General features: G+C 48.3%; 1 protein-coding gene across 2 annotated transcripts; it reads left to right on the plus strand.

Moving 5' to 3' along the window:
- Positions 1-22,687: 22,687 nt before the first annotated feature.
- On the plus strand, positions 22,688-47,896 carry CMBL (carboxymethylenebutenolidase homolog). 2 transcript variants are annotated; one of them, XM_019983010.2, is made up of 6 exons: positions 22,688-22,826; positions 34,537-34,770; positions 39,362-39,469; positions 43,075-43,217; positions 46,200-46,291; positions 47,145-47,896. In XM_019983010.2, the coding sequence occupies exons 2-6, from the start codon at positions 34,556-34,558 to the stop codon at positions 47,322-47,324; spliced, it is 738 nt and encodes a 245-aa protein (XP_019838569.2). In that variant the 5' UTR covers positions 22,688-22,826; positions 34,537-34,555; the 3' UTR covers positions 47,325-47,896. The 2 variants fall into 2 exon arrangements, with proteins under 2 accessions (XP_019838569.2, XP_019838568.2); XM_019983009.2 differs by lacking the exon at positions 22,688-22,826 and adding an exon at positions 26,522-26,699.
- Positions 47,897-52,745: the final 4,849 nt, after the last annotated feature.

Consider the following 52,745-nt stretch of genomic DNA (forward strand, 5'->3'; position numbering starts at 1 on the left):
GCTCCTTCTGGACTGGGGGTCCGGTTACGGCTGGTTCCGGGGGTCTCCCGGGACGGCTGGGATTGCGCCTGGGGTCAAACGCCGTCGTTAGTGTCGCTGTCCCCCTTGCCCGCGACCTCAGCACTTGGGGCTCGGCGTGGGGGAGGGCTCCCCTGTACCGGCCATCCTGCCCCCCAGGGGAGGCGGCTAGAGGCTCCTCACCCACCCTCTGCCTCCCCCAACCCCACCCCACCCCAACCCATGTGGGGGAAGAGAGAAAAGGGAAAAGGGAGCCTTGCAGAAAAGGTGACGAACAGCAGGAGGCTGTTTCTGAGACGATTTTCTTGCACTTAGAACTGTTAGACCATGTACATCCCTCCAAGGAAGAGAATACCCATTTTCAGTGCTCAATTATGTTTAACCTCTTTCCTGAGACATAACTCACATAACCATGCCATTCATCCGCCCGTGTCCGCTTCAGTGGTTTATACCTTCACAGAGTTGTGCCCTCACCATCACCATCAATTTTATAGGATTTTCCTTCCCATGAAAAGAAATCTATACCCATTAGCAGTGGCTTCCCATTCCTCCTTTCCCCCCAGCCCCTGGTAACCTCTAGGCTACTTTCTATGTCTATAGATTTGACTTGTTCAATCTCTCAGTCGTGTCTGACTCTCTGCGACCCGGTGGACTGCTGCACACCAGGTTTCCCTGTCCTTCAGCATCTCCCGGAGTTTGCTCGAACTCATGTCCATTGAGTCAGTGATGCCATCCAACCGTCTCACCCTCTGTCACCCCCTTCTCCTCCTGACCTTTTCCTTAAAGGAGATCATAAAACACGTGATCTTTCGTGGCTGCCTTCTGTCCCTGAGCACAATGCTATCAAGGTCCATCAATGGTGTAGCATGGAACAGCACCTCCTTCCTATCAGCAAATAATCTTTCCTGGTGACTCAGAAGGTAAAGAATGTCCCTACAATGCGGGAGACCAGCGTTCGATCCCTGGTTGGGAAGATCCCCTTCAGAAGGGAATGGCAACCCACTCCAGTATTCTTGCCTGGAGAAGCCCATGGACAGAGAAGCCTGGTGGGCTACAGTGCATGGGGCTGCAAAGAGTCGGACATGACTGAACGCCTAACACACACAGAATATTCCACTGTATGGATACAGAACCTTTTATTTTTCTCCATTCATTAGTTGATACACATTTGGATAGTTTCCACTTTTCGGATATTGTGAATGATGCTGTTATAAACATTTACGTATGGACATGTGTTTTCAGTTCTCCTGGCTATATTCCTGGGAGTGGAACTGCTGGGCTCCATGGTAACTCTGACATTTCAAGTAACCATCAAAGACCTAATTCTAGATATCTGGGGAAGACGGAGGTGGGGCAAGGTCAAAAAGCAGATGAATAGACCTGCAACAGCACAGAATAAATGACCGCCCAGGTGTTGACAGAGAGCCTCCTGTACAGAAAGCCTACTCTACAGGGACCTACAGGAGGAATAGCTCACTATACTGAGAGGAATAAGACCCAGGTCAGGGAGGACCCTGTCCAGTGTGGGCATCCTTGTCCCGGTGTTGGAGGGAGGCAGACACTCCAACTTTCAGCTGTCACCCTTTTACACACAGAGGGCAGAAATCCACAGGAATGCTCGGTAGTAGCTGGTTGGAGAGGGGGGTTCTGGTGAGGGCATGGGGAAAGCAAGCTGAAAGCTGAAATAATATTTGCGTCCACCTCCAGGAGACTTTGGAGCAGGATGGGGGCTCAGCATGGGTGAAAGCCCAGCCGTGGGAGAGCGCTTGATGCACTTGGCCGTGAGAAGAGGAGGACTGGAGTGGGGGAGACGGGCCAGGGGTGGGGACAGGGAGACAGTCCCAGAGGGCAGACTGAGACCTGACTTGGATGCCACACTAGGGAGTCTGAACTTGAATCTTCAGGTCCTGGGAGCCACCCCAGGACTTGGAGCTGGACAGGGTGGTCAGCCCATGACCTGGACCCCAGCCTTGGTAGGAGAAGAGGGCAGCGGGGGTTGCCATCAGGAGAGAGGGCAGGAAAACACAGGGGCAAAGACCTGAGAGGGAGGGTGGGGAAAGGGACGAGGAGGCAGATGGGGACCGACACAGCTGGGGGGGACGGAGAGACACCTGAAGTCATAAAGGTTTAGTCGTTTATTTCCCAGGGAGAGAGAATGGCTGAACATTGGCAGTGCCCAGGGCACATACAGTCCAGGCGGTGCTAGTGGCAAAGAACCTGCCTGCCAGTGCAGGAGACACAAGAGATGCGGGTTCAATCCTTGATTTGGGAGGATCCCTGGAGGAGGAGATGGCAACCCACTCCAGTATTCTTGCCTAGAAAATTCCACTTCAAAGGAGCCTGGTGGGCTACAGTCCATGGGGTGCGTGGAGTCGGACACGACTGAGCGCACGTGCACACGTTTATGTCTTCCAATTCAGCTACAATAAGAAAACAGCTTTGGATGAAAACTCAGATTCTTCTGGTTTGGGACAAAGTCTTCACTATCCACCTGTGTTGAGTGCCTATTACATGGGGCACCCCCTTCTGTGGCACATACAATACCCCAACCCATGCCCATCCCCACATTTGCAAAACCCTTCTAGGCTCCTACAGGACAACTATTTAAGGGTCATCTTTGGATCAGCAGAAATGTGAAAAGAAAATACTTGTCTCCAGAAGCACGCATTTTCTTCCTTCTTTCCGCGTTCGTCTGTTTCTGCGCCTCTCCTCTCTGCTCCCCTGTTCATCTGCAAGCACTCAGAAGTCCAGCTGCCCAGTATCTCTGCAGCACCTGTTCCCAGGGTGCTGTATTTCTTCTCCAGCACTAAGGTTCAGGCACAGGTCGGGGGCTGCAGAAAGGACCCCTGACTCAAGGGATCAGAGAAAAAAAACATTCCCTAAGGATGGATGAAGGCAGAAAATCTGGGCTGGAGGCAACAGAGGAGCAAGGCAAAGCACTTCCCAGGATGCCGAAGCTCTTGCTAAGGTTCGAAGTATGCTGCATTACCTACCCTTGGGGGTCAACTTCAAGGTCAGAGAGGACTGCTAGTGCAAAGGCTTTGCAGTGGAGGAGGGGAGCATGATGAACTTGGTGAGGGTGAGTAACGGGGCAGGTGTGGGGACAGTTCCCAACTTCGATGTTTTTGCATGGTACTTTCTTCCCAGGGAATTTTTGGAATTAGCCCAAACTAATTCCAAAGCACTAATTCGTGCTAGGTCGCTTCAGTCATGTCTGATTCTTTGCAACCCCATGGACTGTAGCCTGCCAGTCTCCTCTATCCATGGGATTCTCCAGGCAAGAATACTGGAGTGGGTTGACATTCCCCTCTCCCGGGGATCTTCCCGACCCAGGGATCGAACCTGCATCTCTTACGTCTCCTGCATTCGCCAGCAGATTCTTTACCACTAGCGCCACCTGGGAAGCCCAGACTGTAGAGGTGGTCAGATGTCGGTATAGCCCTGGTCGTCACCCAAGCGTTCCTCCTTAGTGCCAGCGTGTGACAAGATTTGGCAGCCCACAGTGATGAGGTGCCAAATCTGAGTGGTGGACACAAAGATTATCCTAGCCTTCTCTGTACCTTCAGCTCCAGGGACCTAGCAGCATCACAGTCCCAGTTCACTTTTATGTTCAGCTTTGCGCGCATCCTCTTGGGAATGGGATCTCATCATTATTCTACAACATTGTGAAATGTTTAGACATCAGGAAACCTAAGGGAGTTGACATACAATTAGATAATAATAGTACATTTAAAAATAGCTGGTGGATTCGCATTACTTTTCTCTCAGTTGATGGTTAAACGCTCCATAAAAATTGCAGGGTCAGATTTCTCTGGCTGTTCTATGAGAGGTTTCTGATAGTTTTAAATAAGGATTAACTGCATCAAAGCTGGACTGAATGCAAGCTTCTGATCCAAAATAGATCTTTAGTCTGATTTCACCCAGGTTACAGTTTCAGAGCTGAGAGCTAATTTAATTCATGTTTACATGAGCTTTAAACGTTACTCGCAACAGCGTGGTGCACTGTGATGCTTGTGGGCCCACAAACGGGGTCCTGAGGCCTCCCTCCTTTGTGGTATGATGTTGCTGCTCTTCCCTAAATCAAGAGAGGAGACCTCTTTCTCCACCCCTTTGGCTCTGACTCTGACTCTGATCTCCTGGTTTACTCTGGCCAGTAGAATACAGCAGAAGTGACTTTGTGCAATGTTGGAGCTAGGCCTTCAGAGGTGTTGTAAATTTCGTGTTCAGTGTGGTGGTACAGCCAGAGACCATGTGGAGGGAGAAGCCTATCCTGCAGCCCAAACAAGGTCCTGGGATCTGAGGCCACCTTTGACTCCAGCCTCAGCATCTCTACCGGCAGTCTGACCCCAGGGAGGCAGGCAGAAACTTGACAAACAATACCTTGTTGCTTTAAGCCATTAAATTTTAGGGATGTTTGTTACACCCAAGAGATAGCAAATACAACTAGGACCCTAAATGGTGTCAGAATGCAGTGCTTTTCTAGAAAAATAGACCTCAATCCTAAAAACATTTCCCTGCTTTCCTGTAAGGTAAAGGAACGTTTTCACCTTTGAAAGAAAGAAAGAAAGCTAGCAAGCATAGTCATTCAAGAAGGTCTGTGCCTTCTGGTTTGAATGCCAAAATATAATGATATTTATCCATTTTTAAAAATTAAGATTTATTATTCAGACCAATAGCTATCAATTGTGTAGTGAAAGTGAAAGTGTTAGTTGCTCAGTCATGTCCGACTCTTTGAGATCCTACAGACTGTAGCCTGCCAGGCTCCTCCATCCATGGGATTTCCCAGGCAAGACTATTGGAGTAGTTTGCCATTTCCTTCTTCAAGGGCTCTTCCCAACCCAGGGATCAAATCTGGGTCTTCTGCATTGCAGGTAGAGTCTCTTACCATCTTAGCCACCAGGGAATAGTCAGGGAGAAAGAAAAGGAAATTGATAAATGGATTCCATGATGGCCTGGTCAGTGTTTTGCTGGCTTCCAACTCGAAGGATTTGGAACCTGCCCTCCTGGCACCTGACTTTGAATGAGCAGAACTGGGCTGTCCCTTTCTGCCCTCTTTCCACACTGACACCACGCTGGTAGATACCGCACCTTCACCCTGACACTGTGACCTTTCTCACTTGCAGGAATTTAAATTAAAATGCATCTCCCAATACCTGGTTCATTGGCCAGATAGATGCACAACATGGCTGCTGAGATGCAGGGGTTTGCAGCAGAGAAAGGGTTTGTTCACGAGGCAATCAAGCAAGGAGCGGGGAGAACAAGTCTTGAATCTGCTCCCCACAAAGGCGAAGGGCTGGAGATTTTATAGGAAAAAGGAGGCTGGCCTGAGGTGTGGGGAGTGATGACTGGAGGCAAGACAAAGGTGACGTAATTGGTGTTCTACGCAGGTGTAACTGTACATGTGTGTGTGAGTTAGAATGTACTTCTTTATGGGATGCATGTTCAGGAAACGTCAGTGTTAGCCTGACCTAAGGGTGGAGTTCTTGGCTCTCTGACCTTAAAAGTCCATGCTTTTGACTCAAAGGCTCAATTGGAGGGTTAGTGGTCCCAACCAGTCTTAACTGATTCAAGTTTGGAGAGCTGTCCAATTCCTGAAAAACAACTTAAGCACCCATTACCATAGCGACACCATAGGTCGGAGTTCTCATCCAAAGGGAGTGTTAAAGCAATCCTGTGATATAATGTCTAAACGACATGGAGCTTAGGGGAAGCACAGTTTATAAGAACAATAAAAGCGAGCTATGTCAGCAAGGACAGGTACAGCTATGTCAGCAAGGACAGGTACAGGTTACTTATTAAACAAGTTATAGTTTAAGGATTTCAGGAAGGACCTCTTTGGTCTTTCACTGAAAAAGAAACACATGATGATTATATGCCTTTCATGGGATTCTCTTGAAATTAAGGACTTTGTTAACAGGATTTATTCCCTTGTTCACCAGAATACTGGGCAACAAATACTTAGAGAAAAATATCCAGGTAAGGAATTACTGCTATATTTTTTATATTTGCCATATTTTTATATTTGTCTCCTAATACATTTTAAATTATTTTAAATATACATACTGTAAAATGCACATTTGGTACACAGTTGCATGCATTGTATCATATGTATAGACCTGTGTATCCACCACAATCAGGATAGAAAACATTTCCAGCACCCCAGAAAATCCCTTTGGGTGCCGTTCTGTTGTCAAACCCTCTCCCAGGCCCCAGCCTCTGGCAGCTACTGACTTGTTCTCTCTTCCTATGGTCTTGCCTTTCCAGAATGCATAGCATGGGATCATGTCCTGTGTAACTTTTTGAGACCAGCTTCTTTCACCCATTCATATGGAATGAAGCGTCTATATAAATCTGAAAGGACAGGATTCAGAGGGTTGGGGTTGGTGGACATGTGGGGGTTGGAGAGAGTGCCTGGAGCTTGGAAGTTCATTGCCTGTCCCCATGCCTTGCCCTATGTATCTCTTCTTCTGACTGTTGATTCCTAATATGCCAGTAATCTTGTGAGTAACTGGGTTTCGCTGAGTCCTGTGAGCTGCTCTAGAAAATTAATGGAACCCAAGGAAGGGGTGATTTATAGTCAGTTGTTCAGAGGTACAGGATACAACCTGGACTTGGAGTTGGCATCCTGAATTAGAAAGGTCGTTGGAACCTCCAGTTTGTAGCCCGTTGATCAGAAGCACAGGTTTCCACTGAAGTCTGGGGTGGAGAGTGGTCTGGTGGGACAGCCCTTTACCTATGGAATCTGCTTTGATTTCCAGGTAGACTGAGTTGAATTCTTGGACACTCTACGGGCACCCAAGAATTGCTCGTTGAATTGGGGAGGCATCCACACACAGACGTGAACACACACACTGGGCCTGGGAAGGAACCCTTTGCAAGATGTGTAAATAATATGTTCTTTTTTAATGAGTAGTATTCCCAAGCAAAAAAGTACCATTGTTTGTTTACCTGTTCACTCGTTGAAAGGTATTTGTGTTGTTACCAGCTTGGGGCAATTATGAGTTGAGCTGCTGTAAATGTTTCTTAACTTAGATTCATTAACTGTAATGCTATTTATTTCAAAACAACTTTATCTGCAGAAATGTGAAACTGTAGTTTATGATAGTTTTATTTGAAGTGTTTATTCTAGTAATTTGGGGGGTTAATAAACATTTCTTTAGCATTCACTTTTATTAAATAAATATATAATAGTTTACTAAATAACTACTATGACTTACTATGGGCTTCCCTGGTGGCTCAGATGGTAAAGAATCTGCCTGCAGTGCAGGAGACCCAGGTTCGATCCTTGGGTGAGGAAGAGCCCCTGGAGAAGGGAATGGCTACCCACTCCAGTATTCTTGCCTGGAGAATTCCATGGACAGAGGAGCCTGGCTGGTTACAGCCCACGGGGTCACAAAGAGCTGGACGTGACTGAGCGACGTCTTTATGACTTACTATGTCCCCACAGATTATGACAACTCAAGGTAAAGATCAAGCCTATATAATGCTGCTGCTGCTAAGTTGCTTCAGTCATGCCCAACTGTTTGCGACCCTAAGGACCATAGCCTGCCTGGTTCACGCTTAGTTGTACCACATGGTACAAGATACTTAGTAAAGGAAACAAGTGATTAAACTTAAAATGACTCACCATGGGGCATCTACCATTATGTTCCCCCTGCTATCCTAGAACATGAAATTCTTCAAACAACCTATGAAGACTCTTGCCAAAAATGTTTAACCTGAACCTCATCAACCCTCTAAACTTACCCTACAGTTTACAGGAAATAGAGGGGAGGGTAGTTAAATGTACAGTGGCTTGGTTAACTATTGCTGAGTAACTAATTACCCCACCTGAGCTACTTAAACAACAATGAACAGGGATTTCCCTGGTAGTTCAGTGGTTAAGACTCCACACTTCCAAGGCAGGGGACGTGGCTTCGACCCCTAATCAGAGAACTAAGATTCCACATGCTGCACAGCAGGGAAAAAAAAAAAGTAGTCTGCAACAACGAACGGTCCAAGAGAAGACAAGGAGAAAGTCACAATGTCTCACAGGATCTAGTCTCAGACTGCACAAGCCGTCACTTCTGCCATATTCCATTTATTAAAAGTGAATCTTTTATTAAAAGAGGATGGTGACTGCAGCCACAAAGTTAAAAGACACTTGCTCCTAGGAGGAAAAGCTATGACAAGTTTAGACAGTGTATTAAAAAGCAGAGACATCACTTTGCCGACAAAGGTCCATATAGACAAAGCTATGGTTTTTCCGGTAGTCATGTATGGATGTGAGAGTTGGACCATAAAGAAGGCTGAGTGCCAAATATTTGATGCTTTTGAACTGTAGTGTTGGAGAAGACTCTTGAGAGTCCCTTGGACTGCAAGGACATCCAACCAGTCAGTCCTAAAGGAAATCACCCCTGACTATGTATTGGAAGGACTGATGCTGAAGATGAAGCTCCAATACTTTGGCCACCTAATACGAAAAACCAATGAATTGGAAAAGACCCTGATGCTGAGAAAAATTGAAGGCAGGAGGAGGAGACGACAGAGGATGAGGTGGTTGGATGGCATCACCGACTCAATGGACATGAGTTTAGGCAAACTCCAGGAGATAGTGAAGGACAGTGAAGCCTGGCGTGCTGCAGTCCATGGGGTTGCAAACAGCTGGACACGACTGAGCGACTGAAGTGAACTTAACTGAACTGAAGGGTAAGCTTCATTTACATTATTACAAAATACTGACTATATTCCCTGTGTTGTACAAAAGGTCCTTATAGCCTATCTTAAGGGCTTCCCTGGTGGTTCAGATGGTAAAGAATCTGCCTGCAATGCAGGAGACCTGGGTTTGATCCCTGGGTCAAGAAGATCTCCTGGAGAAGGGAATGGCAACCCACTCCAGTATTATTGCCTGGAGAGTCCCATGAACAGAGGAGCCTGGTGGGCTACAGTCCATGGGGTTGCAAAGAGTAGGACACAATTGAGTGACTAACACTTTATGGAGCTTCCTATCTTATACCCAATGGCTGGAATTCCCCATCCTCCATTCCTATATTGCCCCTCCTCCACTCTCTGCTGGTAACCACCAGTCTGTTCTCTCTATCTGTGAGCCTGATTCCCTTTATTAGCTTGTTGTACTTTTTTAGATTCCACATATAAGTAATATCATATAATATTTGTCTTTCTCTGTCCAACTTATTTCACTTCACACAATGCCCTCCAAAGCCATCCATATTGCTGGAAATAGCAAAATTTATGGCTGAGTAGTATTTCATTGTATATGCAGCACATCTTCTTTATCCATTCATCTGTTGATGGTCAGTTAAGGTGCTTCCATGTTTTGGCAATTGTGAATAGCACTGCTATGAACACTGGGGTGCACGTACCTTTTAAAATTAGTGTTTTTGCTTTTTGGGGTATCTGTATTTAGGAGTGGAATGGCTGGGTCATATGGTAACTCTATTTTTGACTTTTTGAGAAACCTCCATACCATATTCCACAGTGGCAGCACCAATTAACATTCCCGTCAACAGCATATGAGGGTTCCCTTTTCTCCACATCTTAGCCGACATCCGTTATTTGTGGTCTTTTTGATGATGGTGGTTCTGAGAGCTGTGAAGTGATATCTCATTGTGGTTTTGATTTGCATTTCCCTGATGATTAATGATATTGAGCATCTTTTCACATGTGCCTGTGAAAGCCGAGTTCTATCCCCGGTAAATGGCTAGCCCTGGGAGGGGCAGTCTTTCCAGGCCCCAGAGATCAGTTTAGTTCTGTTCAGTCACTCAGTTGTGTCCGACTCTTTGGGACCCCATGGACTGCAGCACTCCAGGCTTCCCTGTCCATCACCAAATTCTGGAGTTTGCTCAAACTCATGTCCATTGAGTCAGTGATGCCATCCAACCATCTCATCCTCTGTCGTCCCCTTTGCCTTCTGCCCTCTATCTTTCCCAGCATCAGGGTCTTTTCCAACGAGTCAGCTCTTTGCATCAGGTGGCCAAAGGATTGGAGTTTCAGCTTCAGTATCAGTCCTTCCAATGAACACCCAGGACTGATGTCCTTTAGGATGGACTGGTTGGATCTCCTTGCAGTCCAAGGGACTCTCAAGAGTCTTCTCCAACACCACAGTTCAATACCATCAATTCTTCAGCACTCAGCTTTCTTTATAGCCCAACTCTCACATCCATACACGACTACTGGAAAAACCATAGCTTTGACTAGACAGACCTTTGTTGGCAAAGTAATGTCTCTGCTTTTTAATATGCTGTCTAGGTTGTTCACAGTTATCCTTCCAAGAAGCAAGCGTCTTTTAATTTCATGACCGCAGTCACCATTTGCAGTGATTTTGGAGCCCCCCAAAATCAAAACATCTTAATACAAGTGGTTAATACACATAGTGACTTTAAAAATTTTAGTGTGAGAGTCAGGAATCTGGGAGTGGCTTAGCTGGGTGGCTCTGGCTCAGGGTCTCTAGGTCACCATCCAGATGCTGGCCAGACTGCAGTCATCTGAAACTGGATGGGGCCGGAGGATCTGCATCCAAGACGGCCCAGGCATCTTGTTTTCTCTGTTGGAAGGAAGCCCCCATTCCTTGCTGACTTTGGCCAGCAGCCTCGGTTCTTCACCACATGGGCCTCTTCAGAGGGCTGCTGGCTTCTCCCAGGGCAAGCGATCTGACGGTGAAAGAGATAAGGCGCAAAAATCAGTTAATATCAAAAGTGACGCACCATCACTTCTGCCGTGTGCTGTTGGTCAGACAGACTAACCATTGTGAGGGGAAGGGCTGGACAGGATATGAATCCCAGGCAGGTGGGATCTCCGTGTGCCAACTTGCAGACCACCATGGCCCACCAGAGATTTGTATCCTTCCCATGTGCAGAATACAGTCAGCTCCTCCCAGAGTCCCCTGAAATCTCACCCTGTGATAGCATCTGCTCAATGTCCGAAATCTCACAGTGCACATCAGGTCCAAGTGTTATCATAGTTCCTTAAATCCAATTGCTCCATTCCAGTTCTTCTTGCTAAATTATCTGCTCCACCCCAACCCTCTGTGTATTAGTCAGCTCAGTCTACTGTAGCAAAATCCTGCAGATTGGGGGCCTTAAACAACAGACATTTATGTCTCACGTTTCTGGAAGCTGGAAGTCCAAGATCAGGGTACCAGTGAGGTTAAGATCTGATGAGGATTCTCCTCCTGGCTTGGAGCTGGGTTTTTTTTTTTTTTTTTTGATCGTTTTTTTACTGTATCCTCACATGGAAGACAGAGAAAGAGAGACAGAACTAGTTCTCTGGTCTCTTTACAATCTTATCACTAGAACCCCACCCTTGTGGTCTCATCTAAACCTAATTACCTCCAAAATCTCCACCTCCAAATGCCATCACATTGGGAGTTAGGGCTTCATAATGAACTTTAATGGGCCATGGATATTCAGTTTATACACCCTGCCCTACTGAACACACCGTGGGACAGACACAGAATAACCACTCTAGACAATCCTGCTCCAAAAGGGAGATGAGAGTATGGAGCAGTTGTTGGTCCATACAGGTTCCAAGCCAAGCAACTGTTGTTAAATTCCTTAATTTATGTCTCAGGGTTTGGGAACCACACTACAAGGCTCTGGTATACATATAGCTGAGTCCCTTTGCTGTTCACCTAAAAACATCACAACATTGTTAATTGGCTAATCAGCTATGTATGTGTGTTAATTGCTCAGTTGTGTCTGACTCTTTGCGACCCCCTGGACTGTAGCCCCCAGGCTCCTCTGTCCATGGGGCAAGAATACTGGAGTGGGTAGCCACTCACTTCTCCAGGGAATCTTTGTGATCCAGAGATTGAACCTGGGTCTCCTGCATTCGCAGTCAGATTCTTTACCATCTGAGCCACCAGAGACTATATTCCAATACAAAATAAAAAGTTTTTTTTAAAAAGGGAGAAGACGAGAGTATGAAGCAGTTGCTGGTCCATGAAGATTCCAAGCCAGGCAAATGTCATAAGTTCTTTAATCATGTCTCAGGGCTTGGAAACCATACTCCAAGGCTCCTGACTGCCCTCTGGGCTCTTGGTCCTTCCCTGTGACTCATCCTTCCTTTTTCATGAAGGTATCATGTGTTAGCAGCTGGGGAATATTCTCAGCCTGCTTCTTGTCAGTAGAACTGTGAGGGTCCAAAGACCTCCTTTTTCCTTGTACTACCTCTGTCCCTTTCAGTCCAAATCGGTAATGATTCTGTGCATGTAATTCTCATAAAAACTTTATGGATTCTCTGCTAATCTCCACGGATCTCCTCCATTAGACAAAGACAATACGCCCAAATCTCTTCGAGATGAGATTTTCTCCACAAAGATAGGGCTTCTGAAGACAGCTGAGGGGCAATGAATGGGCTGAAGCTTCTGGGAGCACTAGGTAATTTTTTGGCTGCACCGTCTGACATGCAGGATTTTAGTTCCCCAACCAGTGATTGAACCTGTGCCCCCTGCAGCAGAAGCTCAGAATCTTAACCAGCAGGGAAGTGCCAAGGAGCACCATCCTTTTATTGCGAGGGTCTGTGAGTGTCTCAGATCATTGGGGCTGCAGTAACAAAACACCACGGACTGGGTAATTGATGAACAACAGATATCTATTCGCACAGTTCTGGAGGCCGGAAGGGTTGAGTCCAGGGTACCAGCTTGGTTGGGTTCTGGTGAGGGCCCTCCTCCAGGTTGCAGACGTCTCCTTGTGCCCTCACATGGTGAAAAGGGCTAGAGGGCTCGGTGGGGTCTGTTTTATAAGAACGCTAATCCCATTCAGGGGGCTCCACCCTTCAACCACAAATTGGCACTGGGTATGGTGCTCGCTGGACTTCCCTCATAGCTCAGCCAGTAAAGAATCCATCTGCAATGCAGGAGACCTTGGTTCGATTCCTGGGTCGGGAAGATCCCCTGGAGAAGGAAAAACTACCCACTCCAGTATTCTGGCCTGGAGAATTCCAAGGGGTCACAAAGAGTCGGACACGACTGAGCGCCTTTCACTTTCATGGTGCTTGCCATCTACCTCCTCAAGGATTAGGTCATGTACCACTGTAGCTGCTGACCTCCGACACCCCCTGAAGGGGTTCAGGGCAGAGAGCAGAAATGAGGCACTCTGTGCTCCCGGAAAACTGGCAGGATGGGTCTTCAGATAATCAGATAGTCTCAGGAGCTGACTTTATGAGCCCAATTCTTGTATCTCCTCATATCTAGAAAAGGACTAAAATCCATCATGGCGATGACTGTTTCTCATGACTAGCAGAAGCTTCACGAGACCAGTAGAAATGTTCTAAAAAGTAAACAGGCTTGATTGCATGTATTCTCAGTTCAGTTCAGTTCAGTTGCTCAGTCGTGTCTGACTCTTTGCGACCCCATGGACTGCAGCACACCAGGCCTCCCTGTCCATCACCAACTCCTGGAGTTTGCTCAAACTCATGTCCATTGAGTCGGTGATGTCATCCAACCATTTCATCTTCATCATCCCTTCTCCTTTCGCCTTCAATCTTTCCCAGCATCAGAGTCTTTTCAAATGAGTCAGCTCTTCGCATCAGGTGGCCAAAGTATTGGAGTTTCAGCTTTGGCATCAGTCCTTCCAACGAACAGTCAGGACCGATCTCGTTTAGGATGGACTGGTTGGATCTCCTTGCAGTCCAAGGGACTCTCAAGAGTCTTTTGCCTTCACCCAAATCACACACATACTGACCTTCCCCCCTGCTTCTTTGGAGCAGTTTCTCAGAGCTAGCTGAGGTGCTATCTCCCAGACTGCAGTCCTCATTTTGCCCCAGATAAAACTTAACTTGAAACTCTCACGTGCATTTTTTAAGTTGACCTAAGCACCTTCCAAACACCCCACCTCCTAATGCCATCATGTTGGGGGGTTGGGATTACAATGTAGGAATCTGGGGGAGATAGGAGCATTCAGGCCACAGCAGTCAGGCACTTTTAATCTCGTTCAGATCAGATCAGATCAGTCGCTCAGTCATGTCCGACTCTTTGCCACCCCATGAATCGCAGCACGCCAGGCCTCCCTGTCCATCACCAACTCCCGGAGTTCACTGATTTGTCTGACAAAAGTGCTCTGGGGGTAGGGCTTTATGTCTTTCTGAAACCTTTCAAAATGATTTATAGGCACAGTCTAGGGTCTATCACTGGGCCATGGTTTTTCTGGCAGGGCTTTGAATTTGACCTTTTGCTTGGAAGCCATTCCTTGATTCTAGCATAACTTGTCTTCTGGCTGAGCTGAAAACCATCCAGTCCGAGCTCCTTTCAGCTTAATGGCCTTTCTGTTCATTTCTCTCTCCCCCTGACTTATTATGAGTAACTAGTGGAAACCAGGCAGCCCTGGCTCCGAATCTCCTTGACTAGATCACAAGCCCGCCGGGTGCCTTTCCCTCCGTCCACGTGGCTGCAGGCAGTGGCATCACCAGCGTCTCCTTCCTCCAGTTTCCGACAACACTTCCCTCACATTCCTGCCAGCTCTCATCTGAGTCTTTAAAGGCCTTGGATCTTAAAAAAAAAATTACTTTTTTAAAATGCTTGCCTTAAAAAAATATTTAGAGGGCTTCCTTGGTGGCTCAGTGGTAAAGAATCCGCCAGCCAATGCAGGAGACACGGGTTTGATCCCCGAGCCAGGAAGATCCCACATGCCCTGGAGCAACTAAGCCCGGGCGCCACAGCTAATGAGCCCATGTACTGCAACTACTGAGGCCCGAGCACCCTAGAGCCCGTGCTCTGAAACAAGAGAAGCCACTGCAATAAGAAACTTGCACATAGCGAACAGTAGCCCCCAATCGCTGAAATCAGAGGAAAAAAACCCATGCAGCAGCAAAGACCCAACACAGCCAAAAGTAAAAATACATAAAATTATTTCCAAAACTATGTATTTATTTATTTGGCTGTGCCCGGTCTTAGTGGAGGCAACTTTGATCTTCCTCGTGGCATGCAGGCTCCTTTAGCTGAGGCATGAGAACAATTAATTGCGGCATGTGGGATCTAGTTCCCTGATCAGGGATTGAACCCAGACCTTCTGCGTTAGGAATGCAGAGTCTTAGCCACTGGACCTTCCCTTGTGCCTCGGTTGGTAAAGAATCCACCTGCAATGCGGGAGACCTGGGTTTGATCCCTGGGTTGGGAAGGTCCCCTGGAGAAGGGAAAGGCTACCAACTCCAGTATTCTGGCCTGGAGAACTCCATGGACTGTGTAGTCCGTGGGGTTGCAAAGAGTCGGACACAAGTGAGTGACTTTCACTTTCGCTTCAGCCACTGGACCACCAGGGAAGTCTCAAGACCTTGACTCTGTTATTCACAGCTTCTTCAAGGGGCTCCAGGCTTTCACCAATACTCTCAACAAAGCCCACTGCCAGGTGCCAAAGCCATTCCCACATTTTGAGTTTCCATTATAGGACCCCTTCTACAAACAGGTACTCTCTATGCTACCAACTTAGTCCCAAACTGTGCAGCTTGAAGCAGCGGAAATGATTACCTTGCAGTTTCTGAGGCTCAGGTATCTGAGTGGCTTAGCCAGTGGTTCCCATGCAGTGTCTCCCAGGAAGCTCCTGTCCAGACGTTGGTGGGTGTTGCGGTCATCTGACACTTTACTGGATCTGGAGCATCTATGCCTGTGAGGCTTTCTTTGCTACGAGGGCCTCTCCATGGGGCCACTAGCGACTTGGCAGCTGACTGCCCCTAGAGCAAGTGATGGGAGGGGAGGGAGTGAAGACAAGATGGAAGTAGCCACGTGTCTGTTGTAACTTAATTCCAGACGAGACCGGCATCACGATTTCTGTGTTCTACTGAACCAACCCCATACCAAGTGAAAGGATGTGAAATCCCAGGAGCACGGAGCATTATGGGTCATTCTGGAGGCTGATGATCATATAATGATTTAGGGGCGAGATGTCATGCTGTCTATAACTTACATACTTCCGCAAAAACAAAAAAGAAGCAAACTTAGTAACAATACAGTTAAGCCCCTTCGTATGAACCTTCCAGTTGTAAACTTCAAAGATGTGAACGTGCATTCACATGCCCAATCATGTTAGCTGGTTCACGTGTCTGATGCACATTGGATTCACTCAGCTCCTGGAATTTCAGGCTGTCATATGCATGCACCCTCTGCAGGTGGTCGGGCTTTTGTGTACTTTGCTGCACAGTACTATGTAGGGTACAGCAGTGCGGTATCTTTATTTCAGGCCCAGGATGTTAAGAAGCAAGCATAAAAGCAGCGGCGATGTAGCTTGGTGATTGGGTGTGAGTGAAGTCACAGCTGGCCCTCCGTCTCCTATTGCTGGTAATTCTTCAGCTCTGCCATCTCCCATCTCTTCTCCCTCCTCCAATCAGTACCCCCTTCTTGCCTGTTCTCTTGATGCCAGCCCGTGTGCCAGCTATTGTACTGCACCACTGGACTTTCAAGATACAGTACGGTAAGATTTAAAACATTTTCTTTATTTTTTGTGTTTGTTTTCTACATATTATTAGTGTGAAAAGTATTATAAACCGATTACGTGCCTGCTCAGTCACTTCAGTCATGTCTGGCTTTTTGCAGCCCTACGGACTGTAGCCCACCAGGCTGCTCTGTCCATGGGATTCTCCAGGAAAGAATACTGGAGTGGATTGCCATGCCCTCCTTCAGGGGATCTTCCCAACCCAGGGATCAAACCTGAGTCTCTTACACTTCCTGCATTGCCGGTGGATTCTTTACCACTGGCGCCACCTGGAAGCTCCTATTAATATTAATCGACTATACAGCCGATGGTGTTAGTCAGGTACCTAAGGCTAACGCTTTGGACTTGTGAACAGATTTCACTTGCTAACGTGTTCTCGGAATGGACATTCTTTGTTTGTAGAGGCGTTACTGTATGTGACCCTTTGTGATCCTATCGGTGTAGATCACCAGGCTCCTCTGTCCATGGGATTCTCCAGGTAAGAATACTGGAGTGCGTTGCCATGCCCTCCCCAGAAGATCTTCCCAATCCAGGGATCCAACCTGCATCTCCTGCATTGACAGGCGAGTTCTTTACCACTAGCGCCACCTGGGAAGCCCCAGGAAACTTCCTGTAATTATATCTAAATCTATGGGACTTTACTGAGCTTTTCTTTCTACTTTTCTACATATTTGCATATTTTCATAGTAAAAAATGAGAAAGAAAAAACTCCAATTTAGGTTTTCTGCGTGGGGGTGACCAGATGGCTTACTGGTTCACGTATCATCTATAAACCAGCTTTCCTTTCTCCCCAGCCTTCCGACATTCAGCAGCAAAGCCTGCACTGCATGGAGGACTCAATGCCTTCCCAGCTGGCTACCTGCAGCTGCACACAAAGGGGGGTTGGTGGGGGCGCTGAGTCAGCAACACGGCCCAGAAATAGAAACAGGAGCAGATGAACCGCAAGACGCTCTCCCCCAGGTATTCCTGGGAGATGTGCTCAAACACACCAGCACTTTTTCTGATTTCGCTCCTAAATTTCTTTAGAGGAGCAGTTACACGGAATACTTTTCCTGACCTTGCCTTCAAGGTCAGTGTTGCTCCCGGGCTTTAGCAGAGTCAGTGGTCTTGTTTAACTTTGCCTTTGCCCTGTTTGTTAATTCAGCTTGGGTTCACTTAGTTCCTGGAATTTCGGTCCTGATTTCATAATAATAAATAAAACAAGTTTGGAGGGATAACCTGCTGTGGCTGTTGAGTCACAACTCTAATTTATTAAGGAACTCTGTGAAATCCCAGTGTTCAGTAAGAGTTTCTGTAAGAACAGAGTTACAAAAGAAATTCTTTTTAGAGTTAAATATTAACTTGTGATCAATTTTCCAGAGGAGTTTGAAACTGGTGAAGGTGAAAAACTGCCCTTTGGGGTACTGCGAGCAGTTTGTACATTTTAAGACAGAAGCAAACATTTATGTTTAGAGTTGACCTTCAATTTGTTCTGGGTGATAATACTTTGGTGACTTCTTTTACTTATTCAGATATTAAAAAAAATACCTACACATTATTTTGGAGAAATCCTGAGGCAGTTTGAAATAATTCAATTGCAGATGTTTCAGATTGGCATGTGAGGGGTTCTGTTTAATGTTAAACTGGTGTATCTCTAGCAGGACACCTTTGCAGTGGGGAGGATCAGAAGGGAACCAGGCATAGGGTGATGGTTTGCCAGCTCAGCTATATTTCCCAGGATTCCTTTTCTTGTATGTTTCCAGTTTGATTGACCTATTGAGTCGTGCAGTTGTGTTTGACTCTTTGTGACCCCGAGGACTGTAGCCCACAAGGCTCCTCTGTCCATAGGATTTTCCAGGCAAGAATACTGGAGTGGGTTGCTGTTCCCTTCTCCAAGGGAATCTTCCTGTCCCGGGGATCAAACCCACATCTCTTATGTCACCTGCACTGGCAGGCGTGTTCTTTACCGTTAGCGCCACCTGGGAATGATCTCTAATTGAGCTATAAGAGATATTTTATCCTGAGAGTTGCACCTGCCTTCCTCCAGCCAGGCTTTCCTTGCCAAACATAAAATCATGGAAGGTTGACACTGGCATGGCCTGTACAGATTACCTTGTTCACTTGGATCCTAAAGTTGGTCCATCATAAGACTCATCTGGGAAGTATTTTTTGAAATATGGTTTCCCTAGTACCACCCTGGAAGATTCCAGGTCAGGAAATCTGAGCTCAGGACATCTGAATTTTATGAAGTCCTTAGGTGGTTAGAATGGTCAGCTAAGTGGGTTTGCTGGTCATTGCAGTTTTCAAAGTGTGGTCTTTGGACCAGGAGTACTAGCATCATCACCTAAAATCTTGTTTTGGACACACAGATTTCTGCACCACCTCCCAACCCCACCTTGGACCTTCTGAATCAGAGGCTCTGTGTTTGGGGGCCTGGCACGCTGTGGTTTAACAAACCCTCCTGGGGATTCTGATGCATGATAAAATTTGAGAACCAAATCGAGTTTAATCCCTCATTTCATAGTTAATGAAACTGAGTCTAAAGAGAAGGACACATCTTTGGATTAATATAAGGAGACAAGCCACTCTTTCCATTTTTTGGAAACAGTGACAGAACTTTATTTTCTTGGGCTCCAAAATCACTGCAGATGGTGACTGCAGCCATGAAATTAAAACACACTTGCTCCTTGGAAGAAAAGCTATGACAAACCCAGACAATGTATTAAAAAGCAGAGACATCACTATGCTCAGGAAGGTCCATAGAGTCAAAGTTATAGTTTTTCCAGTAGTCATGTATGGATGTGAGAGTTGGACCATAAAGAAAGCTGGGTGCTGAAGAACTGATGCTTTAAAAAAAAAAAAAAAAGAATTAATGCTTTTGAACTGTGATGTTGGAGAAGACTCTTGAGAGTCCCTTGGACTGCAAGGAGATCCAACCAGTCCATCCCAAAGGAAATCAGTCCTGAGTGTTCATTGGAAGGACTGATGCTGAAGCTGAAGCTCCAATACTTTGTCCATCTGATGTGAAGAGCTGACTCATTTGAAAAGACCCTGATGCTGGGAAAGATTAAGGGCAGGAGGAGAAGGGGATGACAGAGGATGAGATGGTTGGATGGCATCACTGACTCAATGGACATAAGTTTGAGCAAACTCCAGGAAATAGTGGCCAGGAAAGCCTGGTGTGCTGCAGTCGACGGAACTGCAGAGTTGGACACGACTTTGTGACTGAACAACAACAACAACGAGGAGAGGAGAAGAGTAAGCAGCCTCTTCCGGCACTCAGGCATTTTGAGGAGAGAACACTCACAGCCTTTGTCTTGAGAAACCTCAAGTTACTACACTTGTGAAAGCAAAGTTGTCATCAACTAGAATATAATACATGATCCAATGAACCAGTTTGTAGTCCAAGATGCCAAAGGAATCTTTGCTTTTTAGGAGTGCATATCCGTTTAGTCAAGGCTATGGTTTTTCCAGTGGTCATGTATGGATGCGAGAGTTGGACTGTGAAGAAAGCTGAGCACCGAAGAATTGATGCTTTTGAACTGTGGTGTTGGAGAAGACTCTTGAGAGTCCCTTGGACTGCAAGGAGATCCAACCAGTCCATTGTAAAGGAAATCAGCCCTGGGTGTTCTTTGGAAGGAATGATGCTAAGGCGGAAACTCCAGTACTTTGGCCACCTCATGTGAAGAGTTGACTCATTGGAAAAGACTCTGATACTGGAAGGGATTGGGGGCAGGAGGAGAAGGGGACGACAGAGGATGAGATGGCTGGGTGGCATCACCGACTCGATGGACGTGAGTTTGAGTGAACTCGGGAGTTGGTGATGGACAGGGAGGCCTGGCGTGCTGCGATTCATGGGGTCGCAAAGAGTCGGACGTGACTGAGTGACTGAACTGAGCTGAACTGATTAGGGAAAAATCAAGAGCTGTAGCACTAAGGCAAGCTTCATGGAGAAGAATTTTAAAAGCTGAAAAAGATTTGCACCAATGGAAAAAGAGAAGGCGGCTCATTCCCCAAGGTGGGAAAACCACAGGGAGGAAAAGGCGGAGAAAGGAAAATTGCAGCCAGGCTCAAGTGGAAGGTGCAAGTTAAGACAAAGAGAAAGCTTGTGGGCTGGATCTTGGAGATTATTTTAGGAAAACAGGTGGGAAAACAGTAGATACAAACCGTTCTGAATGTGGTTGTTGTTCATTTGCTCAGTTGTGTCCATTTCTTTCCGATCCCATGAACTGCAGCATGCCAGGCTTCCCTGTCCTTCACTCTCTCCTGGGGTTTGCTCAAACTCACATCCATTGAGTCAGTGATACTATCTAACCATCTCATCCTCTGTTGCCCTCTTCTCCTCTTGCCCTCCATCTTTCCCGGCATCAGGGTCTTTTCCAGCGAGTTGGCTCTTCACATAAGGTGGCCAAAGTGTTGGAGCTTCAGCTTAGGTAGGAGCAGAGGTGTATTTCACATTATAAGGCTGTCTTGTAAAATCTGAATCCACCACACAACTTTGCTAGTTGGGACTGATCTGGAGGTTTCCCAGGTGATAAAGAATATGCCTGCCAATGCAGGAGGCACGTGTTCGATCTCTGGGTCAGGAAGTTACCCTGGAGCAGGAAATGCAAACCCACTCCAGTATTCTTGCCTGGAAAATCCTCTGGATAGAGGAGCCTGGCAGGCTAACCGAGCATGCACGTGCACATTGATCTGGAGGACACTTAACAAAACAAAACTACTTTTAAGTATCTGTGTCAATTTAGCACTGGGTTGGTAAGTTTTGGCAAGACATGCATAGAACTTTGAATATGAAATCCATCATGTTAACTAGTGTTAATAAAGAAGAAGTCACTAATGATGCTTGGAGAGCAAAACTCAGCAAATACAGGAAAAATGATGCCTAATCAGTCACATCTCACACTTCCTTGTAAATGGTACTTACAAGATGCTTAGAAATAGTCTTATAGAAACAATTTTGTGTTTCCATGGAAACATATGCTTGTGTGGAGGTCATGCTTCAGGCTGATTTTTGTCTTTCAGTGTCTGGGAGCTGTTTTACAATTCAGTAAGTTGTATGGAAATGACAGATAAACAAACTGACCTTTGCCTCTGTCTTGTGGGAAAAAAGCCAGTTTTACCTTCGTCTGCATTTTCCTTTCAACATTCCTTTACTCCACATATGTGTGGACTTCCCAAAAACTTTCTTTTGAACTAGTTTTAACATGTGCCTGGTGTTCTCATTAATTCATGAATAAGTAAAATCTTCAACACATGTCATTTTCACATCTGTGTTTTCCCTTTTTTGAAAATTACTCTTTAACAATCAGATTAAGTCTCACAAACCTTATTGCCACAGGCTTTTTATATTATTGACTCATCATCCCTCTGCGGAAAAAATGTCTTATGAAAAAGGTCACCCTTAATCTGAATTCACAAGTTTTCCAATTAGAAGCATCTCAATTAGCAAGGCTCTGGTCTCTCTGGCCATCAGATTTTGGATGAAATTCTTATGGTGTCAAAAAAACTGCTGTTCCTTTTCCCTCTGCCACTTATTTTCTTAACCCTCATTCCTTCCTGTTTTCTCTCTCAACCTTCCTCTGTGGCAAGTTGCATTGGTTATCACATTCTCAGGTGAACTGACAAATTACGGAGTAGAGGCAGAGGGTGGGCGGTCAGGTGTGAATACCTAGTCACCTACTTTTTAAAACAGCCTAACTTAGATTTATAGTAAAGAAGCCACAGGCGAAGAGGGACGATGAGATGGTTGGAGGGCATCACCGATCCAATGGAGGTGAGCTTGGGCAAACTCAGGGGATAGTGTGGAGAAGGAAATGGCAACCCACTCCAGTATTCTTGCTTAGAGGATCCGGTGGACAGAGGAGCCTGGTGGGCTGCTGTCTATGGGGTCGCACAGAATCGGACACGACTGAAGCGACTTAGCAGCAGCAGCAGGGGGATAGTGAGGGGCAGGGAGATCTGGCGAGCTGCACAGTCCACGGGGTCGCAAAGAGTCAGATACGACTTAGCCATTGAACAGCAACAAAAGAGTCACAGGCTTCCGGAACCAACCACACATGTAAATTTCAGGGGCTCGCGGTCTTCATCCTCCTGGTCGACCTCCCTCCTTCCCCCGTCCCTCCTCCTCCCTCCCTCCTCCTCCTCCCTCCTCCTCCCTCCAGGTCTCCCCGCCCCGCCCTCCGACTCCGGCCTTCCTGGAGGCTGGAATCCTGGACGGCCACTGGCCCGCCGGAATCCCGCCGCGCTTCGTCACCGCGTCCACTTCCGTCTCGGCCGAAGGCGCCTCCCCGCTCGGCTGGTCCCCGACCGGCTCCCCTGGGTCCCGACGGGCTGCCGCGCTGCCCTCTCCTGTCCGGTCTCCTCCTCCTCGCGGGGTGGACAGCGGTCTTCAGGCGGCTGGAGGAGGTAAGTGTGTTTTGCTGGCCTGAGGACTCCGCTGCAGGTCGGCGCTACTCTGACTTGCGTGCGTGCGTCTGCAGGAGGCAAAGGAGGTCTTTGGCATATGTGCCCAGGGAATGAACCTATCCAGTTCAGTCTCAACACCTGCTTACAGCAAAGCAGGACATTGTCCCTTGCAGGACCGCCACCCCGCCATCGTGCTTTGGAGTGTTTTCCTGTACTACATTTTCACCGTACATTTTGAAAAGAAAGTTGAACTCATACTCTGCATAAGTTTGCAATCTTTTTTTTCCCCAATGAAACACCATGTCACAATCCTTTCCTGTATGCTATTAAATACTCTTCGTGCTTGTGTTCCTACAATTGAACATTTTGGTTGTAAAGTTCTTCCTACTAATGTAAAAGTGTGCGGGGAGGGGGGGAAATGAGCATACCCGGGTCCAGTCCGTTCTCCACACTTTGAAGCATTTATTAACGGGTGATGGAGAAGGGAGTGACAACCCACTCCAGTATTCTTGCCTCGGAAATCCCATGGACAGGAGGAGCCTGGCGGGCTACAGTCCATGGGGCCGCAGAGAGTTGGACACGAAGCAACTTAGTGTGATGTTAAAAGAGACTGGGGCTGGTCTAGGAGCGTGGCATCCTGGGTGCTGGCTGGGTCCTGCCAGCAGAGACTGTACAGTTCCCGCTGGGCCACGTGTATCAGGAGGTGAGGCCCAGGCCTTGCTGACACTGGGCCCTGTGATTTAGGGCCACTTGCTGATGGGAATGCCACCTGTTGTTTTCAAAGCCCATTTAAAGTAAGGTGGTCAGAAGTGAGCCTTGTGGGTATCAGTGGGAATGCCATCTGGGCCTCGCCACAGTCCAAGAAAAGGCCAAAGGCAGGCGTCTGGTTGCCAAGTTCACAGGCCAATCTAGCCTCATCCCATCTTGTTTTCTAATTAATTTTCTCAAGACTGTGTACCCTCTGGAAAACGCAGCCCTGACTGTGTGTGTGCATCAGTCACGCAGTGGTATTCGTGTAGCCCGCTGGTCTCCTCTGTCCGAGGAATTCTTCAGGCAAGAATACTGGAGTGGGTTGCCATTCCCCTCTCCAGGGGATCTTCCAGACCCAGGGATTGAACTCGGGTCTCCTGCATTCCTGGCTGATTCTTTACTGTTTGAGCCACCAGGGAAAGCCATGTTTACTGAAAAACAAAAATAACTGGGGGAGTTGATGTTCACAGGACCATCTCTAAGGGTAGAGACTGGAGATCGAGTGCCCTGCAAATTCCAATGTTTACCCTTAAAGGAAGCCCCCCAGGCTTTCCTGGCAGCCACCTTCATGGTCCTGTAACATTCCTCAGTGTTGCTTTCCATGTCTTTGCAGGGGTTTCCATCTCTAAACCTCTGAGGCTGCTGGCACTTTATTCCTTGACTTCTTTGCTAGTTACATTTCCCTCGATGCCAATCGGCTTCTCTCATTGAGATCTGCTTCTCTGTCTCTGTTAGAGAATCTTCATTGCTTTGGGAAGTGTGACTCCCGAGTTATTTAAATCCTTGGGAGTATGAAAGCAGGAACTAGCTTTACCACCCCTTTCTCTCATCTTCTGCCCTCCAGTGAGAAAAGGAGAGTGTTCAGTTACACAGTTAAAGGGTACTTTTCCGCGAAAGGCAAAATCATGAACTGAACTGAATACGAGCATGAGCATGTGCTAAAGATTCTGTTTTATTCATTAAAGAGGGAACTAGGCAAGTGTTATCATTGCTTCAAAAGAAGAAGTCAAGAAGCACACATTCGTAACGAGTAAAAGAATGCCTCCGGAAGGTGCATCTTAGGGGAGGAGGGAGGACACAGCAGCCCCTTGACTTTGCAGATGGAACACGCCCCGGGGATCTCCGTGGGTCTGCTGCTGCTGCTAAGTCGCGTCATTGTCTGACTCTGTGCAGCCCCATAGACAGCAGCCCACCAGGCTCCTCCGTCCCTGGGATTCTCCAGGCAAGGACACTGGAGCAGGTTGCCATTTCCTTTTCCAATGCATGAAAGTGAAAAGTGAAAGTGAAGTTGCTCAGTCGTGTCTAACTCTTTGCGACCCCATGGACTGCAGCCTACCGGGCTCCTCCATCCATGGGATTCTCCAGGCAAGAGTACTGGAGTGGGTTGCCATTGCTTTCTCCCTCTGTGGGTCTAGACTTGTAATTTGGTGGAGACATTTGCTGTGTGAAGGAGGACTGGAGGGTGTTAGAGAAAAAAATTAATCATTCGTGATGCTTGTTAAAAAACGGTAAGGTAGAGTTATTCAGGACCACTGTGATAGCTGTAGGGACCACTCCAGCAGGATTTTGCAGTAGGAGAGAGGCAAGGGGCTTTAACTCCAAATGTCAGGAAAAGTGGGAATTTCTAGCCAGAGAGTGGAGTAGGGGTCAGTGGACGAAAACAAGGGGATTCCGGCTTAAGCTGACCTAACAGGATTCTTATAGAAGATGATCCAGGGTGAGCAGACATCCCCTGGGGGGTGGTGGAGGAACAGGAACCGAGTCAGATACGGAGAGTGGGGGCTGAACCGACTTAGCTCGGAGTCTTACTAACACTGCATGAAGCCCAAAGTCAGAGCCTGGCTGAGAAGAAAGTTCAGAGGGTCCTGACTGGAATCGGATCAAGGAGAGCATCTTTGTCGAGGGATGAGAAAACTGGTCTGTAGAAGGTGGCTCTTGCAGTCATTCACAGTTGTGTGGGATCTTGCATGGATGTGGTGGGCGGATCGTGGGCTTCACTGCTGCATTTTGGGTGGCCTTGCCAAAAGAAATGTGCCCCTCGGGGTCTCCCCTGCTGGGGTCTGTCCTGGCCACCCCTGGTGTCATACAGAGGACTCCGACTTCTGGAGGCGTCCGCGGTGAAGACTGCAGATCTGATCTCGGCGTGGCTGGTACGTGTGGCTAAGCCCACCTGCCATGATCCAGAAAAGCCCTTCTCGGTACATTTTATGAGGCCCCCACCATAGGTGTCAGCCCACAGTCCGATCCCCTTACAGGAGGAAACCTTATCACTCACCATGACCTTGTCATGTCATTGGAGGAACTCTGTGTTTCAGTGGAAAAGTACCTGTCAACTGTAGCACACCCTCCGAGCTGTATGGTTCCAGCCCTGTTCACTGTATTGGAGCTGTTCTGCAGCTCTGTGAATGTTGGGGGTTGCTGATTGATAGGTTTGTAAATTCTGTCCTGTCTGGTGATAAACTAATTGGCTTCCTCCTCTACGGTGGAAAAATTGGTTTGGTCTCCACGTACAGTTCATCTCCAGATCCCTCTCCTGGGTAGACGTCTGTGCCCTTTCCTTTTCCCCTTAGGCCCCGTTACAACATCTGCTTTATTTCCTCTTATTACACGAGTAATGCACAAGCCTTAACATGAAGTCTTTTTGATAACTCTTCGGGAGTCATAATAGTTTTACTTTGTTTCCTGAAAATTATGTTGTAACAAGTGTGTACTTAGGGGGTGGGGTGAGGGAAGGGCCCAAATCCTAAAGTGTCTGTGCAGAAAATTTATGTCTAGTACAGTCAGTCGAGTGTCAAGGGCATGTTTCCCAAGGCTCTGGCCCACAGAGAAACTGTCTGCCCTGCCCGCCGTGGCCTTGGGCTGGGGCACACAGGCTGGGCTGGGCTGCTGTGCCACGTGAAGGCTCTGGCAGGAGTCCAGCCTTCGTGTGTGGCATGGCCAAGCCTTCCCTGGCCACCAGCCCTTTCTGGGGGAGAAAGACCTTTCGGGATCAGCCCAGAGAGCGGCTCTCTTGGCTGTAAACATTCCTTTTGGAAAGTGGATAGCGGTGGAAAGTCAAGGAAAAAGATTCTGATTCGAGGTTGCTACTTTCCTGCTGTCTTGCATCCTCATTGGACTGCCCAGGTAAGAAATTAGCCAGAGGAATTGCTCTTCAAGAAATTGTGTGCAGTGGCACATGAAATTCACTGCTACTATTGCTCTGACTTCTCTTACTAATCCTCGTTCTATAATGTCGTTTATGGAAGCAAAGCCGTGAAAGGTACAGTCAGATTTTTCTACGATCCAATGGCCCACTCTGTTTGTATTTTTTCTGGTTTCCAGAGCTCTGCTTAGCAGGCAGTCCTGTTGTTGTTGTTGTTTTTAGTCCGACTCTTTGCAACCCTGTGGACTGTAACTCGCCAGCTCTGTCCGTGGGATTTCCCAGGCAAGAATACTGGTGTGGGCTGCCATTCCTTTCTCCAGGGGATCTTCTCGACCCAGGGATCAAACCCGAGTCTCCTGCATTGGCAGGTAGATTCTTTCCTACAGAGCCACCAGGGAGGTCGTCAAATGACTAACTCTTAATTTCTCTTTCCTTAAAATGTATTTATTGCTAGTTATGAACATTTAGAATCTGGTAGAAAGTACAGGATATCATGTAACAGCCACTTATAGTTACATGACACAGATTTAAGATATGAATATTTTGTCCTATGTACTTGAAACCAAAACTTAAAAAAAAATATTTATTTATTTGATTTTGGCTGTGCTGGGTCTTTGTTGCTGCACAGGATTTTCTCTAGGTGCCGTGAGTGCGGGCTCCTCTCCAGCTGCACTGGGAGGGCTTCTCACTGTGATGGCTTCTTGTTGCGGAGCGCAGGCTCGAGGGTGCTTGGGTTTCAGTATTGCAGTCCGTGGGCTCAGAAGCTGCAGTCCGTGGGCTCTACAGCACAGGCTTAGTTGTTCTGGTGCATGGGCTTAGTTGCTCCGCTGCATGTGGGGTCTTCCTGGATCAAGGATTGAACCTGTGTCTCCTGCATTTTCAGGCAGATTGTTTACCCCTGAGCCACCAGGGAAGCCCCAAATCAAAGCTTTTTAGGGAAAGAAGATGTAGCAAATACAGTTAAAACCAACAGTCTCCATCCCTTACCTCCTGACAGTAACCACTGTGTAATGTGTGGTGTGTTTTATTCCCATGTGTTTCACTTTTCCTACAGTGTTCAGTGGAGTATTATTGTTTGGAGGTCTTAGTATTTGTTTAGCATCAAAAAGCCATTGTCTTTTTATAAAGCATTAGATTTCGAGATTGAGCATTTTGGTGCATATGTATGGAGTTTGTTCACTGAACTTGCAGTGTCCTTTATAAGAATGGATTAGCTTCCTATAGCTGCTGTAACAAATCACCACAAACTGGGTGATTTAAGACAACAGAAACTTACTCTCTCATTGTCCGGAGGCCAGAAATCTGAAATGAAGATGTTGGCAGGGCCATGCTGTTCCTGACACCTGTAAAGGAGAGTTTTTCTTTGTCTCTCTCCTGGCTTCTGGTGGTGGCTGCGGTCTTTGGCGTTCCTTGGCGTGTAGATGGCTCGCTCCAGCCTCCGCCTGTGTTGTCCCGTGACTGTCCTTCCTGTCTGTCTATACTACTACTACTAAGTCACTTCAGTCGTGTCCGACTCTGTGCGACCCCATAGATGGCAGCCCACCAGGCTCCCCCGTCCCTGGGATTCTCCAGGCAAGAACACTGGAGTGGGTTGCCATTTCCTTCTCCAATGCATGAAAGTGAAAAGTGAAAGTGAAGTCGCTCAGTCGTGTCCGACCCTCAGTGACCCCATGGATTGCAGCCCACCAGGCTCCTCCATTCATGGGATTTTCCAGGCAGGAGTATTGGAAGTATTGGAGTGGGGTGCCATTGCCTTCTCCATATGTGCCTATATCTGTACCCAAATTTATTTCTCTTCTAAGGACTGCTGCTGCTGCTGCTGCTAAGTCGCTTCAGTCCTGTCTGACTCTGTGCGATCCCATAGACGGCAGTCCACCAGACTCCCCCGTCCCTGGGATTCTCCAGGCAAGAACAGTGGAGTGGGTTGCCATTTCCTTCTCCAGTGCATAAAAATGAAAAGTGAAAGTGAAGTTGCTCAGTCATGTCTGACTCTTAGCGTCCCCATGGACTGTAGCCCACCAGGCTTCTCCATCCATGGGATTTTCCAGGCAAGAGTACCGGAGTGGGGTGCCATTGGCTTCTCTGCTTCTAAGGACACCAGTCATTAATTGTATTAACACCCACCCTCCTCCAGGATGTTGTTGTTCGGTCTCTCAGTCGTGTCTGACATTTTATGACCCCATGGACTGCAGCATGCCAGGCTTCCCTGTCCTCCACTATCTCCTGGAGTTGGCTCAAACTCATGTCCGTCGAGTCGGTGATGCCATCCAACCATCTCATCCCCTGTCATCCCTTTCTCCTCCTGCTGTCAATCTTTCCCAGCATCAGGGTGTTTTCCAATGAGTTGACTCTTCCCATCAGGTGGCCAAAGTATTGGAGCTTTAGCATCAGTCCTTCCAATGAATATTCAGGGTTGATTTCCTTTAGAATTGACTTCCTTGCTGTCCAAGGGACTCTCAGGAGTCTTTTCCAGCACCGCAATTCGAAAGCATCACTTCTCTGGCACTCAGCCCTCTTTATGGTCCAGCTCTCATCTCTATACATGACTATTGGAAACACCATAGCTTTGACTATATGGACCTTTGTTGGCAAAGTAATGTCTCTGCTTTTTAATATGCTGTCTAGGTTGGTCATAGCTTTTGTTCCAAGGAGCAAGCGTCTTTTAACTTCATGGTTGCAGTCACCATCTGCAGTGATTTTGGAGCCCAAGAAAATAAAGTCTGTCACTGTTTCCATTTTTCCCCATCTATTTGCTATGAAGTGATGGGACCAGATGCCATGATCTTGATTTTTTGAATGTTGAGTTTTAAGTCAGCTTTTCCACTCTCCTCTTTCACCTTCATCAAGAGATTCTTTAGTTCCTCTTCGTAACCTGGTTACCTCTGCAAATAACTTATTTCCAAATAAGGCCACTTTCATAGGTTCTGTGGGTTCAGACTTGAACAGTATCTTTGGAGGGGGACATGATTTAACCCATGACAATGAGTAAATGACAGTGTATCCTATTCTTCTCCTGATGGTCCTTAGATTGCTTGCATAGGTTGCTTGAAATTGTTGCTACATCTTGATGGCAAGAACAGTCTTCCACATCCTCTGCGGGTGTGTGTGGGTGAGCACATACACACATATGCATGAATTTCTCCAGGGAATACACCCAGTGGGGGATTTCTGGGTTGCATTGTTGCCTTTGCTGACCTGCTTCCCAGAGTGTGTAGCAGTTTTTACTCCCTTTCTCCTCCCTACACGGACATCATCTCTTGGTGCTAAAAGACTTATTGCTGATCTGCAAGAGGTAAAATGGTATCTTGTGTTGTTCTTAGTATAATTTCCTTAAATACCATTGAGGTTGAGTATACTTTCATACGTTTACGGACCATTCAGGTATATCCTGTTATGAACTGCCTATTCATACCTTTGGAGCATTTTCTATTGGAGTTGTCTTTTTCTTGTTAATTTCTAACAATTCCTCATGTATTTTATCTGGATACAACAGCCCCTGCTTTGAAAAGAGTAACTTCATTTAGTCTGTATCTTTTTTCCTCACTTTTTTTAATGGAACCTTTTATCTTACAGTGTTTAAAATTTTAATGAGAGTTTGAAAGCTTTTTGTTGTGGAACATCTGAAGGGTGTATGGAAGTCCAGAGACTAGTACAGCGGACCCTCCTGAACCCCTCACATCCAGCACTGTCAGAACTCGGACACTGCCACCGTCGTGGCCCTACTGGGAGAGCCCAGACTTCTGGTCATTTTATCAGTATGAGTGTTAGCATGTTGCTATAAAAGCTAGGACTCATCAAACCGAAACTTTTGCTGATATAATACTATTCCTCTTTCCCTCCCCCCACCCCCACTGTTAAAATGATTCTCAATATCACCAAAACTACGCAGTCCATTGATTTTCTCCAGTCTTTTCCAAGTATTTATTTACTTACTTGGCTGTGCCGGGTCTTAGTTGCAGCATGTGGGATCCAGTTTCCTGATCAAGGGGTTGAACCCAGGCCTCCTGCACTGGGACTTCGGAGTCTTAGCCACTGGGCCACCAAGGGAGTCCCCCCAGTTTTCTCATTAAGTGTTTTTTTAGACTTGGTTACATCAGCACCTTCTTGCATTTAGAACAGTAGACAGCACTTCAGCACTTCCCATGAAACCACCAGCAAAAAGCACAGAATTACAAAAGACGTGGCTCTAAATAGACCACGAGAAGGACGCTTGTTCACAGCATGAGAGCTGAAACAGGAAGTGAGAGCACAGCCTTGTTCAACCTTGGCTGGGAACGCACGTCTCAGTGGCTCAGATTTTTCACAGCTCTACACAGACCTGCAGATGACGCAAAAGCCCTGAAAGTATTGATTTTGGCCTTCTGAGTAAATGTAGCAAGTAGGCAAGTTCATGAATATAGAATCTGCAGATCATGAGGTTCGACTGTGTGTGCTGATCACTCTCAAATGCATGTCTTCAGCTTGGCCCCTGGCCCTGAACTCGTCATCCAACTGTCCGCTCAGGGTGTCTCAGAGCCATTTCAAACTCTCACGCCCCAGACTGAAGTCCTGGTCTCAAACCTGCTCTGTCTCACTCTCCCCTTCCCATTGAGACCTTCTGTCCTTTCCCAGTTGCTCAAGCAAAAGACCTAGTCACCCCTGAATCTTTTTGGTCAAGGACCCTACCCATGCCATCTGTCAACAAAACCAGTTGGCTGCACCTGAAAAATCTACTCAGCCCCTGACTGTTCTCCCTCTTTTCTCCATTGCCCCTCTTGCAGAAATAATTTGGCTTTTCCTCCATATTAGATGGGAGCTTTTGGAGGGTGCTGGGAAGTGGAATATCCCCCACCGCCCTCCCTGATCTTTCTGTTCCAGTTACACTGTTCCTTGTTGTTCTTCAAAAACTGAAAGAAAGGACGTCCCGGGTGGCTCAGTGGTAAAGAATCCGCCTGCCGATGCAGGAGACACGGGTTCGATCCCCGATCCGGAAACATCCCACATACCACGGAGCAACTAAGCCCGTGTGCCACAACTGTTGGGTCTGTGCTCTAGAGCCCAGAGCCACAGCTACCGAGCCCATGTGTGGTGACTCCTGAAGCCCACGTGTCCTAGAGCCTGGGGTCCACAGGAGAAGCCATGCGATGAGAAGTCTGCACACTGCAAGTAGAGAAAAGCCCGTGCAGCAGTGAAGACCCAGCACGGCCAGACACACACACACACACACACACACACACACACTGAAAGCAAGCCAAACTTGTATACCCATCACCTAGATTCAGTAAGTGCAGCTTGCCATAACTGCTTTATGTGTCTATATGTGCGTCTGTGCATGTCTGTTTGATGAATGATTTGAGGGTAAACTTCCGACGTTGATATTTCATCCCCTACTTGAACATACATCTTCTAAAACTAAGAATGTTCACCTGCATAACTATCACACCAAAGAAACTTAATATTAATTCATAATATCAACTATCATCCATATTCATTTCCTTGATTATTCCCCAAATGTCTGTTATAGATATTCTTTTCAAAATAATTGTATTTCATTTATTTATATATTTTACTTATTTATAATTTTATTTATTTTATTTATTTTTGCTGGGTCTTCGTTGCTGCTCAGGCTTTTCTCTAGTAGTGGGGAGTGGCAGCTGCTCTTTGTAACTATGCGCAGGCTTCTCCTTGCCGTGGCTTCCCTTGCTGTGGAGCGTGGGCCTAGGGACGCGGGCTTCAGGAGTCGAGGTGCACGGGCTCAGTGGTTGTGGCTCCCCGGCTCTAGAGCGCAGGCTCTGTTGTGATGCACGGGCTTAGCTGCACCGAGCCATGTGGGATCATCCTGGATCGGGGATTGAAGCCATGTCTCCTGCATGGCAGGCGGGTTCTTTACCAGAGTCACCAGGGAAACCCTGTAACTGATCATAATTTGGAACCAGGATGTAGTCAAGACTCACACAGTGCATTTGGTTTCATTTCTCTTTAATCTCTTTTAATCTCCTGCTGCCTCATCCTTTATTTTTTCTTTTCCATTGATTTCTAAAGTTAGGAATGTTTCCTTCTCTTGTGTTCTGTATATTTGTCAGTTTTTTTTCTGTGTCCAAATTTAATAGCATGAAGTTGTTCATACTATCTATGAGTTTTAAAAGGAAAAATATGTCCTTTTTTCATTCCTTGTGCTGTTATGTTGTTGTTATGTGTCTTTGTCATTCTGTCCTTTTTACTGATCTGGTTTCCTGGAGATATACCTGTTTTATAACTCTTCAAAAAAACTCAGATTTTAATCATTTTCTGTTTTCTTCATTGTTTATTTTCATCTCATTATTTTCTTCTTTGGGGTTTATTTTGTTTTTTCCCCCTCACTTTTTTTTTTTTTAAGCTGAGCTTTAAGGGATCTTAGTTCCCTGACCAGGCATTGAACCCAGGCCCCCTGCAGTGGAAGCTTGGAATCCTAACCACTGGACTACCAGGGAAGTCCCTTCTCTCACTTCATGAATTGGATTCTTAGCTAATTTCTGTTCTTTCCTCTTGTCAATTACATACACTTGAAGAGGATCAGAGAATGCCATCCTCAAATATGGCATTTGGGCATATTGATTATTTTGAGCTGAAGGCAACTGAGAAACAGCAGATGAAAAAAGAGTTGTTTTTCACCCCCACTTTCTGCTTTCCTGCCTAAAATTAGGCCATAACTACCCCCCACCACCCCTGCCCAATGAGAGGAGCAACTCTTACCACCAGAGATGAAGAGCTGTCACTGAGACGAGTCTGAATTAACGCACTGGGCTCAAAGATCCTTTTCTTTTTATCAATTCCCCATGTCTTTCCTGGTCACATCTCCACAATTTATTACCCTTTGTTAAAATGGTATTTAAGCCATGTGTCTCCTTCTTGGGCTTTCACTTCTTTTCTGCAAAGCCCCTGTGTACTCATTAAAAACATTAATAACATGTATGCTCTCTCTCCTGTTAATCTGCCATTTTTTAAAAAGGAAAGTTTATTGAAGTATGATATATTCACTCCTTTAAAGTGTACAGTTTGATTGATGCTGAAGTATTGAACTGGGTAGCCACCACCAAAACCAAGATATGAACATGTCCATCACCCCAATAAGTTCCCTGTCCCTTCGCAGTCAGTCAGTCTTCTTCCACTCCCAGCCTCTGGCAATAGTGATTTAATTTCTTTCTCTATTACTTTACCTTCCCTGGAATGTCATAGGGGCTTCCCTAGTGGCTCAGCGGTAAGGAATCTGTCTGCCAGTGCTGGAGATGCGGGTTCAGTCTCTGGATCAGGAAGATCCTTTGGAGTAGGGGCTGGGTACCTACCCCAGTATTCTTGCCTGGGAAATCTTTCCTATGGACAGAGGAGCCTGGTGTGCTGCAGTTCATGGAGTTGGGTTGCAGAGTTGTACATGACTGAGCTTGCATGCACATACACTTGTGCTTCTAGTGTTTGTAATGGGAGTGGATTCTGATCAGCCTTGATCTTATTACCCAGAACTAGAAGTGATCATTGACTTCATGCCTGAATACACTTCACTGGTGGCTCCATGGTAAAGAGTCTGCCTGCCAGTGCAGGAGATGTGGGTTCAATCCCTGGGTCAGGAAGGTTCCCTGGAGAAGGAAATGGCAACCCACTCTGGTATTCTTGCCTGGAGAATGCCATGAACAGAGGAGCCTGGCAGGCTGTAGTCTATGGGGTGGCAGAGTCGGACACAACCAAGCAACTAAACAACAACATAGTTAAAATTAATTTTCCCTGTACTCTTGATTTCGTTTACTCATTGTTTGTAAGCTTTGGCTTTGCACCACTCAGAGTATAATGCCTGTTCTCTCCCTGTAGCCCGACCTGAGTACCTCCAATGGCTAACGAAGCTTATCCTTGTCCATGTGACATTGGCCATAGAATAGAGTATGGAGGGCTGGGGCATGAAGTTCAAGTGGAGCACATCAAGGCTTATCTCACCAAATCCCCCGTGGATGCTGGCAAAGCTGTGGTTGTCATTCAGGATATATTTGGCTGGCAGTTGCCCAACACCAGATATATGGCTGACATGATTGCAGGAAATGGATACACGTACGTATGAAATTCTGTGTTTTTTTTTTGGCTTAAATTCATGTAAATTTCTGTATTTTGTTTCCTTCAAAGGAAACAAAACCAAAAAACCCTGACTGTGTTCTGACATACATTATCTATTTTCTTATCTCACTGGAAAGAAAAAAGGAAGTGAAGTCACTCAGTCGTGTCCAACTGTTTGTGACCCCATGGACTGTAGCCTACCAGGATCTTCCGTCCAAGGAATTTTCCAGGCAAGAGTACTGGAGTGGGTTGCCATTTCCTCCTCCAAGGGGATCTTTCCGACCCAGGGATCGAACCCGGGTCTCCTGCATTGCAGGCAGATGCTTTACCGTCTGAGCCACCAGGGAAGCCCTTAAAATGGAGAATGTCATATGATAGCCAATATCCAATGGAAGCCAACTGCTCCCAACTCAGTCTCTGGCCTTCAGATCCTCTTTGGTTGGCTGGCCGTGTAGACCTGCTGGATGCTGAGAGAGTTATTTCCCCATGTGGGGCCCCACATAGACACTAGTGCAGGACAGCTGGGACAGAAGTCAGTGCCGGGGTCCTCCCCCGGCTGATCCAGGGTATTCCAAGCGGGAATGGCATCGGCGACCTATTTATTTATTTAAATATTTTATCAAAGATATAAAGAGTAATAGGATGAGGATAGCTCAGTAGGAAAATTCAGTGGAGAAAAGAGGCTGAGTAGCTTGGTTTACGCGGGAGACCAATAAAACTTCAAGACAAGAAGTTTGCACCACTTACGTAGGCCGCAGGCGTCCTTCCATTCTCCCGAAGGAGAGGAGACACTGAGGCCTCCCCGGTCGGATCTTAGAAGCCCAGGCATAATTAGTAAGCATGGTGGGTTCCGCGCTCCAGATGGAGACTCAACCAGAGTGAGAGAGAGAGCGACATGGGGAGACCAGTATTTCGAGAAACTGATCCCAATTCTTTATTTTCCAGAGTCTGTTTTTATACACTGAGATGTTATACAAAAGTCACGTGGGGACAGCAGTCCTGACTTTTATTAAAGTCAGGTGCTTCACACAAATGTATACAGAGGTCTTAGGGGTGTTACATCATCTTCTGGCCAGGGGGGCCTGCTGACAATTTACGACCCTCTCCTTGTGACAGCGGTCAGTCAATCAGGACACTTATTTCTCCAGGGCTGATTATTCTCAAAACAGACGCCACCCAAATAAAGTTACATTCCTACAGGGTGAGGGTGTAGTGGGTTTTAGTTAAGGAAAGAATTTACTTAGCCTAAGGTCTAACGTGATTAATATCAAAGGTTAATACTTATTCCTTCTATATATTCATTAATGTGTGTAAGGGCAGGGGATGTGGAGACTTAGCAACAAACATTGGCTCAACAAATGAAAAACCCTTCACCAATACAATTTCTAATCAGCCCATTATACTTATAGTTTTCTAACTTTTCTAAGGAACCTGTTTTTAGAAGGTTTAAAGCATCTCGTGCCTCTCACGGTTGGGAGGCTGTGAGCAATCACATGTGACCGGACAAGCCTGTCAGGCAGGCTAGAGAACCTTCAGAGGAGTTTGTAGGTTAAAACACTCTTGTCACACCCAAGAGTTTTTATTGACTGGAGCTCTAGGTTAACTCCTTCTCCGAAAGAGGTGGTGGGGGACAGCCCCCCGTAAAGTCAGAGGTGTAGGTAAGAGCACAAAGTAGTAAAGTAGGCAGGCTCTGGTTATGGGGGTAGATGCTCGAGGAGTTCCAGGGGGACTCCTGAGGCTCGATCCCGCCTTTGCGTATGTCGAGCCTCCTTCCTCATGACCTTTGTCATGGGCGGAGTACCTCACTCTGGCCCCCAACAAGTCAGCAACTCTGAAACAGACCCATTACTTGGCTCCTGAAGCATCTCTGCCTGGGGTCAGCTTTCACACACAGGGCGCCCATGGTTATCCTGGTCTAAACACAAACTATCATGTCAGAGTGAGACCTCCCTCACCTCCTGAAGGTCATCCCTTGGTCACGGTGCGTGGCCACGACCACCTGTGGTGAATGCTGTCATCTGTTTGCTCCTCACCGCCCTGGTGTTGGTAGTAGCTTCAGTAAAGTTTCCCTGATCGCTCAACTGGAAAAGAATCTGCCTGCAATGCAGGAGACCCCGGTTTGGTTCCTGGATTGGCAAGATCCGCTGCAGAAGGGATAGGCTTCCCACTAGAGTATTCTTGGGCTTCCCTGGTGGCTCAGCTGGTAAAGAATCCACCCGCAATGCAGGAGACCTGGGTTTGATCCCTGGGTTGGGAAGATCCCCTGGAGAAGGGAAAGGCTACCAACTCCAGTATTCTGGCCTGGAGAATTCCATGGACTGTATAGTCCACGGGGTTGCAAAGAGTTGGACACAACTGAGTGACTTTCACTTTCTTTTCAATAAAGCTTGGAGGAGAGAGGGGAGGGACCCTTCCTTCTGTCCAGCTTCGATAAGTGTAACGCCCAGCAAGCCCTGAGCGTGGTGTGCTCTGATTCCCTTTGTTTTCTCAAGAAGAGAAGCTGCAAAGCAAAGGGAGCCCCTGCCTTGTTTTCCTACAAGGAGAACCCATTTAAAGGGTGCATGCCCACTGATGCGTGATGTGGATTTACTGTTGACTGGAGAGAGGGTCTTCATTTGACTTTTCCCGTTTTTGTGCCCTCAGGTTTCTTTTTGAAGATGTGTGCTTAGTCGCTCAGTCGTGTCTGACTCTTTGTGACCCCATGAACTATAACCTGCCGTGCTCCTCTGTCCAGGCAAGAATACTGGAGTGGGTTGCCATGCCCTCCTCCAGGGGATCTTTCCAACCCAGGGATGGAACCCAGATCTCCCGCATTGCAGGCAGATTACTTACCAGCTGAGTCACCAGGGAAGCCTCTTGAAGATGAAGCAGCTTAACTCTCCAGGGGCTACCCCAGTATAAAAACAACAGCCAATCCTGGTTGCCTTCTGGCTCGGCCAGACCATGGGCTAGGGTGGGTCCTGGGCGATTGCCCTTCATCTTCCCAACAATTCTGCCGAGGCAGGGCTGTCGCAGTTCTCATTTTGCTGGTCAGGAAACTGGGGCATGAAGGCAGAGGTCTTGGGGGGCCCTAGGTCACCTGCTGTGACCAGGAGGCTGGATAGGATGGAGGCTTCTATTGTCTCAGTTCCGTTCAGGTCAGTCGCTCAGTCGTGTCTGAATCTGTGACCCCATGGACAGCAGCACGCCAGGCTTCCCTGTCCATCAGCAACTCCCGGAGCTCGCTCAAACTCATGTCCATCGAGTCGGTGATGCCATCCAACCATCTCATGCTCTGTCACCCCCTTCTCCTCCTGCCCTCAATCTTTCCCAGCATCAGGGTCTTTTCTACTGAGTCAGTTCTTCGCATCAGGTGGCCAAAGCATTGGAGTTTCAGCTTCAGCATCAGTCCTTCCAGTGAGTATTCAGGACTGATCTCCTTTAGGATGGACTGGTTCAGGTGGGTCCACTAGCTGGAGATGGAACATAAAAATTGGGTAAAGACGCCTGTGGCTTACAAAGCCCTTCATACTTGTCTGTTTTCCCTTCAGAATAGTTTTCTGAGGTTGGGTGGTGCTTGGCGCCATCTCTGTTGGATCAAGAAAAAAGCTGAAAGTGATTAAGTGACTTGTTAAGGTTCCAGGGGGGCTTCCTTGGTGGCTCAGTGGTAGAGTCCACCTGCCGATGTAGGAGATGAGGGTTCGATCCCTGGGTTGGGAAGATCCCCTGGAGGAGGAAATGGCAAGCCACTCCAGTATTCTTGCCTGGGGAGTCCCATGGACAGAGGAGCCTGGCGGGCTACAGTCCATGGGGTTGCCAAAAGGGAAAAAGTTGGACATGACTTCACAGCAACATAAGGTTTCAGGGCAGAACCGGGCAGTACTGGGACCTGAACTTAGATTCTTCCGACCCGATTTCAGTGTTCTTCCTCCCACCCCACCCCCTACCCCCCCAGGAGGAGGAACTGTGTTCCTCTGTCCATGGCCGTGACCTTTACTTTAGGAACTGGGTCTCTGGCTGGAGCCACGTTGCCCAGTCCCTGGGCTGATGCTCGTGGAAGGTTGACATGCCTGACATGACCATGGAAGGCTGACGTGGACCCCACAAGCCATCTTGTCCACTCCTCAGCCCTTTTAGAGCCTGCCCAAGACCAGACCCTCCAGGCGGGAGATTGTGCCCCGTTGGCCTCTTGAGTGGAGGCTGAGAAATTGCTTGGTCATGGTGACTGGACTGCTCAGAGGTGTGCCTGCTGGCCTGAGGCTAACTCAAAAGGCCTGCCGAGAGGTGCAGCTCCCCAGGGGTAGGTGCCACCCAGAGCCTTTGTCCCCAGTGTCACACCTCGTGGGCATTGTGCTGAGCCAGGCGTTTCCGAGGGGTTGGGCTCTGATTAGGCTTCTGGCGGCCCGTGCACCTTGGGTTGTGAAATCCGAGATGCTCTGGCCTGGGGCCAGCTGTCCCGTTTACCGTGATCACAGTCGGCCCGGTGGCCACTGCTTTTTCTTTTCCTGTGGTCCAGGGTCGCCAGCACGCCAGGTTTCGTAAGGAAGGTAAACAGAGACCGAGTCCCAGCAGCTCCGACACTAAGACGGGTGGCTCTCCTATTTTACAGAACCATTGTTCCAGACTTCTTTGTCGGGCAGGAGCCATGGCACCCCTCGGGGGACTGGTCCACCTTCCCGGAGTGGTTGAAGACAAGAAATGCCAGAAAGATTGATAAGTAAGTTTACCAGTGTGTCACCAGCCGGCATGGCAATCTTGGTGGAGCCCCCAGGGACCCAGGAAGCAAGAGGCTGGAGGGAGGGGAGGGTCTGGCTTCTCCATCACGTAGGACCTTAGAGGCCACTGCTCACCGAGTCCTTCCTGAGGCAGGAAGACAAGGTCTATGCAGTGGAGGGGTAGAACCCCACAGGCACCCTGCTGCCAGCAAGCTCACTTGCTTTGCCTTCTGGGAAATTCTTCATGGTGAGGATGCTGAGGGAGCTTTCTTGAAGTCCCTGGGGTGCCCTGTCCCTTGGGCTCTTGGGGACCATAGACCAACACGCCTTCCTCCCCCTCGGGCTGCAGAACCGCTTGAAACAACAGGCAGAGAAGAAGAGAGACTTGAGAAAACCTCAGGCCCGTTTCTGCTCAGCGGACCGGAAACGAAGCCTTGAGCGCTGTTGTCCTCCCCCAGCGATCCTCCCCACCTCCCTGGGGAAACTGCGGGTCTTTAGACCAGACCCGCCAGACCAGGGCTGCTGTCTTGCCAGGGTCCAGGGAACAGTGGGAAGAAAAGTGGGGGGCGGGAAATCTCCCAGATTGCAGCCTTTCCTTGAATTGGCTCCAGCCAGTCCAGAAGCAAGGACCAGAGTGCTCAGCTGCCACTCGGAAACCTTCTCTGTCTGGAGGGTGAAGGATGGAGCGGCGGGGGAAGAAGCAGGATGTTCTCCAGGGCCAAGCTCCTCCTGAGTTAGAGACCTGAGTCCCAGGCAAAAGACTCCACCAACCCCTAGGCCTTGTCTTCCATCATTGGACTTTGTTCTGCTACACACGTGAGCCTCGTGTTTGATAAGTTGCCCCCAAGCCCAGGCTGGGGCAAGTGCAATAACAAGGCTCCCTGCCTGTGACCACCTGGTCCCTGGACTCTCCACTCCTCTAGAGCTGACCCCGGGCTGCGGGCCCCTCCATCCCCCGACCCGGGGGACCCCACGCTGACCCCTGCCCCCAGCCCCCAGGGGCCCGAGAATGGAGCTGGCATCAGACAAAGGTGTGGAGATGGGCATCCCGGGGATACCTTCTGAGCTGTGGATCAGCCTTTGCTCAGAGTCAGAAGATACCTCCCCAGCCTATCCGCTGTCTGCTGCAGCTCCTCGGCTCCATCTCACTCCCCATGCTCCCTGGGGTTCTGTTCTGGACACCCCCTCTCTGGGTGCCTGTGTGGAGCAGCTGCGCCACTCTATGGCTTAGGCCAGGGTCTCCCTCGGGCCCCTGCACAGTCAGTCTGGGGAGATGCTGCAGGCTGCCCTGGGAGCTCCCCTCTTGCCGGAGCGTATCAGCAAGTAGCAACAACCTCAGAGTCTCACTGCGGGGGAGACCAGGGCCAGCGGCTCCCTTTGGAATTGTCTCTAGGATGTGAAGCACCTTGTCTTGCGTCCCATCCTGGGGAATCTCACTGCAGGGGTACGGAGGCCCGGCTCCTTCACCCCAAGCTGGGGGACCCTCAGAGGTCACCCCAGCTCCAAGCTCCCCAAGGAGCCAGTTGAGGCTTTTGTAGAGACTGTGCCACTTGCCACTTTCTGTCCCCATCCTGCTTTCTCCCCTCCCCAGGGTGGACCCTGAGATCACTGGGGACCCAAGCTCCCACCCATTTATCCATTTCCAGGCCTCCCTCCCAGGGGTTCAAGCTGCAAGCCGAAGAAAAACAAAATAAGTAGAGTTAAGAGTAAATTAGAAGTCGAAACACAAGAAAACCCAAGAGCCTAGGACATGACTGTGAAACTCAGCTTTGCGTGTGGGGGTGGGCTGGAGAGACTAGTTAGGACATTTTGAGGAAGAGACCACGGGGCTGCCTCCCGTTTGTGAGCTCAGATCTCGGTGGTCCTTTCTGGCAGGCATCAGAGCAGCCCAGAGGAAACCCTTCACAGGGGATGAGGAGAACCACACCTTTTCAATCAAAATGAGACATAAAATGCAAGCACTAATTTGGAAAGTAGACTGAAGTCCTTGTGCCTGGTCAAGTCTTTTGTTTGAAAGAAAAGCCACCTTGAACTTACTGCTTAAGCAGTCATGGGATTTATTGGCTAACAGAACCGAAAAGAGGTAGTTTCTGGCTCTGAGCAGAGGTTGATCCGTAGCTTGGAAGGTATCCCCAGGATTCGACCTCCACACCCTTGTCTGATGCTGGCTCCATTCTTGGGCGGCGTTTGCCTCTGGATGACGAGAAGGCTGCAGCAGCTCCAGCCTCCTGTTGACTCTTTTCCTAGCAACCCAGCAAAATTCCCATTTTGTCCTGATGGTTATGACCGGGTCACAAGTCCACCCTTGAACCAATTATTGTGGCCAGAGATCGCTTATGCTCTGACTGGCCAGGCCTGAGTCACATATTACACGCCTGGAACCAAGGCCCCCAAGGTATATGGACCAAGCGTGGGGAAGAGAGATTCTTCTAAAGCTAAATCCTGGTGTTCCTGGGAAAGTGGGGAATATTCGCAGCAACAAAAGCAAAGAAAGGGTCACTCGAGTCGGTTGAAGAATTTTTACAGAAATGCCCTCTTCCTTCTTGTCCCCTCCAATTAAGGCACTTATTCTTAAGATCAGAGCATTTGAGAAAAACCAAAATGACACAAACAATGGCTTATTCCATTTCATTTTGCAGAATTACTCAGTTGCTGCTCTTCTAACATTTTGAAAATTACTTGCACCCAGAATGGTATGATACAAACGTTTAAATATGTTCCAAGATATCTTACGATTAAAGGAGAAAAAAAGTGCAAGAGAATTGTTTTCTCTCTCCCGTTCTTTATCCTCAATTGCAAACACACAGCATTTCTTTCTTATCAGAACAAGCAGAACTTTCTGGGCAGGGCTTGCAGCCCTACCTCCATTTTGGCATCTTGCATCTAAAAAAAAAAGCTGTATGAGTTCCAAACGACCAATTTGCAAATGAGCCATTTGCAAGAGGAGGGCCGCTGTCCTGGGTCCCCTCGGGCTTGCCTTGTCCTTGTGGCTTTCCCGACACTGCTGGGCTCCTGGGCACCAGTGGAAAGAGGTGAGGCAGAGTTAAAGTGTTGGTCAGGGAGCACGAAGGTGCCCGGTCAGACAGGGCTGGGGAGCTGCCTCCTGGTCGCGGCTGGGCCCTCCTGGGGAGGAGAGAGAGGAGCCGGAGGGTGCTTTCTGGGGCAGGACTTGGATTGAGCTGCGGTCGTTGGCTTTGATTCCGAGGCTGTGGGAGGCTGTTGCTCAGACTCGTCCTGTTTGTGCCGCCCTGTTGGGTGGTTGGAAGAGGCTGGGCTTGGCAGGGAGACTTCCCGGGGGATAGGGCACTGGTTACTCATCAGCTGGGCAGGAGGGCACGGCTCTGAAGGTAGGAATCTCAGAGCCTCCCAGAACAGCTGCTGACAAAGCCCTGTAACCATTGGCATTCGCTGCCCGGCTCGCTTTCAGGGGGCCTCCACCTTTTTTTTTTTTTGGCGGGCCGGGGGTGGGGGGTCGTGCCGTGCAACTTGCTGGATCTTAGTTCTCTGACTGGGGATTGAACCTGGGCCCTGGCAGTGGAGGTGCTGAGTCGTAACCACTGAACCACCTGGTTATTCCCCTTGAATGACTTTCCTTTCTGTTTCTTAGAGAGTTCGATGCAGTCTTGAAGTATCTGAAGCAACAGTGTCACACCAAGAGAATCGGCGTTGTGGGATTCTGCTGGGGTGGAACTGCCGTTCATCACCTGATGTTGAAACACCCAGAACTCAGGGCAGGGGTGTCCGTCTATGGTAAATCTGCCTTGTGTGTTTTTACACAGTGAAAACCGGAGGGTGTGTTGAGTGACAATGGCCGCAAGCCTCTTCCCCAGCTGAGGGTCCCGGATGTAACACAAAACCCGGTTGTGTAGAGATGTTGTGCTAATCTTCAGGAAATGGTTTTAAAAATCTGAAGCTAGAGGCGGATGTGTGTTCTAGCTGACCAGAGGAAACAAGGGCCCGACAGCATGACTTTGGGGAAGCCCCCTAACCCAAGGGCTCAATTTTTTTCACCTAGGATGGAGGGGATAATGTTTCTTTCCACGATAAAGGTTAATATCAATAGCGTTAGCCACAGCTTTGAAAAGATTTTTTTTCTAAGATATGAATTCTCAACTACTCACACATGTGTGCCCGCCTGCACACACACACACACACACACACACACACACACACACACACACACACAGAGGTTTCCCAGGTGGCGCTAGTGGCAAAGAATCCTCCTGCAAATGCAGGAGACGCGAGAGATGCAGTTTGATCCCTGGCTTGGGAAGATCCCCCGGAGGAGGAAATGGCAGCCTGCTCCAGTATTCTTGCCTGGAGAGTCCCCATGGACAGAGGAGTCTGGTGGACTGTTTAGTCCATGGGGTCGCAAAGAGTTGGACACGACCGAGCAGCTGAACACACATACATGAAGAAAGGGAAAACCCACTCTAAAATGTAAATAGCAACATAAACATTTCATCCAGATAGACCAAAGGTATCACAGCAGTGACATAAGAACGTTGTTATCTGTGTCAGTCAGTTTAGTCTCTCAGTCGACTCTTTGTGATCCCATGAACCGCAGCACGCCAGGCCTCCCTGTCCATCACCAACTCCCAGAGTCCACCCAAACCCACGTGCATCGAGTCGGTGATGCCATCCAACCATCTCATCCTCTGTCGTCCCCTTCTCCTCCTGCCCTCAATCTTTCCCAGCATCAGGGTCTTTTCACATGAGTCAGCTCTTCGCATCAGGTGGCCAAAGTATTGGAGTTTCAGCTTCAACATCTGTGTACAGAAACATTATTAAGTTAGGATGTGAAACGTTTGACTTTGGCTTTTTTTCATAGTCGTATATTCCACAGTTATGCTAGAGATTCTTGTTTAGTTTAATGGTTCCTCACTGTGGTATTTTCACTTACTTTTAGCATTTAAAAAGCCCTTTACCTGTTAACTTACACAAAGGTGTTAGTAAGCAGCTAGTTGCTGCGCGCAATGGGGCTGGCCACCCAGGTGCTCCGGCGTGGACTGCTCGCCGACGCCCCCTCGTGGCCGCTGCTGCGAAGTGCCGACTGCGGAGCCGAGCTGGTCTTAGAGTCCTGGAGTCTCAAACGGGGGTCCAGCCACCCAACCTGGCCTTAACAGGATAGTGCAGAAAGCATGGCCTTCTTTCCCATGGCTCCTGACCTTCTAGAGAAGAACTGCAGCTAAAGGGAGGCTCTCCGGGTTACCTAACTTTGCTACAGAAAATGGGGAAATTTTATCTCCTCCCTCCTAACCAGGATTCCCCATGACCACCCTTGAGAACAGGCTCCTCTGTGAGTCCTCCGTCTGCCTAGGTCCCGACCTTGGGCTCTGTCCTTGGCCCACTGGGTCAGTTTAGCAAGAATCCTCCACCCTTGATACATGATCAGACTCCTCATGTCCCACCCTCAATGTCTTGTCACCCTGGCCTGCCTCCAGCAAGGAGAAAGTGTTAGTTGCTCAGTCCTGTTCGACTCTTTGTGACCCCAAGGACTCTCCATGGACTGTATCTCTGTCCATGGGATTCTCCAGGCCAGAATACTGGAGTGGGTAGCCTTTCCCTTCTCCAGGGGATCTTCCCGACCCAGGGATCGAACCTGGGTCTCTGGCACTGCAGGCAGATTCTTTACCGTCTGTGCCACCAGACGAAGCCCTGTCTCCAGCGAAGGCTTTGTCAAATGCTATCTGACCAGAATCCCCTTTCCGCTTGGTCCCTTTGTGACTTTCCGTCCACCAGTCCTCACCCTGCTTTATTGTCAGTAAATCCCTCTTGTCCTTACAGTGTGGTTGAGTCTGGTCTCCCTCCCCCACTGCAAATTCTCATTAAATAAAGTCATCCATATCGCGTTTAATAGGTGCCAGAATAATCTTTTGTTAAAGCTCCTCTTGAGCTTCCCTGATACTCAGCTGATAAAGAATCCACCTGCAATGTGGGAGACCCCGGTTCAATCCCTGGGTCAGGAAGAGCCCCTGAAGAAGGGAAAGGCTACCCACTCCAGTATTCTGGCCTGGAGAATTCCATGGACTGTATAGTTCATGGGGTTGCAAAGTCAGACATGACTGAGCGACTTTCACTTAGAACTTCTCTTATTTCAAAATATCAATGGATGGCAAAACTTTTACAGATTTTCCTATAGGACTGAGCACACCCACAGTTGTCTGAATCGGTGAGGATTTTGACTAAATGATCTCTAAATTTCTGAAGGCATCTTTAGAAGGATAAAAGCTAATTATTGTAAGTGACTTGCTAGGGCCCTGTGCTGTCCCCGGGGACTTCATACGCTTGGTCTCATTTGAGCACAAATACCCCATCAAACACTAAGTCAGAACCTCCGGGCTTGAGTAGACTGCGAGAAACTTCCAGAACAGCCCTGGTCAGATAGTTCAGGTTAGAAAGTTATCAGTTCTTGGTAAATGAAGGCACACTCCAGGAAGGAGCATTTTTCAGGCTGCTCTGCCGCATCTTTACCAGCCAGGCAGCCGGCAAGGCCTACAGTCATCATTTAATGACCTAATTCCTGGTGAGTGAGGTGGAGAGAAGGGAGAGCTGACTCAACAGCCTTCTCTTTGAGCCCAGTTGTATGGGCCAGGCCACTTCTGTGGAGCTGCTAAAAAATAAGAGAGATAAAACCCCCAAAGCACATGTCTTCCTTTGGAAAATCAAACTCGCGTCATTTTCTGTGGCTCGTGTACGGGAATCACACCCTCGTGTCTGCCCCTTCTCCAGGCATCATCAAAGACGCTGAAGACGTGTACGGTCTGAAGAATCCCACGCTGTTCATTTTTGCTGAAAACGATGCTGTAATTCCTCTCGAGCAGGTAAGCTGGCATCTTGTTTAAGAGGATGACTTGACATTTCGGGGAAGACATCCCAAAGGACTTGTGTGTTGCTCCAGATAGTTTTCAACATTGAAATTTTAAAAGTGGGTTTTCTTTGGGAGGGATTGTAACCCTAGAGAGCTGCTGGCAGGGAGGCTCCTGGTAAGCAGGCCTTGCCTCCCTGTCCCCCGTGTGTAACCGACCAATTACCATAAGTTCTCTGTCCTTGAGGACATGGCTTTGTTAAATCCAGTATGTTGATAAGGAAAGGCAGAAGGGAACTGTGGTTCAAAGCAGTTGTTTGGAAATTACTGTGGTTATTCACAGCCCTTGTTGTTGTTCAGTCGCCAAGTCATGTCCAACTCTTTGGGACCCCATGGACTGTAGCACGCCAGGCCTCCCTGTCCATCACCATCTCCTGGACTTTGCCCAAGTTATATCTATTGAATTGGTGATGCCATCCAAATACAATACATCATATTACAACCAATGCATTATATTAATGTTGAATATACATTTCAAACAACTTATATTTGAATCTACTGAAGTACAGATTGAATCCACTGAATATTATGTGGTCAAATAGATTGATATTTTGAGTAATATGTGAATATATTAATATAACTTCAAAATAGTGGATGTATCATTTTCATCAATATACTGCTCTGAATTCTTTTTGCCAGAGGTTAGGATGGTGTCAGTTATAAAATTAAAAGTGAAAGCTTCATTCTAGCTCTGGCGCTTAAAGCACGCACGTTAAAGCTCTGTGATGAGCATTCAGGGAAGGAGTGGAGACTGGAACATATTGCTGGAGGGTTAACATCCTGTCTTCATGACATCTTTTGCCAACCAGGTCTCTTTGCTGACTCAGAAGCTGAAAGAGCACTGCAAAGTGGAATATCAAATTAAAACGTTTTCCGGGCAGACGCATGGCTTTGTGCATCGCAAGAGAGAAGACTGTTCGCCTGAAGACAAGCCGTACATTGATGAGGCGAGGAGGAACTTACTCGAGTGGCTGAACAAGTACGTGTAGCCACAGCCGAGGGCCAACTTTCTCCAAATAGCTCTCTTTCGGAAATGTGCTTTGACATGCTTAGATCGTTTTACTTTCACTTTACAGAAAATAAATCAAGGAATCCTAAAATTCATTGTGTCATTTGAAACACAAATTAAGAAGGAAAAGTTAATGTATGAAATACTTTCATTTTTAACATGTGCCCCAAATAAGATTTTTAACAACAGGTCAGTACCTAAAGAATTTGGGCAATAGAGTAATATCCTAACTATTAGCAAAAAACCTAGAGGTCCCCAAGGAACACGTGACTAGGTTTGGCCTTCCTGGCCTTGAATTGAGCACATTCTCCAGAACAACTAAATTGGCGAAACCATGAAAAGCATGAAAGGTAAACTCAGGTAGAGCAAGAGCCCACCTTCACTGTACTTTTATCTCTGTCTTTACAGGAGTGAATTTGTCATGATCATATACATATTGAGATTAAAGTAGGGTTCCATTGAACTAATTATATGAAGCTTATAAACTTGATTTTTTGGGTTTTTGAATCTGTGGCTTTTTCTAAAATCTAATAAACGGTGGATGAGAGTTGCCATCTGGCTGTCTCGTGGTTTTCCAAACACGGCTGTTTTTGGGCCCCCCGGGGTTGGAGCTGCATCAAAAACTGCTTCTGTGTTCAACCAGGAGGCTGGCAGTGTCAGGGGTGAAGCTTCAGTGTTAACACTGAAATTTATTAAAATGAAATCAAAGCTAAGGGACTTCCCTGGTGGTCCAGCGGTTAAGAATTCACCTCTCCACGCAGAGGGGTGTGGATTCAATCCCTGGTTGGGGAACTGAGATTCCCACATGCCTTGTGGCCCCCAAATCAGAACATGAAACAGAAGCAATATGATAACACATTTAACAAAGGGTTTTAAAAAATGATTCCCATTTAAAAAAAAAAATCAAAGCCAAGCCCTGGCTCCTCAAGAGCCGCCCCCTGAGTCAAGCCTCAGTAGCCGCGGGTGGCCACAGCTTCTGAGTTTTTGCATCTGGCTTTTCCCACATCCCGTGGCCGCACCCTGCTGATGCTGTGAGAACTGCAGCTGTCCTCGGCTGCAATCCGGTGACTCTCCACCCGGCCTCGTCCTCAACCTTCCCTCCCACTGCCCCTGGGGTCTGCAGACACTGAAGGCTGCTTGTGTCCCCCCGGGGGCCTGGGCCCTGCATGGGTGCTCCTCACCAGCTGGGGGAAGGGGGCTTCCTTGGGTCCTGAGCTCCGGGTGGGCTTTCAGCCCAAGGTGCATGACCATTTCTTGTCAGGGCTAGGGTTTTGGGGTGGGGGAGAATTGGGGCCCTTTTCTTTTAGAAGACAGGGAGTGAGATGATCCCTTCAGCCCCGGGGAACCTCTCTTCTGGGCCTGCAGGGGCCCAGGGAGGGGGTGGTGGCTGATTGAAGCTCTTCCTGGAACCCAAGGGGCCGGGGCTGGAGGCCTGGAGGGCCGACCCCTCTGGAGAGCGAGGGGGCCAGGGAGCAGAGGTGCCCGCCTGGCCCTGTGGGGGCGGGGAGGGGAAGGGTGCTCTAGAGCATTAGGAAGGGAGCTGGGAGGACAGAGGGTCACTTCAGGGTCACCTGAAGTCGATGAGAGACCATGCAGGAGCAGGGATACCACAGAGAAGTGGGGCTGTGGGGAGCAGAGTTTGGTTTTGGTCCAGCCTGGAAAATCAGGTTTTCTTGGGCTGCAAATAACAGAAAGACCCTCTAACAAACAGTGGCTCAGACAGTCAGAGCTACGGTGTTTCCAGTGGTCACGTACAGGTGCGAGAACTGGACCATAAGGAAGGCTGAGCACCAAAGAATTGATGCTTCTGAACTGTGGTGCTGGAGAAGACTCGTTGAGAGTCCCTTGAACAGCAAGGAGATCAAACCAGTCCATCCTTACGGCAGTCAGTCCTGAATATTCATTGGAAGGACTGATGTTGAAGCTCAAACTCCAATACTTTGGCTACCTGATGCAGAGAGGACTCATTTGAAAAGACCCTGATGCTGGGAAAGATTGAAGGCAGGAGGAGAAGGGGATGACAGAGGATGAGATGGTTGGATGGCATCACCAACTCAATGGACATGAGTTTGAGTAAACTCTGGGAGTTGGTGAGGGACAGGGAGGCCTGGTGTGCTGCCGTCCACGAGGTTGCAAAGAGTCGGATGTGCCTGAGTGACTCTGAACAGTAGAGAGTGATGGTGAGGTCTCCCCCAGACACCCTTAAATGGATCAGGAGTGGCTCAGGGCCTTCCTGATGTCAGGATGTGGTAGGTGCCTGCTGCTTTGGGCCCCTCTCCTCCAGGCCTCCTGGGGAGGAGGGGAATCCTGTCAATTTCTGTTAGGAGGGAGCTCTCCCAGAGCCCAGCCCCTCCTCCCCCCAGTTGTCTTCCCGCCATGAAGGAGGCTGAGTGAGCCTGAACTGAAGGGGGTCCGTGGTCAGGACTGATTGGTCCCTGGCGCACCCCAGGGCTGGGCCCAGTGGAGGCCTCCTGGTGGGTGGGCAGGAGGAGCCCCACGTGGACCTTGGGATTTGGGAACCAACTGCCAGATGGCTGTGCCCACGTGGGCAGAGGCAAGCGTGGAGCAGGATGAGTGAGGTGGGCGGGAAGGGGTCCCAGTATCCAGGTCCCAGCATGCAAGCTCCTCTGTGGCTTTGGGAAACTTGCCCTAATGCTCTGACCTCTGGTGGTGGTGGTGTAGTTGCTCAGTCATCTAATTCTTTGTGACCCCATGGACCGTAGCTCGCTAGGCTCCTCTGTCCATGGCATTTCCCAGGCAAGACTACTGGAGTAGGTTGCCATTTCCTCCTCTAGGGGATCTTCCCGACCCAGGGATCAAACTCGTGTGTTACAGCTCCTGCACTGGCAAGCGGATTCTTGACCACCCACACCCTCTAGTTCTCAATGGGAAATCTACAAAATGAAGAAAATGACATTATTTTGCAGATGGGCAGAATAAACCCAGTCTCGTGTGGGCGTGTCATCAGGTGCCGGTCAGGGGGCTCAGCTGTGGTTGCTTCTGACTGTATGTGTCAACCTGTCTTCATGGGTGCTGCAGAGGAGAAGGGCGGCGAAGCCTGCGCTCAGGACCCAGAGGGCTTTGCTCTGTTTTGTGAGGTGAAATGGTGAGAGACTATTTTTTGGGTACCATCTCCAGATAGTGACTGCAGCCATGAAATTAAAAGACGCTTGCTCCTTGGAAGAAAAGCTGACCAAGCTAGACAGCATATTAAAAAACAGAGACATTATTTTGCCAACAAAGGTCCGTCTAGTCAGAGCTATGGTTTTTCCAGTGGTCACGTATGGATGTAAGAGTTGGACCATAAAGAAAGCTGAGCACCGTGGAAGTGATGCTTTTGAACTGTGGTGTTGGAGAAGACTCTGGAGAGTCCCTTGGACTGCAAGGAGACCCAACCAGTCCATCCTAAAGGAAATCAGTCCTGAATACTTATTGGAAGGACTGATGCTGAAGCTGAAACTCCAATACTTTTGCCACCTGATGCGAAGAGCTGACTCATTGGAAAAGACCCTGATGCTGGGAAAGATTGAGGGCAGAAGAAGGGGACAACAGAGGATGAGATGGTTGGATGGCATCACCGACTCCATGGACGAGTCTGAGTAAGCTCTGGGAGTTGGTGATGGAAAGGGAAGCCTGGCGTGCTGCAGTCCATGGGGTCGCAAAGAGTCCGACACGCCTGAGCGACTTCACTTTCACTTTCAAGGGGGCAGGGTGAGGATGCAGAGAAGAGGTTCTACCTCTGCCCTAGGGCAGCTTGCTCCTGCTCTGTGCCCGTGGCTGCTGGCAGGAAGGGGCCAGGCTGGAGGCCGCCCTGGAGCAAGGCCCTGGCTGTGCCCAGAGGAAAGCGCCCCACAGGGCCCTGAGTGGCGAGCCAGTGCTTTGACCTGGGAACGACGCTTCTTTCTGTTCACGGGCCCGAGCTGCTTACATGGCCCACCGGCCACAAGAATCCATAAGTGTGACCCTGTCGGGTGCCCAGAAAGTGCTGGTGTGACAGACGAGCACAAACCCTGTGGCTTAAGGACAAATGTATGACCCCACGGTTCTGTGGACTGGCAGCCCAGGTTGGCTCAGTTGGTTTCTCCACTCTGGGTCTCATGAGGTCCAAGTGCAGGTGCTAGCTGGCCAGGCTCTGGGGAGGATCAGCTTCCAGATACAGTTGACTCTTCCAACAACAGGCTTGAACTGCATGGGTCCTCTTGCAGATTTTGCAAACGAGATTTCTCAATAGTAAACCCAACACTACGTGTTTGATGTTGGCTGAATGCTCAGATGCAGAACCAAGCCCATGGCAGACAGCCTGTAATTTTTTTCCACATTTTCAACGGCATAGATGGTCAGCGCCCCAACCTGTGCTGTTCAAGGGCCAGCTGTTCCTTGCGGCTTAGGACTGAGCTCTCGTTTCCTTCCTCAGGACCTAGAAGCCTTCAGGGCCTGCACGTGGCCCCTGCATCTCAGGACCAGCAGGTGGGCTCCAGTCCTTCGCACCTACCTGCCCCCACCTTCTGCTGTGGTTGCATGGGGCCCACCCACATCAGCTTTCTAAGGTCTGCCGGCTAGTACTTCATTCCACTTGCAAAGTCCCTTCGCAGCAGCACCTGGATTAGTGTCTGACTGACTGCACCACCAGGCTGAACCCTGGTGTAGAATCCTGCCTACCACAGGGAAGGGGGTGGGTGGGTGAGACTAGGTGGGAGCATGGAAGCTGGAAATCAAGACCTTCGAAATGCCCTAACCCCTGCCGCTTGTTTATGCCAGTTACACTGACTGGCATTCAATGTGTTAATGTAATTTTATATTTTCCAAAATGAAAAAGTGAGTAGCAGCATTATTTTCCACTTTTGCAAACCTCAATGTCTCTCTTTACAGAGGACAGACAGTAAGTTCTGCTATCTGCTTCTAACATGCGCTCAGTCCCTCAGTCACGTCCAACTCTTTGTGACCCCATGGACTGTAGCCCCCTAGGCTCCTCTGTCCATGGGATTCTCCAGGCAAGCATACTGGAGTGGGTGGCCATTTCTTTCTCCAGGAGATCTTCCTGACCCAGGGATCAAAACCACATCTTCGGCACTGGCAGGCAGTTTCTTTACCACCGAGTCTCCTGGGAAGCTCCATTTCTGTGTGATTGCTTGTAGTTAAAGATCAAGCCATTCAACCAACATCAAATAGGGACTTCCTTGGTGGTCCAGTAGTTAGAACTCTGCTTTCACTGCCAGGGGCCCAGGCTCCATCCCTGGCCAGGGAACTAAGATCCCAGGTGGTGAGCGGCATGGCCAGAAAACAATATCGAACTTGCCTCCAACCCCTGAGACGCTGAATGAAGCTGGAAATGCAGAACTGGGAACCAACAGGACAGCGTTGGGTCCTGTGTGGGGATGTGGCCTCAGGGTCAAGGGCTTTA

The sequence above is a fragment of the Bos indicus genome, chromosome 20 (assembly GCF_029378745.1).
Source record: "Bos indicus isolate NIAB-ARS_2022 breed Sahiwal x Tharparkar chromosome 20, NIAB-ARS_B.indTharparkar_mat_pri_1.0, whole genome shotgun sequence".
Lineage (NCBI taxonomy): Eukaryota > Metazoa > Chordata > Mammalia > Artiodactyla > Bovidae > Bos > Bos indicus.

Bases quoted from the DNA above. Each gene is read 5' to 3' on its own strand.
- CMBL (XM_019983010.2), top strand. From the start codon at position 34,556: ATGGCTAACGAAGCTTATCCTTGTCCATGTGACATTGGCCATAGAATA. The intron at 34,771-39,361 runs GTACGTATGAAA...CCTATTTTACAG, and splicing joins ATTGCAGGAAATGGATACAC to AACCATTGTTCCAGACTTCT. The intron at 43,218-46,199 runs GTAAATCTGCCT...CCCCTTCTCCAG, and splicing joins GGCAGGGGTGTCCGTCTATG to GCATCATCAAAGACGCTGAA.